Source organism: Trachemys scripta, chromosome 14, assembly GCF_013100865.1.
Source record: "Trachemys scripta elegans isolate TJP31775 chromosome 14, CAS_Tse_1.0, whole genome shotgun sequence".
Taxonomy (NCBI): domain Eukaryota; kingdom Metazoa; phylum Chordata; order Testudines; family Emydidae; genus Trachemys; species Trachemys scripta.
This window is the reverse complement of record NC_048311.1, coordinates 1660364-1732292: the sequence shown is the minus strand read 5'-3', so window position 1 is coordinate 1732292 and position 71929 is coordinate 1660364. Positions and strand designations below refer to the sequence as shown.

General features: G+C 42.3%; 5 protein-coding genes across 5 annotated transcripts; 1 reads left to right on the top strand and 4 right to left on the bottom strand.

The window, feature by feature from the left end:
* Positions 1-6883: 6883 nt before the first annotated feature.
* Positions 6884-7918, bottom strand: LOC117887512 (olfactory receptor 11A1-like). Its single transcript, XM_034790163.1, has one exon. The coding sequence runs from the start codon at positions 7916-7918 to the stop codon at positions 6884-6886; it is 1035 nt and encodes a 344-aa protein (XP_034646054.1).
* Positions 7919-27460: 19542 nt separating this feature from the next.
* Positions 27461-28398, bottom strand: LOC117887511 (olfactory receptor 5M10-like). The gene is made up of 2 exons (XM_034790162.1): positions 27967-28398; positions 27461-27841 (listed from the first exon to the last, which is right to left on the bottom strand). The coding sequence occupies exons 1-2, from the start codon at positions 28396-28398 to the stop codon at positions 27461-27463; spliced, it is 813 nt and encodes a 270-aa protein (XP_034646053.1).
* A 12533-nt stretch (positions 28399-40931) lies between these two features.
* LOC117887510 (olfactory receptor 10A7-like) lies at positions 40932-41861 on the top strand. The gene has a single exon (XM_034790161.1). It carries the CDS (start codon positions 40932-40934, stop codon positions 41859-41861), a length of 930 nt encoding a protein of 309 aa, XP_034646052.1.
* A 9086-nt stretch (positions 41862-50947) lies between these two features.
* LOC117887509 (olfactory receptor 5V1-like) lies at positions 50948-51886 on the bottom strand. The gene has a single exon (XM_034790160.1). The coding sequence runs from the start codon at positions 51884-51886 to the stop codon at positions 50948-50950; it is 939 nt and encodes a 312-aa protein (XP_034646051.1).
* A 10372-nt stretch (positions 51887-62258) lies between these two features.
* Positions 62259-66112, bottom strand: LOC117887508 (olfactory receptor 10A7-like). The gene is made up of 2 exons (XM_034790159.1): positions 65766-66112; positions 62259-63207 (listed from the first exon to the last, which is right to left on the bottom strand). Exons 1-2 carry the CDS (start codon positions 66110-66112, stop codon positions 62259-62261), a joined length of 1296 nt encoding a protein of 431 aa, XP_034646050.1.
* Positions 66113-71929: the final 5817 nt, after the last annotated feature.

Genomic DNA, 71929 nt, shown 5'->3' with positions numbered 1-71929 from the left:
TTCAGCTGGAGCTGTCCAGAGCCGAGCTTCAGTAAATATTTTCAAACCCCTTGGAGTTTTTATAGAATGGTGGGGGAGGGGGGTGTAAAGGGATATGGGGGGCTTCGGGAAATACTCTATAGGACTTTAAGCCCTGAATATCTCCCTATATTCTACTCCTAAACACAGTCCTTCAAACTGCTGCATACAGCCAGTTGGAAAACCGAGAGTAATCACCTAAACTATTTTCTGTTTCTCATCCAGGATTGTTTTGATGGAAAGTTTCCAGTAATCTCTAATGCTCAGTGATTCCCAGGTGGAACCCACTAACTACAAGGAATCTCCCTGTTTATTATTACTTTTATAAGGTTCTCAAAAACTAAATGAGTGTGGGTAAATGCCTGGAGGATTCATAGATTCATGACAGATAGTTAGATAGATGGATAACTAAATCTGTCTGCGACACTCTTTCACCTAGCACATAGAAACATCAGTACATGGCCCTACTGTGGGTGGGTAAACTAGTTCTAGCAGGGATCATTTAAAGAATCTGGAGATCATTACATCTTATGGTCCTTCGATTTGCAAGGGGATGACAAGGTTTTCAAAAATAAAAAGCCAAACCCTCTGCTCTTTACCCAGTCCTTTCTTAAGGAATAATTAAGGGTGCCAAAATGTAAGTACAGCTGGCAGGACGTGGGCCAATAATAATAGCAGAACTAATAACTGAATCAAAATAATAAGAAAGTAGTGCATAGAATTAGAAAATGAACAAAAGTTATGAAGACTATGAGTAGGAAATAGCTGAGATTGCCTGCCTCCCAGAGGTTCTCATATGCCACACCATCGCTGTAAGTGTTAAAGGGCTGGGTTCTGTTCTCGGCAACACAGGTGTAAACCTGGAGTCACTAGAGGAGTTTGGGGTTTACACTGGTGTAAGTGAGGTCAGAAACTGGCCCAATATCTTATTTCAGTAACAAATCCTGAGTACTGCTTAGCAACTCCAACTTCAACAGACACAAACATCACACACCCTCTCAGACTCAGCAATGCACAATTGAGGGAGTTCAGCATCTCTGAATTTCCCCTGCACATCTATCTTATCTATCTATCATTTCTGGGATGCCTAGCAGTATGTTATCTGGGGGGGGGGGGGTGTTGTCTGTGCCAAAAAAAATAAAGCTAGATCTATTGCAGTGGAGCTAAAGATATTGTATTTTCAAAAGTCTGAGGGAATCGTACCATGTTAAAACAGGCGTCTTCCTCTCTGTTTATGACAGTCTCATTCTTCCCCTGGCTTCATGCTATTTGCTAAGAAGGAAATAATGGTAACATAGACATGCCCTTGTATCCCAAGGCTGAAATAATGTTAGGGACCAATATATGAGGAAACAAACCCCAACAGAAGTAATTTAACTGCACAAACCATGCTACATACTGCAAACAAGGGTGCCTATTCTCCTCCATAATCCACCTGCATGGAGTGAATGAAGTACACCCCTGGAGATAACTGTTGCCTTCAAAGGTCCTTGGGGGAAACGTCTCTGGGGTCCCATAATGAGATGTGTGCTTACAGCAAACACTTCCCCACCCTGTATACTCTTGTATGTTCACAGCAAGGCACAATAATAGATGTAGGAGCTAACTTCCTCCTGGGTGTAACTCCATCAACTTCTGGGGAGTGATAGCAGAGAAAACTCTGGGCCATGGTTTCTTGTAAGCCTTTCTGCAGTAGCTTAAACTGACTGATTCAAAGATTCATAGCTTCGCAGAATTCAAGGCCAGAAGTGGCCATCATGATCTAGTCTGACCTTCTAAGTGTCCATTGCATTTGGGACCACCAGATTCTTATCACTTATCATGAGGACAATGTAGTTACTCTGCATTTAAACTGCAGAACAGGATATGGCTCTGTGGCAAATTGCCGGCACTGTTGTGGTGGGTCCTGTGCTTTTTTCTTCTTATGGGGTGGTCAGGGCATCATCTCTCGCCCCTTTTCTTGGGCATTAACTGCCTCACTAATGTCCCGGAGAAGGGGGAACGAGGGGGAGAGATTTGGGCCTGCCCTCTACTCGGGTCCCAGCCCAGGGGCCTTAGGGATAGCAGCAAAGAGCTTGAAACTGCGATTCCTTCCCCTGGGCTACTTCCCTCTCTGCCCCTTCAGTTTGTTGGGCTTCCCACCCTCTCTCCACTTGGGTAGGATATCTCCCAAACCCTTGTGTCTGGGGAGTCCCTCTGCTCAGCATGAGCAGGGTTTCCTTTTACCTAGTGTTCTGGTCTTCTGGCCCACAAAATTACTCCTCCAAACTCCTCCCTCTGTTTGACTGAAGCAGGGGTTTTTATCAGGTGTCTGGCAGGGCCTTAATTGGCTCCAGGTGCTCTCATTAACTTGTAGTAACCTCTCCTCCATCTACAGGGAACAAGGCTCTGACCATCCTGGGGCTTACATATCTCTCATCTGTCACTCTTCTGCTGTATCACAGGCCGTTATAGTTTTCAAAGCTAACGGTGTGAAACTCATCATACCAATGGAGAAGAGAACTGGGAGGGAGGAGAAATGGTGCATGGACTATAGAAAACCAACTACCCTTTCATCTAGAGAGGTTGCCATTGGTGAGGGATAGAGTTGGTTGGATTTTTTACCCCTGTGGAAAATTTTGACTATTCAATGAAAAACAGAAAACTGAGATATTTCAGTTCAGAAATGATATCATGGAGCCTCATGGGAATTGTAGTTCAGGTGCCTCATGCTCCCGTTCATCTCTACAGACTGAACTTATTGGTCCGACTACATCTCCTATAATGCACCATGGTCTTGCCTCTTGGTGAGGGGAGCTAGTGCATCATGGAACTCCCTTGGCATGGTGGATCATGGGAGATGTAGTCCAGCTGGGAAGTCCAGTCCATAAAGAAGAATGAGGTCATAGAAAAAGGTACAGAGAAGAGCAACAGAAATGATTATGTGTATAGAACAGCTTCCATATGAGGAAGAATTAAAAAAGACTGGGACTATTCAGCTTGGAAAAGAGATGACTAAGGGGGGATATGATAGAGGTCTATAAAATAATGACTGGAGGGGAGAAACTGAATAGAGAAGTGTTATTTGCTCCTTCACATAGAGCAAAAATCAGGGGTAACCCAATGAAAATAATAGGCAAAAGGTTTAAAAGAAACAAGAGGAAGTACTTCTCCACTTAACGCAGAGTCAACCTGTGGAACTCATTGCCAGGGGATGTTGTGAAGGTCAAAACTATAACTGGGTTAAAAAAGAATTAGATAAGCTCGTGGAGGATAGGTCCATAGATGACTATTAGCCAAGATAGTCAGAGATGCAGCTTCAATTCCCCCCTCTCTGCCAGAGGTGGAAGAAAACATTTGAACAGGGTGTACCAGCCTCGTCTCTACTGTTGAAGCTGTTCAACTGTGGATAAATAATGGAAGAGTAATTGGAGCAGGGGAACTGGACCCTGGATCTTCCACCTTCCTGGACTACAGAATCATTCCGACTCTCAGTCTCTCTCTCTTTGGCCCAAGGACTATTTAAATATTTATCCACAATGGAACAGTCATTGGGCCAGAGAGAGCGATGATGGGCCTATTTATGTTACTTTACATTTTTCAAACACACAAAAAAAGGCATCACCTGGAAAAGCTTTAGTCAAAACCATTGTGATGAGATTTGACAGTGAAGTAAATAACCAGGAGGTTTATTGATCAGGCCTGCACTGCTGGGGCATCCATACAACACTGAGGGAAGTCCCAGGGTCAGATCTCCAGATTATAGGGTAGTTCTTTAATAGATCTACTCCAGTTCACACCAGCAGAGAATCTGGGCTCATACAATCTATCCATCATTCGAGGGAATTTTGCCATCAGTTAATGGTAACATGGTTAATTCTTCACTGAGTTAGTGGCCCTGATTCCCCACTTTGTAACACCTATTCATAATACAAAAAAATCCTAATTTACACTGGTGGGATTTTAAAGAGAATCAGGCCACTTGAAGTCTTTAAATCAAGATTTGAGGATGTCAGTAACTCAGTCAGACGTTATGGGTCTATTAAATGAGGGAGTGGGTGAGGTTCTGTGGCCTGCAATTTTCAGGTCAGACTAGATAATCACGATGGTCCCTTCTGAACTTAAAGTCTATGAGTCTATTATGGAGTTAGACCATCATCACCTCTCACCTATTACTTCTCTTCATCATCATTTTAGGATCTCCCTCAATCTTCTTACATCCTGGAGGGAAGGAAACTTGTTTCCTCTCTATCTTTCTACCCTTGAATGCTGAGTATCTTCTTTCTGCCATTATCTCCCAGCTCCTTTTGGGGTGCAATTTTCCCACCGCAATGCATAAATAGTTCAAACCACGTTGTACACTGTGGCAGACAGGAAGAACATGGTCCCTGGGCAGTATCTGGGTGGAGATGGGCTGTTTCCTCCATGCCCCCTGTCCATTCCCATATATCACACTCAATAATAGGGACTGGTCCTCTTTAGCAGCCAGTCATTACTCTGCCTCAATTCTGTCATAGCCTTGAATGAGGATCTCCATGACAGCCATGTATGGCAACTCCAAATCCTTGAAAAAGTAAATATCAAACATTCAGGGACTTATTGAATTCTTACTCAGACAAAATTCCAATGATGTTAATGGGGCTACTCACATGAGTCATGATGAGGCCCAATAATTAACAGACAATTGAATTTTGACCTCTGTCCTAACCCATACCCCCCCACACACCTAATGTAAATAGATTTATAGCACAGGGGTGACATCACTCAACTCTAGAAACGTATCCCATAGCTGAATGCAATTGGAAATGTCATGCATGCTGCAACCATGCTGGCTCCCATCCAGGGCCAGCTCTGGCTTTTTGGTGGCCCCAAGCAAAAAAAAAAACAACCTGCGGCGCAGCCGGAGCGTGGGTGCAGGGGGACCGGCTGGGGCGGGGAGAGGGAGCGGGCAGGAGAGAGAGAGTAGGGGGCGGCCAGGGCTACAGCAGGGGCGCTGCCACGTGGCCCCTCCCGCTGCACCGCCTCCTGCCGCCTGCCGCGAGGGCTCCGCTCCGGTCGGCGGGGAGGGAAGGAAGAGGACTGCCCTGCAGGGCGCTCTGGTTCTCTGCACTGCCGCCCCCTACAGGGCGGACGGAGTGGAACAAGAACAAACCAAAAAAAAGGCGGCCGTGCCACCCTAGGGGCAGAATGCCGCCTCCAACAATATGCCGCCCCAAGCACCAGCTTGCTCAGCTAGTGCCTGGAGCCGGCCCTGCTCCCATCTCTCCTCTTTGGTGGAGCAGCAAGACCTCATCAGTTCAGTGAATGTGGTATCCTATTGTAAATATGCACCATCTATGTGCAGAAGATCCTGTCTCCCTCTAGTGTCTGGACAAAGCAAGTATAGCAGCCTGCAGTTAATTGACGTGCAAAGATGTTATTCCTTTAGGTCCTAGAGTCCTCAGATTTTGTTACAAATGATTCTGGATTTAATATCTTAGTTTGGTAGCTAGCTAGCTAGTTCTATCTACCCTATACATAACTCTCTTATATGCTAATTGTTAAACTATTTGCAGATGACACTAAACTGAAAGGGGTTGCAAGCACTTGGGCGAAGAGGTTTAGAATTGTATGAGTCATTGGAGCTGGCATTGTCTCTCTGGCCACCTTATTGATCTGGGTACTTTTAAACCAGTTCCTTAATGACTCTTAATTGCACTTAGATAGGGAGGAGACACACACATCTATGTCTTTTAAGCTGCCCTGAGAGCAAACTTAATCAGTTTCCCCTCAATGGGTAATCATGACAAATATAGAGGAAATTAAGGGACCCATAGGAGTCATAAATTATTGCAAACATTTCTACCTTGCAACAGGTGTATTAAGAGGAGCATCATGTTGAAGACATGAAAGATAATTGTTCCACTCTCCTCGGCACCAGTGAGGACTGAGATGGAGAATTGTGTCCAGTTTTGGGCACGACACTTTAAGAAGGCTGTAGTCTAGTTTAACAAGCTGTGGCCAGGAAGAATCAGGGAATGGTAGAATTTTAATTTCCAGCCCCAATGACCTAGCCAGCAGCAAATTACTGCTGCCAGGGAGCAAGGGGTGGCAGAGAGGAGGGAACTGTGCCTTCCTGAGTCAGAAATCCTTCCCTTGGCTGGTCCTGGGACAGCGTAACGGAGAACCACCACTACTCTGATGAAGCACAGGAGCAGGTAGCTTGTGGCCATGGAGCCTTGAATAACACCAATGGGGGCCAAGCCATCATTGACAACACTTGGCCCACCTGTATAGTTACCTTCCCTTGGAGCCATTTCATCTAATAGAACTGTAGTATGCAAATTATCAGATGAAAAAGAGTGAGGATTCATTGAATTACCTCAGATGTCACCATGGCCCAACTTTAAGGATAAATTTTACACACGGCCGAGTCAGTAGGTCAGGTCATTCTAATCTAATGATTAGACACAACTTTTCTTAACAATTTAGCTTTATTAAACCTAATATCTTCAAATGAAGCCTACACACTTATTTGAAATGAGGATTAACACTGTGGAAAGTGTGAAGAGTATGTTTATTCCAGTTTTAAGATCACTCGGGAGAAAGAAAGGCGATGGTAAAAGCTAAATTTCAAGCAGAACACATTCTTAATTATTTTATTCTCATGAACTAATTAAGGTATTTACTTGCAAAGTCATCCAGACTCCAAGAATAAATAATCCAAGATCAGGGAGGATACACAGTTTTCTTCAGACCTTAGAGTGGGAGCAGGAGGTGCAGTGTATTTTTAAGGCTTTGGCTTGGTGTTCTAATTTTCCTCCAAAATGTGTCAGACTGCCAGAGGCAGGCAGCACCCAGAGTCTGCACTTGCTTTCAGGGAGTCCTGATTCTGATATGCATGAGTTCAACAGGCACACAAAGATGAGTATAGACTACTTGTGTGAGTCAGATTTTTTATATATATATTTAATGGACCAATCATGGAGATATGATCTTGCAAACTAAGGACAGTTTTTCTCAAGGCTTCCCTCACCTCCTTGTTTCTCAAGCTGTATACCAGGGGGTTGACCAATGGGGTGAGGACTCCATAAAAGATAGAGAACACTTTGTTCAGGTCCCTCAGTGCATCAGAGTCTGATAACAAATATACAATGACTAGAGTTCCATAGAAAATTGACACCACAATGAGGTGAGAGGAGCAGGTGGAAAAGGCCTTTTTTCTCCCGGTGATGGAAGGAATTCTCAGGATGGTGGAGATGATACTACCATAGGATGCTAGGGTCAACAGAAATGGAAGCAATATAAATATGGAGGAATTTATGAAAGCAGTAACTTCCAGGGTGTGGGTGTCACTGCAGGACAGTTTCATTATTGGGCGAAAATCACAAAAGAAATGGTCAATTTCATTGGACCCACAGAATGTTAATTGTGACATCATAGATATTAAGAAGGCAACAGACATAAATCCACCTATCCATGTCCCGGCCACCAGCTTGATACAGAAACTGCCATTCATGAGTGCTGAATAATGCAGAGGTTTGCATATCGCTAAATACCGATCATAAGACATCACAGATAAGAGATAACATTCAGCGCCTATCAGAGAAGCAAAGAAATATAATTGTGTGAGGCAGGCATGAACAGCAATGGTTCTGTCCCCAGTCAAGAGATTGGTCAGCATCCTGGGCATGATAGCCGAGGTGTAACTGGTCTCTAAGCAGGACAAGTTCCCCAGGAAGAAGTACATGGGGGTGTGAAGGTGCTGATCAGCCACAACTAGTGCAATGATGAGGATGTTCCCGGCCAGAGTCACAATGTAGATCACTAGAAACAGCAGGAAGAGAAGAATGTGCAGTTGAGGGAATGTCCCCAATCCCAGGAGAATGAATTCTGTGATGGTTGTTTGATTTCCATGGCATTTGTTTGTTGTGGGTTTCATCTAGGGGAAATGCAAAATTTGTTGTAATTTACAGTGAGACTTCCATTTCAAAGTGGTCAGCATTTCAATTCTGGCTTCTCCCTGCTGGTTCCGTCCCAACGGTTAAGTAACGACACCAGTTGGTGGTGGTATTTTGGGGAAATTTTTTCCTAAGGCCCTAAGTGGAATCACCTTGGAAATGTTCCTATTGTCTGGTATCTCTATGGTTGAACACATCTCAGCTGCAGAACTCCTGACCATACTTGTATATTACTTTAGCCACAATGTCTGAGATTATCAGTGGAGACTAAGAGAATTAAATGCCACTTTCCTGGGCTCCTGTGAAAACCCAAGCCAAAGGCCATTGCTGGGCTCATACCTAATTTAGCCTTACTTACACTGCAGAGTCCAGCAGATTCCAGTGGAGTGGATACAAGAATTCAATTCCAGGGACTTGGGTTTTATTCCTGGCTCATCCACTCCGACCTTGAGATTGTCCTTTCCTCTCTCTGTGCCTCTGTTACCTCCTCTGTGAAATTGTTGATGACAATACCACTTACTGTTCTCTTAATGTGATTTGAGGTTTATGAAACAAGAGCTCTCAGCATATGCTCTGTTGCTCTTGTGTAATATGGAGATGCTACTTAAGACACTTTACAAAGTTCTTTAATATCTGTTAATGAGTGCTATGTATTTTCTAAATGCTATAATGCTGCTATGTGACCATGCATAACTTTCAATACACAATAGGAAGAGAACTTAACCATGCCTCACAGTCACAGCACAAGTTTATATTTTCATCTCAATTTCTGCAGTGACAAAGCCATCAAGGGTGATTAACACTGAATGGCTTACCCCTTGTGAAGCAGTGTGAATGTGCTGAGAGAGACAGAGCTAGGAACAGTGATCAGTCACTACCTAGATCAGGGGGCTCAGCAGCACATGGGATTCAGAAGCTGGAGCCAATGACAACAGTTCGGTGTCAGTTCAGAGAGGGGAACAGGACCCAGATGTCACAGTTGCATCTAGGTTTCCACTGTGACTAAAATTTTAAATAGTCCCATAGACAAACCCATGGGGATATTCAATCATCCAAAGAAGAGGATCTGCTGGTTTCTAGAGTCACCTATGAGATGCAAGGATTCTGATGACCATCAGAGATTTGCTACTAAAAGCGCTGTTGTCATGGGTTATTTGACCATCACCATTTTTGTAACCTCATTGCTACTGCCAGAAAGCACAGATAGGGTTGAAATTTGGCAATATGATGGAATGAGGTCACATATGTGGAAATATGTTCTTCATCTGTTCAACATAACTACAGATATAATCTGACACACAATTAATGCCCAAGCCCATACATGCCCTCACCCCTCCCTCCACTTCCCTACCCCCCAACACACACTCACTCATTCAGGTGTGTATGCCCTAGTCCACAAGAATCTAGTAATTTTCCAGAATTAGAAATGAAGGGACTGAGGTTTTTGAAATGCTGAAAGTGTTTCAAAGGACTTGTTCATCTAATTGCCATAAAGGGAGATTGTCAATGGCAAAAATAGGGCAGACAGGTTGAAATTCCAAACATTGGCCATGACTGTCTCAGTTGAACTTAAAATCTATATAGTAAGATTCCAGGATAGTGACTCTGCGTGTCACTCTAAAGCATACTAAGCCTGAAAAAGCAAAGGGATCCTGTAAAAGGTGGAAGCATAGACTAATAGCTAAGGATGAGTACAAAAGAATGCCACAAGTACATAGGGACAAAATCAGGCTAAGGCACAAAATGAGTTACACCTAGCAAGGGACATAAATAAGAAAAGGAACTATAAGTACATTAGGAGCAAGAAAAAGATGAAGAAAAGTGGGGGTCCTATAGCTGTCAGGAAAGGAGAGCCAATAATGGATGACATCGAGAAGGCTGACAAATCAACACAACCACGTACATAATAAAACAACTAATCACACACAATTACCCCAAGCACACATAGCCCCTCACTACAGTGCACACCTGCACAAATTAACATAAATGTCCCGGTATGACACAAGGAACACACAAATCAACACAACCACCCATACAACTCAACCAGAACACACAGTAACCCCTAACATCACTCTGAAAACTAAACTTTCTGTTGAATCTATATGAAATGATGGAAACAGTTACAAGCATGGTTGACAGAGCTTTCTGTTTAGATTATTGCTCGGTTCCATTATCACTGGGATTAACGGTCTGTTATTGTCCAGTTTTTAAGTTCTCAGCCATTTTGGGGCTTTTTAACACACGAGTTCACAAATTACACTTGTGTGAGAGCACAAGCTTTCAGCTAGTAGAGAAGAAGTGACCAGATTGCCTCTAGGGATAGAAGCTTGGCACAGTGACCTGGGTGACATGCCAGCTAAAGGGCAGGTAACATTTAGAAGAACGATCTCAGACATACTTGAAAAGATTAGCTTTAACTTTTAAAAGCTGTCCATTCGTCCCTAGTGGATGGAAATCAAGATGTTGCTTTCCTTTGCCCTCCTTACTCTGCTTCTTCCCTTCTTTACCCTCATATCCAATTCCTTTACCTTTCTGTTCTTCTTCTATTTTTAATTCTCCCATTACTTTTTTTCTGTGTGTCAGGGAAATCAATAAAATATAAATAAATAAATAAATAAAAATAAATATGCACACTTAAAAGTGAATTACAGTAACTAAGTTAACATGAAAAATAAAATGAAGATTTAAGCTTTTTGAGGAGTTTATTAGGAAATAATTCCCCTTTCACTTACTCTAGTATAAATCAGGAATAGCTGCACTGAATTTAATAGAGCTGCATTGCTATAAAACTGGGGTAAATGAGAGGAGAATAACGCCAAAAGAGAGGCGTCTGCTTCTTCAATTTTTAATGTCTCTATATAAATTCATGCCCAATGCACCTGCACAGACACAGATTATCATTTTCACAGCACCATTCCCCATGTGCTGTGTGGCAGTCACCTCCATATATATTTTGGTGACCATGTTGGAATTGTTCCCAAAGAGCATCTGCTGTGATGTTGCCCAGCAACCTGAGCCATCCTTAGTAGTAAGTGACAAAGAGGTCAGCCTTCCATAACAACACAAGCTTTTCTTCTCCATATGATACAGGGGTGGGTTTTAGAACAGAGAGCTTCAATCCATGGAGACTGGAAGAGCTGAGGAGGGGTTGATTGGTCATCAGACAAATCAGCAGAGAGGTGCAATAGGATCATCATTCTGTAGCCATTGCCAGCCTGGGGCACCAGGGTTATTGGCGACCCTCCACCACCCTCATTTCATGCTAGGAAGCAGATTCAGTTTTGCTGTATCTCCAGTATCTTTGATGGAGTTTGACCATCATTACCTCTTTCCTATTACTTCTTTCCTTTAACATTTCAGGATCTCCCTCAGTTTTTCCACATTTTTCCCATGTGTTTGTGGTCAGAATTTATTGGTGACTCATGGAGGTATATTTTAGACAGAAGCTTTCCCTTATTTATTCTAAAAGATCTTGTATGTTATGAAGGCTATTGTTAAACAAACGAACAAAAAAACCTCACCAGGATGTAATATTGAGGGAAAATAATAAGAATAATAATTGGAGCACTCATGAAAAAGTATGCATGTTTTAAATTTAGTAATGAGACGTCAATGGGTAAGTCTTTCCAGAATCCTACACATGATGATATGCAATTTGGAAAGATTAGATAGATTTAAAGGGTCTGGATTTTCAAAAAGTGTTGAGCCACCTGCCTTTTGGAAATCAGGCACCTTTAAGGTTTTTGAAGTTGGGATCACAAATTCACTAGTTCCTTTTGAAAATCTTAGCCCAGCCTGGTTTCTAGAAACATAGACCAGATTCATTGATATGCTCTGACTGCTCCATACCACTGATGGAAATTGAGGTTGTGTCTACACTACAAACACCAGACTAACACACCTGTATCACTGCAGCTGCACAACGGTAGTGTAGATACTTGCTACAGTGTTGGAAGGGTTTTCTCTGTTGCTGTAGAAAATCCACCCCCTCGAAAGGTGGTAGCTAGGATGACGGAAGAATTCTATACCGAGTGTCTATACTGGGGCTTAGGTCGGCTGAGCCATGTCTTTCAAGGGGGTGCACGTATCAGCTGGAGATCTATAGTGAGTTAGACCCAATGGTCAGATTGCTGGAAGGCCTCAAAACATTTTCTTACATTTGAATGTCCCCAGACTTTGGATCTGGATTTTTCACCTTGGAACCATTGCTACTGAAAACTGAAGCGAGGAGATAGTCATTGAAACATCCAGATATCTTCTTCTTCTTCCAACGTTCTGTGAACAATAACAACCTTCACTCCAATCACTTACAGACTTAAAACCTGAGCACAGTATTAAGAAGTTAGAACTGATCAAATTTGTTTTAATGTCTTCATACATATGTAAATAAATAAAAACCAAGCTTTGATTCCTTGGGAACCATGTTATGTCTTTCTTCTGATTATTTAGAAATCAGCACTGTGTTTGTGAATACATTCATGAGTGTCATGGCAGTGCAGAAATCTGGAAAAGTTGAACCAAGAGTAACTACTAGAATAGCATCTCCCTGAGTCTGCAGAGAGCCTGAACCAATATCCATGAGGGGAAACTTCCCTAAGTCAGACCAATGCAGCAACATCTACCTGCATCTGGAGAGGGCCTGAAACAATCGCTCTAAGATGGATACATTTTGTTGTTGATAAAATCCTATTTTCTGAAAATCCTTTTATCAGACTATTTTTCAAAAATTCTAATTTAGGCATATTTGAAAATCTATCCCCTTTTGTTCCAATTTACTGTGAACTATTAGGAAGCCGTGAGACATACCCAGAAGATTTCTGATGCATTATAGGTTTTATTTATTGAATGTTCAATGGACAGCACAAAAGAAGGTTGCACCATCTTATTACAAACATACCAGGGCCAGTGATACAGAAATTAACGAGCAAAAGAAGAGGACTTTATTACAAATAATAGGTCAGATTGTGATCTCAGTAGGAAGACAAAGGAACAGCTTCCCAGATGGCTTAAATCATTGGCTTCTTTGGAGTCAGTTGGCCAGATCGCCACCTGGTAAAAATCAGTGACGCTCATCCATTGACCTCCAGTGGAGTTAGATAGAAAAAAACAAAATGTATATAGCTCGAGTCCCAACTACACTAATGAAGTTGTGCCACTGTAGTGCTTCTGATGAAGACACTCTAAGCTGACGGGAGAGAGCTTTCCCAACAGTTTAGTAACTCCACCGCTGCAAAAGGATCTCCCGCCAACATACCACTGTCTACATGTGGGGATTAAGGTTGCTATAACTACGTCGCGCAGGGGTGTGGATTTTTCACACCCCTGAGCGACGTAGTTATACCGAAGTAAGTGTGTTGTATCGACCTGGCCTGAGACAGCATGAAAATTACTCTATACCCTGGTGGTTAGAGCAATTACCTAGGAAGGGAATGGCCCAGAATCCCATTCCTTTGACCTTTTGTTATTCAGCCACAGTGGAACAGCTTCAGTAGGAGCGACTGAGGGTACACCATGTCAGAATATCCCATAGCCCAGTGGTTCTGGCACTCACCTGAGACGTGGCAGATCCCTGTTCAAATCCCTCTGCCCCCACAGATGGGGGGAACTTGGGGTGGGGTGTCTCCTGCATTCCAGGGGAGTGCTCTAAGATTTGGGTTAGAAGTCACTATGGAATTCATCTTCCTCCCACCTCAGCTTCTTGCAAGAAACGTGTTAGGCTCCTAACTCAAAGAGAATGTTCACAGCTGAGCATCCCAAGCAAAAGTAGACACTGAACTCCCTGCTAGGGGCTGGGCTTAGCACACAGCCCTATCCTTGGCATCTCCTATGGGCTAGCTCGGTCAGCTCCCAGCATGTGCTGGCTTTTATGGATCCCATTCTTAGGTGTCTATCTCTCCCATTCATTGCATAGGGGCCTGGGCACCTAATTCAGGCTTTGTGATCCCAGTGATTTTCTAGGCACCTAAAAGTTAGGTGTGGTGACTCACCTAAAACTCAACAAGCAGAAGGAAAGAGGGTTGTAAAGTGTTATTGTCACACACAGCACAAGAAAAAAATATTTGGAAATTAGCAAGCAAGAAAAAAACTCACCATTATAAATAACAGGCCAGATTCTAACCTCAGTGTAAATGTGGAGTAACATCATCAGCTTCAGTAAAGTTACTCCACATTTACCAGGGGGTGTAAATGAGATTGTAACATGGCTCAGAGCTGGGCACAAAAATCTTTTCTTACTTCCTTTCCCTTTGTAAACTAGGAAAGCCCACAGGAAAATCTTGCAGACACATTTGTTTTCCAGGCAGCTGTAATATTATGATTCTGCACAGTGTAAATTTCTGTGTTAGAATTTGTAAGCTACATATACATATATGTTGGTTAGTCAATGCTCACATGGCACCACTCTATGTATCTATCTAGGGTAGGATTCCCAAAGTATTTAAGACATATAGGAGATAGATACTCAATAATGGACCATAAACAAATCCCTAAGAAGTGGGATGTTTAAAACGTGTTAAGGGAGTACGAAGAGCATATTCCGTCGAAAGTGACCTGAGCACCTAAGTGGCCTCTGTTGCCAGTGCTCATGATTTTAGTGCCAGTCTCATGATATTTGGTGTTTCTCTTAAACCCCCAGCTTCAAGAGTCTTGAGATTTCCAGCAAACCTCACCTTTCAAAGGAGTAAGATTCTAGCCCTCATGGTTGCAGAGAAAAGCTGGAAATGTGACCTCTAAATGCCCAGGAGCCAGAAGATGAATAAGCCCCACTCCAACAATGTATCTTTTTTCAATATCTCATGATTATTCTCATCATTTTTTCAGACCTGTCTCATTAAATTTGCATTCTTGGGGTTGAGTTTATGGGCTTGTCTTTGGGTCAGTCTACCCTGCAATCATGGGGTGTGATTTCAGCTGGTGTAGACAGTCCCCAGCGAGCTTTACTCTAGCTACCAAGTACTGGAGCATTAAAGCTGCAGTAGCGCACGCCTCAGCTGAGACTAGCCATGTAAGTAAATTCACAGAGTTCCGGGTGGGCCGTTACAGCCCAAGCTGAAGCACAGGCTGGTGCAGCTCAATTGCTCCAGTACCTGAGCTAGCTAGATTAAAGCTGACTCAGGTGTGTCTACATGGGGTGTGTCTACACAGGGTGTGTCTACACAGGTGCAGTCACACCCCATAATTGCGGTGCAGACATACCCCAACTGCAACGTTAGCTTGAGGCCCAACTTCAGTTTAACATGAGCTGTGGCTTTTGTCTTTTTTTTTTTTTTTTAATTATTGTAAAACCCATCAATTATGGGGTTTTCAACTGTACCCTGGATTTTTAAAGCTTTTTTAAAAAATTAAGGCAGAGCAGTTCTTGCTGGGTTGTCTTTTTGTATTCGGGGCAATTTTACTTTGTTTAGGCAAAACTTTAAAAAACACAGTATTTTTATAAGAGCTCCTTTAAGCTGTTAGAAAGCTATAACATGTCTTTTTACATTTTATTTTATTATTGTAAAACCTTTCTTTGAATGAGGGTTTTGTATAACATTGTTATTCCTCAGGAACTTATTTCTTCACATTTTACATTCCTGTAAGCTATTTTTACTGGGGTTTTTCTTACTATGCAAGGCATTTAGAGAAAAAAATTACTTAAAATCTTTCTTTAAGTTGTATCACAGAGATGATAGTTATTTAGTCATGGAAATTAAGTAAACAGCATCTTTTTAAAATGTAACAACATGCTTATATTATTTTTAAAATTTGTGCTTGTGGTGTGTTTTCTGCTTGACTGAAATATACCATGTGCTCTGTTTGTTTGTTTGGGGGACAGTGTGCAGACCCTATGTGTGCTGAGCCTAGAGGCCTGCTATGCCAGGTTGAGAGCTTCTTAAGGAGGCTGTGATCCTTCTGCCTTTCAGCACCCATCAGCCCTTAACCAGGGGGCGGGGCTACTCAGGGAGACCAGGGCTTTAAAAAGCCCGCTCATAAGCAAGGGAGGGAGTTTTTACAGGGAGAGTGTGAGCAGGGGCTAGAATTCAACATTTTTTAATCTTAAAACCTAAAAACACCTCCTTGATATAAACAAAACAACAACAAAAGAACCAGCTGCAGGAGTAAAAAGGGACTGCAGGCAGAAGTCCAGCAACAGAGTGGGGGCTACCCAGTTTATTGCACCCAATGCAGCATGTATGATTACCTGCCCTATGAGCAGGTGGCGTATGTGTGCATTCGGTGCAAGGAGCTCCTGGCCCTCAGAGACCATGTACACAGGAGCGCCACCAGTTTTTCCGCCGCCCTAGGCGGAGGAAGGTCCCACCCCGAAATGCCGCTCCCCCACAGAGGTGGCGGAAATTCCCTCCATTGAAATACCACCGTGGTCGCTGCCCCCCAAATTGTAGCGCCCTAGGAGACTGCCTAGTCACCTAATGGGTTGCACCGGCCCTGCATGTACGGGCTTTGGAGACCAGAGTGGCTGAACTGGAGGAGCTGAGGGAGACAGAGAGGTACATAGATGAGACTTCCTGGGACACAGTAGAACGGTCCCACCCCCAGTCTGACAGCCTCTGTGCTGTTGAGGAGGATGAAAGTCCCAGGGAAGGAGAGCATCTAACTGGAGCAGAGAGAAACAATCCCATAATTGGGACCCTCCTTCAGATGATGTTGTGGTATCCTCTCGCACTGAGGATACCTCTCCGGGGGAGGGAACTCCAACTATTAGAAAGAGACAGGCATTAGTAATGGGTGATTCAATCATTAGAAACATAGATAGCTGGGTTTGTGATGACCAGGAGAACCGCATGGTGAGTTGTCTGTCTGGCATGAAGGTTGCAGCTCTCTCGAGACATCTAGATAGACTTATGTGTAGTGCTGGGGAGGAGCCAGTGGTTGAGGTACATGTAGGTACTAATGACATAGGGAAGGATAGGAGAGAGGTCCTTCAGGCCAAATTTAGTCTGTTAGGTAAGAGACTGAAGTCCAGGACCTCCATGGTCGCATTCTCTGAGATGTTCCCAGTTCCATGCGCAGGGTTCGTTAGACAGGCAGAACTGCAGAGTCTCAATGCGTGGATGAGAAGATGGTATAGGGAGGTGGGGTTTAGATTTATTAGGAACTGGGGAAACTTTTGGGAAAGGCAGAGCCTATACAGGAAGGATGGGCTCCACCTAAACAAAAATGGAACTAGATTGCTGGCACTTAGTTTAAAAACTGCTCCATGATCTTTTTAATATTAAGGGCTGGGGGAAAGCTGACAGGTGCGGAGGAGCATATGGTTCAGACACCCCTTAGGGGAAAATCTATTAATAGAGAATCTCTATGTCCTAGTGAGGACAAGAGGATGGGAAATGATAAAATACAGGCAGGGTCTGATCAGAAACAGTCAAATGAAAAAGAGTCCCATTCGATTACATCGTGTAATGGCAGACAGCTAAAAGGAGACAAGTTTTTAAAGTGCTTATATACCAATGCTAGAAGTCTAAATAATAAAATGGGTGAACTAAAGTGCCTCATATTAAATGAGGATATTGATATAATAGGCATCACAGAAACTTGGTGGAAAGAGGATAATCAATGAGATACAGTAATACCAGGTTACAAAATATATCGGAAGGACACAACAAATCATGCTGGTGGGGGAGTGGCATTATATTTGAAAGAAAGCGTAGAATCAAATGAAGTGAAAATCATAAATGAATCAAACTGTACCATAGAAATCTCATGGATAGACATTCCATGCTCTAATAATAAGAATATAGCAGTAGGGATATATTACTGACTACCTGAGCAGGATGATGATAGTGACTGTGAAAGAGAGGCTATTAAAATAAAAAAAACCTCAATAATAATCATAATAATGGGGGATTTCAATTATCCCCGTATTGACTGAGTACATGACACCTCAGGACAGGATGCAAAGATAAAGTTTCTTGACACCTTAAATGACTGCTTCTTGGAGCAGCTGGTCCTGGAACCCACCAGAGGAGAGGCAATTTTTGATTTTATTCCTAAGTGGAGCACAGGATCTGGTCCAAGAGGTGAATATTGTTGGACCGCTTGATAATAGTAACCATAATATAATTACATTTAATACCCCAGTGGCAGGAAAAACACCACAGTGGCCCAATGCTGTAGCATTTAATTTCAGAAAGGGGAGCGACACAAAAATGAGGAGGTTAGTTAAGCAGAAATTAAAGGGTACAGTGCCAAAATTGAAATCTCTTCAAGCTGCATGGAAACTTTTTAAAGACACCATAACAGAAGCTCAACATAAATGTATACCCCAAATTAAAAAAAAACATAGTAAGAGAACCAAAAAAGAGCTACTGTGGCTAAACAACAAAGTAAAAGAAGCAGTGAGAGGCAAAAAGGCATCCTTTAAAAAGTAGATGTTAAATCCTAGTGAGGAAAATAGAAAGGAGCATAAACACTGACAAATAAAGTGTAAACATACAATTAGGAAGGCCAAAAAAGAATTTGAGGAACTGTTAGCCAAAGACACAAAAAGTAATAGCAATTTTTTTTAAGTACATCAGAAGCAGGAAGTCTGCTAAACAACCAGTGTGGCTACTGGATAATCGAGGTTCTAAAGGAGCACTCAAGGATGATAAGGGAAGGTGTGCTCCTGGATTGGTAACTGGTTAAAAGATAGGTAACAAAGGGTAAGTATAAATGATCAGTTTTCAGAATGGAGAGAGGTAAATAGTGGTGCCCCCAGGGGTCTGTCCTGGGATCAGTCCTATTCAACATATTCATAAATGATCTGGTAAAAGGGATAAACAGTGAGGTGGCAAAATTTGCAGATAATAAAAAAATTACTGAAGATAGTTAAGACACAGACAGACTGCAGGGAGCTACAAAAGGATCTCTCAAAACTGGGTGACTGGGCAACAAAATGGCAGACGAAATTGAATGTTGATAAATGCAAAGTAATGCACATTGGAAAGCCTAATCCCAACTATATACGTAAAATGATGGGGTCTAAATTATCTGTTACCACTCAAGAAAGAGAACTTGGAAACATTGTGGATAGTTCTTTGAAAACATCCACTCAATATGCAGCAGCAGTCAAAAAAATGAACAGAATGCTTGGAATAATTAAGAAAGGGATAGATAATAGGACAGAAAATATCATGTTGCCTCTATATAAATCCATGGTACACCCACAGCTTGAATACTGTGTGCAGATGTGGTCACCCCATCTCATATATTGGAATTGGAAAAGGTTCAGAAAAGGGCAAGAAAAATGATTATAGGGATATGGAATGGCTTCCGTATGAGGAGAGATTAATAAAATGGAGACTTTTCAGCTTGGAAAAAAGGTGGCTAATGGGAGATATGTTTGAGGTCTATAAAATCATGACTGGTATAGAGAAAGTAGATGAGGAAGTGTTGTTTACTCCTTCTCATAACACAAGAACTAGGGGTCACAAAATGAAATTAATAGGCAGCAGGTTTAAAACAAATAAAATGAAGTATTTCTTCACACAACGCACAGTCAATCTGTGGAACTACTTGCCAGAGGATGTTGTGAAGGCCAAGACCATAACAGGGTTAAAAAAAAGAACTAGATAAATTCATGGAGAATAGGTCCATCAATGGCTATTAGCCAGGATGGGTAGGAATGGTGTCCCTAGCCTCTGTTTGCCAGAACATCTTGTCACAGAAATACACATGTTAGTGTCCCTGTGATCCCTTGGATAGGGCTCTGGTGCTGTGCTTTGCTGACAATAAACGTGGCCAAGCTCTACCTCAGCTCTATAAACCTTCTGTAAAAGCATACGGTCTTCTGAACATTGTGCATACCCCCACCATTGCAGTCATCTTCTTCTCAACTAATGTAAGACTGCAACTTGCTGGGATCATTTAAGTATCTCCCTGTTTGTGAAAAAAATCAAATCAATGGATATCAAAGGTATGTCATGACTTTTGACATTGAAAACTGTTTAATTTCCTCTCCTCAGCTGTTTTTAATGAATATGTTTCTGCTCTGTATAACAGAGTTGTCATCACTACCATATTGAATACTTGTCTCTTAGTTGTCACATAGACATTCTGCCTCCCAAACAGAGGCCCTTGAAGATTCTGAAATGTCATTGACAGAAGACCCATCAGATGTGTGACTTCTTCAGATATAGAAACTCATGCTGTCGAACAACTAGCCAGATAGAAAAACCTATTCACCCATTCAATGTGGTTGCTATCTACATGCAGCATCAGCAGGTCCTGAGCAACCCCTGGGTAAAAGAAATTGCCCATCCGAATTATTTGTCAAAGCATTTAAAGAAATCAGGAGGACTTCACAAATAACTCAAGCCCAATATTCACCACTGATGTTTGACTAATGATATCCAGCAACATGGGTCTGTGCATTTTTCAAGAGATCAGAAACTGCTCCGTACATTTCTGAACATCTCCTCATGTGATTGCTATGAATAATTGTGGATTGTATAATATGTTATGTCACCGTAAACTATCAGCATTATTTCTCTTTGTTCCTCTCTATGTGGCCTTTATCCTTCCATCAGCATCTATCTAAACTATCTATCTGAGTGACAAGATAGGTGAGGTAATATATTTTATTGGGCCACTTCTATTGGTGAAAGAGACAAGCTTTCAAGATACATAGAATATTTCTTCAGGTCACTGTGCAATGGGTAGGACAGCCTCTGTGAGGCAGATACTCCATATCTTGTGGACATGAAGTCAGCCAGCACCTCAAGGGAGCTAAACCTGCATTGGGAAGACATTGTTTTCCCTAGGAAAGGGATCTTGGGGCTTGGAACCAGCAACTGGAAGGCAACTCTCAGGGTCTGATGAATTGGGTTTTCTCCTTACATCGGGCACATTGCAGAGGCGAATTTACAATGAAACACATACCCCCAACTACATGGGGCCCAGGGCCGGGCAGCCCAGCACTATCCAGCACCCCCTGCGGGGAGGACCACTGTGGGGGCAGAAGCTGTGAGGGAGAGAGCTGTTTAAGAGCAGTGCTGGAGGCGAGGGGTGCGGTGCGCTCTCACAGCCGGTAAGCCGGGCTCCTGCTAGCTCCCGGGACTCCTGCTGGAGGTTGGTGCTGGCGGCTCTGCACGCCACAGCAGGCACCCGGAGGAGACAGGCTGGTGAGGGGCTGGCTGGGGGGCGCGCTGTAGGAGAGGACTGCATGCTCCCCTGGTGGGGTGTCCATCCGTGCCTGTCCTGCTGCCCTGCTCCTCTGCATGCCGGGCAGCACAGGTGCAGTCTCTGGCGTGCACTGCTGGTGGCAGCCCCTGGAAAAAAGCCAGGGGAAGGGAGCGGCAGGCCATGAGGTCTCAGCACTCACATGCTGCTTTAAATATATTGAATTCAATGAGAGATAAACAGAGAAGCTGGATGGAATTTGTGTGTTTTAATTAGTCAAAATAGGCTAGATACCCAAAAGGACTTGGGCACCTAACTGCCATTTTAGATACCTAAATTGCAGAATCTGGCCCCACTGTTGTTCACAAAAACCCTGCTCAGCTGTGAGTAGCAGACAGGCTGATGTGGGGCTCCCTAAGTCTCTTCTCTTGAAGCTGATCCAATCTAGCTCAAATATTAGAGAGGAAGTGCAGCAGGGTTACTGGGTACTTGGTCTTCTGCATCCGTGATAAGGCTCTAAACCAACAGAGTCTCTCTCTCTCTCTCTCTCTCTCTCTCTCCTAATCTTTCTTTAATCCGGCCTTATGACTTCAACACAGCTACAACTGAGGTACACCATCATGGGAATTGGCAGCTTGACCCCAATGGAGCTATGGCCAATTTACAATAGTTGGGCATGTGACCAAATGTATAAAAAGAATCTCCTTCTCTATATTTTCCTGTCACTTGTTCTGGACTATTTTGTTGAAAACACTATTTCATATCTATAGTATATAATTGGATTCTTACCTATTAAAATCATTAGGATTTTTCAAAAAGCAACAAAGAGTCCCGTGGCACCTTATGGACTAACAGACGTATTGGAGCATAAGCTTTCTTGGGTGAATGCCCACTTCGTTCGTCCATAAGGTGCCACAGGACTCTTTGTTGCTTTTTACAGATCCAGAGTAACACAGCTCCCTCTCTGATAATTGAGGATTTTTCAAGAAGAAGAAGAAGAAATGAATGTGACCAGCATACATTCCCTCGGCGATTTTTTTACGGTGACGTAAAAAAGAGGGACCTGATAGAAAATTAATGGGACTTTTGTTCATAAGGGATTTAAACTCTGACTCAATGGGACTTTTTTTCCATTGTTCTGCACATCTGAATATCAGGCTTTAAATATAGTAACAAGCTACCACTAACAGTGTGCTGATTAAACCTTTACACTCTACCATGAGTAAGAATGAGAGCAATGATACTTGGATTATCAAAAGAGCCTAATGGACAATCAATCAAAAAGACACATATTTATGTTCAGATTCTCAAAGCAGCCAAAGGAGTTAGACTCCCAAATAGCAAATATTTTTATCACCCATTCAATCCTTTGAAGATCCTAGCTATAATGTATCATTACCACAGGAAGGCGGAGGAGAACAAAGCATGGAAAATGGCCAGCCATCATTGAACATCATCAATAGGCAAACACATAGGTTAAGGAATGAGAAATGAACAAATAGACTGTATGAGATGGCAAGAAAGAATAAGAGATGAGACAAAGAAGATGTATTGTACAGAGCTGGGCAAAATTTAGAGGTAAATCGTTTATTTACCCAAAAACAAAAAACAAAACAAAACAAAAAACAGTTTGATTAACCCCCATACAATTTGCAAATTTGAAATCTATTTGCCAAATATTTTCATCCGTGGGGGGTAGGGGGGGAAGACTAAACTGACAAACTCAGCATGTGGAACCCTGGCATCCCCCCTACCTCTAACCTAGTGGTTAGGGCACTCAGCCATGGGATATCCTTGTTCAGTTCCCTCTCTGTCTGACGTGGAGCAGAGGTATGAAGCTAGATCTCCCATCTCTGAGGAAAGTGTTTAATCTCTGGGATGTAAGGTAGTTAGGGCGGGGCTTCCTCAGGCTCTCCTCTTGAAGCTGTTCACATTGCATATATATCAGCGGCACATCAGCAGCAGCAGATACACATCACTATAATGCAGCCATGGTGGGGCATAGAATAGATTTCCATCTTGGATTGTCCCTTGCAACTCTTCTTGCTTCCATAAGAATCAGTATGAGAGGATTTAGGTTTCTTAAATTCCTCATAATTGCATCTTCCAATCTCATTCATTGTCAGTCTCATACTCAACACTCTTTGACCTCAGATTTATAAACCTTCATTAAAAGTATACCTTCTTATGCACATTAGGCAGGACTCCACCATTGCAGTCATCCTCCTCTCAACTGGTACAAGACTGCAACTTGCTGGGTTTATCTCTGTAGCTCCTCATTTGTGACAAAATCAAACCAATGGATGTTAAGAATGCTCTTAACTTTTGACCCTGAAAACTGTTTAGTTTCCTCTCCTCAGCTATTTTTAATGAATATGTTTCTGCTCCGTATAAAAGAGTTATCGTCACTAGCATGCTGAACACTCTTCTCTTAGTTGTCACATAGACTGCCTGCCACCCAAACAGAGGCCTTTGAAGATGCCGATGTGCCATTGATGCAAGACCAATCAGACGTGTGACTTCTTCACATATAGGACCTCTTGCTGTCAACTGACTACCCAGATAGGTATTCACCCATTCAATGTCATTGCCATCTACATGCAGCATCACCAGGTCATTCATTTCCATTTGATAGGAGGCATGCATGGCTTTGGTTTTATCATCTTAGATTCTGTAGTTTTCCTCAGCTTTTACAGCAGCAGCTGTAGCTGGTCAATAGTCTCTCTAAGTAAGGAAATATCATCCACATATTCAAGATCCACTAAAGATGAATATTTAAATATTATACCTCCTACTTAGGCTACAATAAGCCTTGTCATTGGATAGTCTATCAGAATATTAAATAACGTAAGTGAGAGATCACATCCCTGGTGTACCCCTGATTCTACTGAAAACCAGTCTGTAATAAAACCGTATGGGCAGTGGTGTGTGGCAGTATGGCTAGCTTTGCCAAATACATACCCACGGGGTTCCGTTGAAATGATTACTCTGTGAAACGAGCCAATGCCACTGCTCACAGCTACCCACGCTACTACTGCTAATTTTGGAATGCTAGCTCCATGGACTGGGAAACACACCTCTAGCTCATAGCGTAGACGTAGCCTTATTTGTCATTAAGAAACAGTTCCTTAAAGGCTGAGGTCTGCTGCCCTTGTGGAGCACTGGAACCAGTTTGAACAGGCTGGATCACACTGGAGGAACCACACTGAGAGTTATACGAACACACAGGAGAATCTGGGCAGGCCAAGAGAATGCAAATCAGACAGGTTTTGTTCCTGTAATTTAAGAGTGAAGCCAAATTAATTTAGCTTTTAGTGTAGTATGAGATTATATGAGATTAAGTAGATGTGCATGGCTCTGGCAGGAGCTGTCCTTCAACCCCTACCAGGGGTTTTCCTGTGCTTTCAAGTTCATCATATCTCAGCTCAGACCAAGAATATCTCCTGCCTCTGTCAATCATTGATGTCTCCAGTTGGGCTCTTTAAAGGGACCTTGACTAGGTAATCAGACAGACAATGGGTATCCGCTCAAAGTGTAGCTTCAAAAGACTGGACTTTAGGTGGGTAATTTGCATAATCTTCACCCTCAACAATTTTCTTGAAAATCCACTTCACATGTATTATCCCCCAAAATTCCCCAATATCTCCCTGCAATTCCTTTATTCACATCTTCCTCCTTGAGAAGCACCATGCAAGCCTACAGAAGTACCTAAACATTTACATTTTTAATACAATGAAGTCCAAGGATGTGCAAATTAATTCAATAAGGTTTGTTCAGGATGTTACAGGATCTTGTAATATCTGCAATACAGTCTTTTGCACTCTTGCAGTGTATATTGAACTCTTGGAATATAGTGTCTGAACCTCTTGCTGCACTTACTTAACTCAAATCTTCTTCTAGCCTTACTCCCATCTATATGGGGTTGGTTCTTCACCTCCTTCTTATCCATTGCAGTGTGTCTTGAATGCCATTCCTTAGAAAATCTGCAGCTAATCCTATCCTTTATTATGACATTCATCCATCTAGTTTTAGTTTTCTGCCAACTCTTCTCTTACCCTACACTTCTAAGCTTAACTCCCTTTTTCCTATATATTCTTCCGATTTTCTTTTCACATAGACAAACCATCTATGCCTCGATTCCCTTAGCTTTTCTATAACTAGTACCAATTTCACATTTCCCCTACTTCATTCGTTTCAAACATGGCCCAACAACGGAACTCCAAGTATCCACCTTTACAATTTTCATTTCCACTGTATTCAAGATCTGTTCCTGTCTGTTCCTCAGTGCCCAGAATTCAGAGCCCTGTGAAAGTGCAGGCCTAAATAACATCTTGCAGATCTCACTTTTCAATTTGGTAAGTTTAGTGAAAATACAAATGCTCATATAAATAGGCATATAATGCCCAATCCAGCAAGAACTTGACTCCTATGAAGATGTTGTACACATGAATAATTTTATTGAAATTATGTGTGAGTACCAACTATTAGCACGAGTGTGAATCTGTCTGCAGGATGGGGGTCGTGTATAATGTTGATTAGATTCAGTCCTGCAGGTGGTCTATATGTGGAAGTCTTGAAAGCCTCAGTTGGAGTTCTGAATGAACACAGGCTGTAGGGGTATGTCCATTTAGTCTAAACATTCAAGTGCTTGCAGTATCATGTCCATAGAGAAGAAGAGATTCACAAAAACATAATAGAGAAATGAAGAAGCCTGCTCAGTGGAGACCTCCCTTTCTTCCTGTAGGATTTTCATAAGGTGAGATTGATGGTTTGGTAAACCACTATTGGGAGGGTGTTCCATGCATGTGCTGATGGCATGAAGAAGAGACATAATTAGACTGTGGAACTTCTTGACACATTTAGACTTTGAAGACTACAAATGTAGCAATATTCATATAAGGTTTTGATAAGACAAATATTCAGGTTTATTATAATTAACTTTAATATCCCTTCAAAATATGTTGTCAAACAACATGTTTCAGGGATTAAGCCACATAACCCAGTCATTGTCCCACATTAAACAGTTTTAAACAAGTTTCAGAGTTCAGTTGCAGAGACCTCAGTCTGCTTCCTTTCTTGGCAAACACACCATTAAAAATCTCCTTTTATAACTTTTTTTTTATTAAAGACAAGATTAAAAAAAGCATTTGAAATGTAACTATTAAATCTGGCTTTCATTTTCATATTAACAACATCCTTTATTTCCTTTCTCTTGAGCTGGAGATGGTTTAAAAAAAAAGAATTAGATAAATTCATGGAGGATAGGTCCACCAATGGCTATTAGTCCAGTTCAGAGAGGCAACCCCATGTTTTGGGTGTCCCTAAAACTCTTACTGACAGAAGCTGGGAATGGGCGACAGGGGATGTATCACTCAATAATGGTCTGTTCTGTTCATTCCATCTGAAAAATCTGGCACTGGCCACTGGCAGAAACATGAAAGCCCATCCCAGATCAGACAATGGACCATCTGGGATGGTCTCATTTGTTCTTGTGTTCTAACATGATGATATGTGTTTCCCTAGTCAATGGGAGATGCCGAGGCGAGGGGTGTGTTCTAATCCCTGCTGCTGTCAAAGAGTTCAGTCCCCATATCCCCTTCTTCTATCTCCATAACACCTCCTTCTGCTTGTAATTCTCAGCTGGGAACCCTGTTACCCACCTAAAGGTTTTTTACACGAAGCTGGGTTGGGAGGAGGAAGAAGATGGAATTAGAAGGAGGAGACCGGTTATAACTTTTATCCCAATGGTCAGGGTAGTCACCTGGAATGTGGGAGGGCCCCACCTCAAGTGCTTGATAGAGACAGGCTTGAACACAAGAGTTAGAGAGCGACCGACATGAGTGTATCCTGGTGGTTATGGAACCCACATCCCCTGTTTAAATCCTAAGTTTATTTGTGGCTCTAGCCCTCCCTTGGGAGTAAACCTATTGGCTCCAATGATTATTATATGATCCTTATTATTATTGTAGGGTAGAATAAGGTAATTGATATTTAATAGAGTTTCAACAAATTACTCAAAAAGAAAGAAAGAAATTAATAGATGAAGAGATTCTTTTTATAGAATTGGCCAGATCCTCATCTGGTATAAATTGGCCATAGCTCCCCTGAAGTCAGAGGGACAGATTAAAGAGATATGGAGAGAGGGGAAAGGGAGAAATGTGTGAATGACTATAAGCCTGGTGCTCAGAGCATTTGCTCTGGATTTAGGAAACCCAAGGTCCAGTTCCCCATGATCCAGTGACTCTCGTACAACTGGGAATCTGGCCGGCTGACTTCAATGGCACTACACTGATTTAGACCAACTGAAGTTTTGTCCCAAAGTTTCCATAAGTTACCTGAGCTGAGAATGCCTCAAATACAAGTTATGCACAGTTCTATGATCTGATGTAAAAATATGTAATTTAATTTATTTAAGATCATCAACATTACTTGATAAACTTCAATTTCCTCAACATTTTCCCTACAGCCATTTTCACCTCCTTGTTTTTTAGGCTGTAGATGATGGGGTTTAAGATGGAGGTCAAGACGCTGTACTGAATGGAGAACATTTCATCCAGCATGACAGAGGAGACCGAGCTGGATTTTGTGTACTGGAGAAAACCTGTCGGGTAGAATAAGACAACCACAATCAGGTGGGAGCTGCAGGTGGAGAAGGCTTTATGCATGTCCTCCACAGAGCGTATCCTCAGGATGGTATAGGTGATGTGAATGTAGAAGATCAGGGTGAGGAGAAAGGAGCTTGATCCAAATATCAGAACAGAAGTAAGAAGCACCACTTGACTGGTGAGGGTCACAATGCAGGACAGCTGTAACAGAGGAGGGAGCTCACAGATGAAATGGCTGTTTTGATTGGGCCCACAGAACTGTAACTTGAAGGTAAAAACAGTGTTAAGCAGGGCATGGAGAAACTTCTTGCCCATGCACTGCTCACCAGCTGAACACAGATCCCTTTGCTCATTCTCTCCATGTAACGCAATGGGTCACAGATGGCAGCGTAGCGGTCAGAAGCCATGGTTGAGAGAATGAGAATTTCAGCACCACCTGAGAGGAGGATGAAGAACATCTGGACAATGTAGCCATTGACAGAAATAATTTTTTGCACTGCTAGGAAGTTCCTCAGCGTGTTAGGCACCGTGACCGAGAAATAGCAGATATCAATAAAGGATAAATGGAAGAGGAAGAAGTACAAAGGGGTGTTAAAGTGAGACTCTGCTCTTATCACCACCTTGATCACTATGTTACCACTCAGAGTGATTAGGTAAATAACTAAAAACACCGAGAAGAGGAAAATCTGCATCTGTGGGTCACTGGAAAGTCCCAGGAGAATAAATTCAGTCACTGTGGTTTGATTTTTCTTTGGCATTTATTCAGGAAAACTGTGACCTGGAAGACAAGCGAAAACAAATGGAATTAACATTTATCATAAAAATAAACTGAAAGAGTATGTGGAGAACATCTGTTCCATAGGATGAATGTAAAGAGCGTCCTATTCCATTCTGTAAAATACGTGTTTTAAGTCAACTAAATTTAGAGAGAGAGAGAGATGTCAATCATATTTGTGTGTTTTAAATAGACAAAATAGGCTGGCTACACAAAAGGCCTTGGGCACCTGCCACTTTAGATGCCTAAATCCCAGAATCAGGTCCTACTGGTATTCACAAATATCCTGCTCAGCTCTGACTAAGGGATAGTCTGATGTGGGGCTCCCTCAGTCTCTCCTCTTCAAGCTGTTCCTCTGTGGATAAATCATAAAAAGAGGCCGTGTAGGGTTACTGGATACTTGGTCTTCTGCATCTGCGGTGAGTGTTCTAGCATGTGAAGTTAATCTGATCAGTAGCATGAATGTAAAGAGAGCCCTATTCCAGGCTGTGCAATGTCTATTTGAAATATACTAAATTCAGTGAGAGAGAAACAGAGATGCTGGATGGAATTTGTGTGTTTTAAGTAGACAACACAGGCTGGTTTGGGGCACCTAACTGCCAAATTATTTGTCAAATCATTTAGTAAAATCAGGATGAGTTCACGAATAACTCAAGGGCACAAAACAAGGCCAACATTCGCAGCTAATGTTTGACTGACTAATGAAAACCACTGACATGGGTCTCTTACTCTTTCAAGAGATCAGAAACTGCCCCCTATATTTCTGAACATTTCCCGATGTGAATAGTATACATTTTTATTAATTGTATAATGTGTTACATCATGATAGACTATCAGTATTATTTCTCTTTCTACTTCTCTGTGTGTCATTTATTGTTCCATCATCATTTCTCTCTCTGTGACAAGTTGGACCACTTTTATTAGTGAAAAAGACAAGCTTTCGAGCGACACAGAGTTCTTTTTGAGCTCACTGTTCAATGGGTAGAACATCCTCTGTGGGTCAGTGATTCCATATCTTGTGGACATGAAGTGAGCCAGCACCATATGGAAAATGAACCTGCATCAGAAGGACATTGTTTTCCCTAGGAAAGGGAGCCTGGGGCTGGGAGCCATGAACCGGATGGAGATTCTCAGGGTCTCCTGAGTGGAGTTTGATCCTTACATGGGGCTGACTGTGGAATGATTGGTAAAGTTCAGAACAACTGCACCTGTGTTTCTCCTATACGGTCCACTGAGGGCACCCAGTCTCAGGTGTCCTGCTCCCCAGTCATTACCTCTCTTGGATGGAGACTTGCATCACTCTTCCTTCTGACAGGCTGACCACTTACCTGCCTTCACTGTGTTATTCCTAACAGACCATCTTCACTTCTCTCCTCAGAGACAGTACACAGTGTAATTGCTATGCTTGTAAGTTACCACAAGACTCTTTCTAAGCAAGCGTATTTTAGGCTTAAGGTAAGTCCCTACCGAGGAAAATATATAAAAAAGAATAAAAGAAACCTATACAACAAACTTTCCAGAGAGCACCCGAATTGCAACATGGGCTTTGGTAAGAGCTGTCCTTCAACCCCCACTCAGGGATTTTCCTATGGATTCATGTTCTTCACATCCTCACCTCAGAACAAGAACAATGCCTAACTCTGAGAGTGACTCATTTATAGAGTTTGTCTCTTTGAAGAGACCTTGCATATGTAGTCAGCCAGACAAAATCTGCCCCAAGTGCAGCTTCAAAAGAAGGGTTTCCAGGTGAGTCATTTGCACAGGGCCAGCCCTAGACCAAATGGTGCCCAAGGCAAGAAACGTCTTTGCCGCCCCCCCTCCAAATGTTAAACTTTTGAATACCTTATTTTTTATTGCATTTGTACCACATTTCATGACTTTGGTGCATGATTTGCATGCATGATTTATCCCTGTCAGAGAAGAAGTTAAATTTGCACACTAGGATCTGTAAATCTGTATTTTGTCACTGACAACAAAAACAGCACGCCCCAAGCCTTGGGTTGCCTGCCCCTAAATCCGGGCCTGCATTTGCATTCCCTTCTCCCCCACAAAATGTCCTAGGACATCCACTTCACTCGTATTGTCCCCAATAATCCTTTGAAGCTCCTAATAGCTCCAAGAGATTGCATTATTCATTGCTTCCTCCTAAGGAATCTCCATACAATCTCACAACAGTACATAAATATTTGCATTTTTAATACAAAAACTCCAAAGATGTTAAACTTAATTCAGTAAGGTTTTTCCAAGATATTACAGGATATTGTCATTTCTGTCATAATGACAATCTTGCAATATAGTGTCTGAATCCCTGGCTGCACTCAAATCCTCTAAGCTTACTCCCATCTATATGCGGTTGGGTCTTCAAGTTCTTCTTATCCATTCTAGTCTGTCTTGTATATATTTCCTCTGAAACCCAGAAGCTAACCAAATCCTTTACTATGACATCCATCTATCTAAATTGGGGTCTTCCAACACTTCTCTTACCCTTCACTACTAAATTTAACTCCCTGTTTCCTATATGTTCTCCCGATTTTATTTTTGCATAGCCAAATCATCTAAACCTGGATTCCCTCAGCTTTTTTTATATATATGTAATTTGTATCACCTTCACACTTCCCCTACTTTGTTCCGAACATAGTCCATCCTTGTAACTCCAACCACTGATCTTAAAATATTCATTTCCACTGTATTCAAGATTTCCTCCTTTCTCTTCCTCGCTGCCCAGAATTCAGAGCCCTTTAAAAATGCAGATCTAATTAGTATCTTGTAGGCGTTACTTTTCAATTTGTTTGGCTTAGTGAAAACTCAAATGCTCATATAAATATTCATGTAGTGACCAATCCTGCAAAAGGGCTACTCCAGTGCATAGGATGAACACATGAGTAATCATACTCCAATTAAGTGTGACTATGGACCACTACCAAGATTCTGAATTTGTCTGCAGGACTTGGATCACACAGAATCTTGATTGGGCTCAATCCCTCACAAAGTCAAAAAGAGGAAGTCCTGTTAGCCTCCGTTGGAGTTCTGAAAGCAGACAGGCTGTAGGGATACAACCATTTAGTTTATTGCTGCATCTGAATGTAGTCTATTGCTGCATCTGAAAAAATTAGGTTTTTTACCCATGAAAGCTTATGCCCAAATAAATCTGTTAGTCTTTAAGGTGCCACCGGACTCCTTGTTGTTTTTGTGGATACAGACTAACATGGCTACCAGCTGATACTTGACAACCGTTTAGTCTAAACACTCAAGTGTATGCAATATCATGTCTATAGAGAAGAAGAGATGCACATAAACATAATAGATGAATGAAAAAGCCCATTCAATCAAGTTAGACTTTCTTTAATATTTGCTTTGGGTGCGGGTGTCTGTTTGGTGAACCACTGTTGGGAGGGTGTTCTATGCAGAAATAAGACACATAATTAAACTTTAAGCTTCAGGGCTTAAATCAAACTCTAACAATTAGAGACTCTGCTATAGGGGCAGATTATCCCACATCTGTGTACTGTCAAGAATTGCCATATTGAGTCAGACCTGCCATGTAGTCTAGAATCCTCTTTCTGGCAGTGACCAGAACCAGCTGTTCAGAGGAAGACTCAATAACCTATGTTCCCATGACACAGACAATGGCAGTACAAGAGGCGATCAATTTTNACTCAATAACCTATGTTCCCATGACACAGACAATGGCAGTACAAGAGGCGATCAATTTTTCTTCAACAACTGTCACACAGAACGGCCCCTCCAAACATTGAACTCAAAACCCTGGGTTTAGCAGGCCGTTGATTTCACGGAGGAAGGGGGAAGCAAATGAATACATCTATTTTTTACATCTTAAGCTGGCAGCAGACGGTGCAGCATGACTGATAGCCCTCGGCATCTTCTGGGTGCTTGGTAGAAGATACTGTACTACGATTGCTAGCCATCATCGTCAAGACAGTTCAATCGGACTGCCGGCAGGACTGAGTCTCCAGGAGACAAAGCATGTCTGCCCAGGTGCCTCTGATTGAACTGGAATACGACGATGACAGATATCAATCTTAGTACACCATCTACTGCCAAAAGGCAAGGGGCTGCTGCTGTGTAGCAATGCAGCCCCACGTCTGCCAGCACCCAGATAGCCGATGACGGTTACCAGTCATACTGCACCGTCTACTGCCAAAAGGCAATTAGCTGCTGCTGTGTAGCAATGTGGTACCACGTCTGCCGGCACCCAGATGACATATGGTGATGGTGAGCTGAGCTGATCTGAACGGGCTCCATGCTTGTGGTGGTATGTTGTCTGCACAGGTAACCCAGGTAAAAAGGTGCGAATCGATTGTCTGCCGTTGCTCTGATGGAGGGAGTGGGGCCTGACGGCATGTACCCAGAACCCCCCCCACTACACTGTTTTGCATCATCAGGCATTGGGATCTCAACCCAGAATTCTAATGGGCAGCGGAGACTGTGGGAACTGTGGGATAGTTACCCACAGTGCAACGCTCCGGAAGTCGACTCTAGCCTCGGTACTGTGGATGCGGTCCGCCGGCTTCATGAACTTAGAGCATTTTATGTGGGGAAACAAACAAACAGTATGATCATATTTGATAGATTGTAACTTTTCCATTAATACCTTACATGATCTACTTTGTAGAAAATATATCATAATTATATGGCAGTGTGACTATGGGGGGCAGGGTGCTGCTTTAAGACACAAAGTGTCACAGACTGATTGAGGCCCAGGTAGGAGGTGTATTATTTAGAGATTCATCTTGAGTAGATCTTTAATATGAGGATGGTATTGCCTTACTTGGGGCGACTACTGACCAACAGCTGAGAAAAATAACTTAATCTATGATGACAAAACCAAAGACATGAATGCCTCCTATAAAATGGAAATGAATGGCCTGGTCCTGTGCATGTACATGCCAATGGCTTTGAATGGGTGAATAGTTTTATCTATCTGGGTAGCGGGTTGACAGCAGGAGGTTCTATATAGGAAGGAGTCACACGTTTGATCCATTTTGCATTGGTGGCATTTCAGCATCTTCAAATGCTTCCGTTTGCGTGGCAGAATGTCTATGTGACAGCTAAGAGATGAGTGTTCAATGTGGTAGCCATGGCAACTCTGTTATATGGAGCAGAAATATATCCATTAAAAATAGCCGAGGAGAAAACTGGGCAGTTTTCAGGGTCAAAAATACAGTGGATTTTTAACATCTGTTGATTTGTGGGACGGGATCCCTGGGCTGCAACCTGGGACTATGGGACCACAGTGCCCCCTGAATTCACTAGCCTGGGTTGAATCTCACAGTGCTCTGATAACAGCATGTGGAGGTGTTTGATGCCGTTCACTAGCACTCAGTCCAGCAGCATGTGGAGCCCCATGCCCAGCTAGATTGCATGAATGACCCCATAGCACTTACGAAACACACAGAGAAAGGCACCAGCCAAATCCTGCCCTGCTCCCAGCCTTGTATCTCAGGAATATACTGCCTTGTATTGCTCATGAAAAGATCTTGACCAGTGCAAGTTTATTAATTAGTTCGCCACTTCTTCAAGGGAAAGTGGACATGTACCAGCCTTTGTAACCTGAGCAGATTTACGAAACACTTCAGACAAACTCTGGTAAGGATAAACATAAAAATAAGTTTGACTACAAAAGAATATAAGTGATAGACAAAAAGTCAGATAAGTTTCCAAAAGAAAATAAAAGCTAAGCACACTGTCTAAACTCTCAACCATATGACATATGACAACCATAGAGCACAATCTCATAACTTCATATGCACTCAAGATATACATATTTAGGTAGAACAATGGGTTTCAGCAGGTCATAATCTTTTCCATGATACCTTACATGGCAAGCCTTATATGAAATATCACAACTATATACAAATGATAAACATGGGGGTTACAGGGCGCTCCCTAGAAGAACAGAGTGTCACAGTTTGATTTTGTCACAAGCAAGGACATACTTAGATGATCCCAGCTAGTTGCAGTCTTGTATCAGTTGAGAAGAAGATGGATGCAATGGTGGGGTCATGTCCAATGTGCAGAAGAAAGTACACTTTTTTACTGAAGGTTTATAAATCTGAGGTCAAAGGAAGAAGAGAATAAGGGTGATCATGAATAAGATTGGAAGCTGCAATTCTGAGGAATTTAAGAAACCTAAATCCTCCCATACTAACTCTTGTGGAAGCAAGAAAACTTGCAAGAGTGAATCTAAGATGGAAATCTATTCTACATGCCTCCATAGCTGCATTCTAGTGATGTATCTAGTATCTGCTGTTGCCGATGTGCTGCTGACTTATATAATGTGAACAGCTTCATTAGGAGAGCCTGAGAAAGCCCTACCCTAAAATACCTCATAGCCAAGAGATTAGAGCACTTTCCTGAGAGATGGGAGCCCTAATTTCAAATCTCTTCTCCACAGCAGGCAGAGGTGAGAAGTGAATGAGTTTCCCCCACATCCAAGTACCCTAACCAATAGGTTAAAGGTATAGGGGATGCTTCCATATGCTGGATTGTCAAATTAGACTTTCTTTTCCTATGCATGAAAATATTTGGTGAATAGGTGTCAAATTTTCAAATAGCACAGGGTCAAGCAATACTGCTTAGCCCTCCCCCCCACATCCTACTTTTTCCCCACCATCTCATGCAGTCTATTTGCTCCATTCACATTATGGCTAGCATTGTCAATGGAGCGTATGGGAGATGAAATGGTTTGCTGTTTGGGGGTCTAGCTCCTAGGGCACTTTTAAAATCCAAGCCTGTCACTGAGATTGGATACCTAAATCCATTAGGCTCCTTTGGCAATCCAAGCTTCAGTACTCTCATTCTTATGCATGGTAAATTGCTGCTTAAGGACTGACCCAGCTCAGTGTTACAGATAGCTTGTTTCAGAGAGTGATCTGCAGGGATCTTCTCCTATGGGAACAAGACAGCATTTAAACAACTCTCCAAAATCCGTTCTTAGTCTTGGAGTCAGATGAGGAAAGGCTCTTTACTCCAAACAGTTAAAGCTGACAAGGTAGGGTAAGGTTATCCCTGGGAGTGGAGCAAAGATGAGTTGATATCCTGACATGATGTATTGCAGAGGCAGAAAGTCTGTTTATCTACCTACTTACTGATTTGTCTGTCTAATCTCTCTAAGACAACAGAAAGAGAAAATCACAGGTCAGAATGATCTCACCATTTTTATGGTCCACATTTAAAAGGCAGGTGAGTTGATTCATATTTTTATTCCTTTTTAATCTTATTTTACCCTTTCCTTTACAAATGATCAGATTCTTCCCCCCCCCCTTATCTAGGGCTGGGTCTCTCAACAGGGTCCCTTTGACTTCTGCCTGGATGCAGCAGTCTGCTCACACAGAGGCAAGTTAGGTGAGGTAATATCTTTTATTGGACCAAATTCAGTTGGTGAGAGAGAAGTTTTTGAGCCACACCGAGTTCTTCTCTTTCACCAACTGAAGTTGGTCCAATAAAAGGTATTATCTCACCTCTCTCGTCTCTTGAATATCTTGGGACAGATACAGCTACAACTCCACTGCATGCTCACACTTAGGGTGACCAGATCACTGACAGGAAATATCGGGACGTGGGGGGGGGAGGGGCGGGGAATATTGGGACGCACGGGGGGAGGCGGAGCAAAAAAAAAGTTAAAAAAAAAGCTGTTTTGCAGGTGCCGGCCGCACCGTGGCCGCTGCCCCTCTCCCCACCCCCCAGGGCCCCAGGCACATGTGGCACGTCCCGCCGCCCCGCGGGGAAGGAGCCGCTGGAGAAAGAGGTGTGTGGCTCCGGACCCCGGCAGCAGCGGGGGAGAGCGGCTCAGGGCTGCGCAAGTGGGCACGTAAAGTTTATCAGCTGGGGGGGACCCCGGCCGGCTTCTCGCCCTGCCCTATAGGGGGGTAGCGTCCCTGCCCCGCGCCAGTATATTCCACAGGCCGCCACAGGCCAGGTAAGGAACCGAGTCCCTCCCTCCCTCCCTCCAGCTCCTCAGCTGAGCGGCATTCCTCCTCCCTCCAAGGCTTGCAGATGGAATGCCGGCGCAAACCTGAAGGGAGGGGGTGGTGGCCGGCTTCCAGTTCCTGAGGCTAGTGAGTATGGGCACCAGACGGGCAAGGGGGCTGCTCCCCCAGGAGGGTGACGGGGGGCTCAGCTGAGGAGCCAGGACAAGGGGGGAGGGGGCAACTCGGCTCCTTACCTGGCCTGTGGCGGCGGGCGCGACATGCTGGCGCAGGGCGGGGAGCCGGCCGGGGGCCGTCCAAGACGATAAACTTTACATGGCCACTCGTGCGGCCCCGAGCTGCTCTCCCCCCGCCACTGCTGGTGTCCGGAGCCCCCCCTCTACCTCCTGGGGGAGCAGCCCCCTTGCCAGCCTCCCTTGCCCACCCAGTGCCCCTACTCACCAGCTCCAGGAACTGGAAGCCGGCCACCACCCCCGCCCTCCAGGCTTGCCCCGCCATTACAGCAACAAGCCTGGGAGGGAGGTGGAATGCCACATGCATGGGGAAGAGGCGTGGCCAGGGCGGGGATTTGGGGAAGGAGCCAATGGGGGGTGGAGGGGGCGGAGTCGGGGTGGGGGAGGCCAAGAGCCCTTCCAGGAGGGCAAAATTGCTTGTTTGTCCAGTGTCCCGACCGCACATCAGTTGTGACACGGGACAAACAAGCAAATATCGGGACAGGCCCGATAAAATTGGGACGTCTGGTCACCCTACTCTCACTGAATGAATTGCAACAAAGGCGTTGTGATTGGGAACCCAGCTACTACTGAAATCACTCATCTCTCTCTCTCTACTTCTGAAGGCAGCACTGAGAGAATGGAGTTCATTTGGTGCATGTTAGCTGTAGTTTCTTTTTTTGGAGAGAGTGTATGTGTTTTATGGGGAGGTTCGGGGTAGGGCATTCTCTGGAGAAGACACTTAGTTTTAATAAGAATGTAAGTATGGCCATACTGGGTCAGACCAATGGTCCATATAGCCAGTATCCTGTCTTTCATCAGTGGCCGGTGTCTGCTCTTTTCTGTTCACTCCTTCTAAAACATCTATTTGTTGAGTGATCCATCCTCTGTTCTCCAGTCCCAGCTTCTAGCCGCCAGAGGTTTATGGACACCCCGAGAGTGGGGATGAGTCCCAGAGCATCTTGGCTAATAACTTCATGGAGGATAGGTCCATCAATGGCTATCTATTTCTTTTTGTATCAGTTATACTTTTGGCCTTCACAACATCCTCTGGCAACAAGTTCTACCACTTGACTATGCATTGTGTGAAGAAATTCTTCCTTTTGTATGTATTAAACCTGCTGCCTATTAATTTTGGCAGGTGACTCCTGGTTCATGTGTTTTGTGAAGATGTAAATAACACTATCTTATTTACTTTCTCTGCACCATTCATGATTTCATATCCCATCTTACTCCTTTCTTTTCCAAGCCAAACAGTCCCAGTCTTTTTAAATCTCTCCTCATATGGAAGCTGTTCCATACCCATAATCATTTTTGTTGCCCTTCTCTGTACTTTTTCCAATTTGGATATATCATTTTTGAGATGGGGTGACCAGAACTGCACGCAGTATTCATGGTGTAGGTGTACCATGAATTTATACAGTGTCATTATGATATTGTCTGTCTTCTTATCTGTCCCTTTCCTAATGGTACCTAACATTCTGTTAGTTTTCTTGACTGCTGCTGCATATTGAGCAGATCTTCTCACAGAGCTACCCAGGGTGACTCCAGGATCTTTCTTGAGTGGTTACAGCTAATTTAGACCTCATCATCTTGTGTGAATAGCTGGGATTATGTTTTCCAATGTGCTTTACTTTGCATTTATCAGCATTGAATTTCATCTGCCATTTTCTTGCACAGCCACTCCATTTTTTGAGATCCCTTTTGTAACTCTTCATAGGCTGCTTTGGACTTAACTACCTTGAGTAGTTTTGTATAGTGTGTAAATTTTGCCACTTCACTGTTTAAACTTGTACTAGAACCTAGCTGTCAACATAGGCAGATTCTGTGCAAAGGAAACTTTGAGTGGAGACAGGTAAATAGTACTAGAGCCAGTGTTGTTTACTCGTTTTCTTAGATCATTTATGAATATGTTAATCTCTTTGCTTAAATATTTGTCTCATGGGCTGATAATGGAGGAAAGGTTCACTTTCTCTATAGGGTCATATGGGGACAAACATAGATTGGACATTGGAGACAACATTGGCTTCATTCCCATTTCTATTAAAAATTGATGTCAAAATAGCCACTCACTTTCATGAGGGCAGGATAGACTCTCGTATATATGTGGAGCCTGACTTTCAGATGTGCAGAACAATGAGCTAAAGTCCCATTGAGTCAGATTTTCAAAGGAGTTTAAGTGACTTAGGAACAGAAGTCTCACTAATTTTCTATCGGGCTCTTTTTGAAAGTATGTCACTGTGACTAGAGAATGTTTTCCAGGCACACTCATTTCCTTTTCTTGAAAAATCCTAGCAATTTCAGTCATTTCTCCTCATCAGACACTTGAAGTAGGGGTCTCCCATATCCGAGATGAGCACCATAACTACTGGGATAAAATTTATGGTGGAGCTCCTCTTCCTAATTCCCTATCCTTGTTGGACAAAAACAAATGTGTATATAACTGGCCATGAACAAATTCAGGCTGGAAATTAGAAGAAGGTTTCTCACCAACAGAGGTGTGAGATTCTGGAACAACCTTCCAACAGGAGCTGTAGGGACACAGAACTTAATTAGTTTTAAGAGAGAGCTGGATAAATTTATGAGTGCAACTGTACGATTCCATTTCTTGAGATGTTGCAGGGCACGGCTTAGCAGCCCTGGGCCTCACTTCTGGTTTATGTCTGAGCTTCCTAAAGCTCATGCTTCAGGGTTTCAGGTCAGGAAGGGGATCCCCCTCTGGGAATGTATTCTCGGAGGGTTTTTGTTTTAGGGGTGGTTTTTGGTCTCCTTCCTCTGAAGCATCAGGGATGGCCACAGCTGGAGATGGGATCTTGGATGGGGTTGGCCAGGCCTCTGAGGTGGCACCAAGCATTCTCTTGCTCAGATGTTTGCCAAGGTCATTCTTGCTCACATAATCCGGGACTAACTGATCCTCGACTCTCTCCCAGCATATTTCACTGCACTTATAACTTTTTATTTTTTTACTCTATTTTATTTACTTTCAAATGTTATTTTTTAATTTTATTTTTTTTTAATTTTCCATTTTTGAAAATATTTGTTTATATATATATTTTTATTTTATTGCATTTTATATTTTAATTTTATGTTCTATATTTTTATTTTTAATTTATAGTGTTTATTTTAATTTTACTTTTTTATATTTTATTTCTATTTCTTTTATAATTGTATAGTGTTTTGTTTCTTTTTAATTTATTTTATCATTTTGATGTATTTGAAAATTTTCTGATGGAAATGTTGATTCATCAAAATCAAAACTTTCTACTGGGATGTGGCATTTTCAGTGACATTTAGTTTCGCAATCGGCATCCAACTGAATGCTCTAGCCAAGGTGTGGGCTTCAAATAGAATCCCAGTTTATATATTGCAGTATTATCTCTTATCCAGATTATCTCTAGTAGTAGCTTTTAATTATCCTCAGTGAGTGCTTGTCCACATAAAGAGACTAGGAATTTCCTCTATAAAAGACTCTCTGGCTGATGACTGCAATGATGATGGGGAGGTGAGATGCTTCCAGTAGCCTGATTTCCACCAAAATCAGGCCCACAGAATCCCCTATGTGGTGCTCTAGGCAGAGGAAAACTCTTTGAGATGCCCTCACCCAAATCCCCAACTTCAGGTCTCTAAATCCCTCACACTCTAGACCGTAATCCTGCGGTCACTGCCTCAACTCTGTATTCAGAGTTTATGTAATCTATACTGAGACGATTGCCAAGGGATATGTTGATTCAAACTGCTTAGGGACATTCTGAAAATTGAACAGAGGAATTCAAAAGTTAATATGCAATGATCACAAAGCAGCATAAAAACTTATCTACATGGTACAGCACAATGAAATCAAATGATGACCACTTAAAAAGGCTTAGGAGGTGATGGTTTGGACTGGCACAACCTCACGCATGGTGAGTTGGTTTCTGTCAGGGACAAACCAAGCCGATTCACAGCCAGCAAAATTGTAGGGTGTTTTACCAGCCCAAACGAGGCTGTGAGAATTCAGGGAGTCCTTCATTTGCCAGACTCCTCCTGGTGATCTGGTTTTCCCACTGCATACCACTAGTGTCAGCTCTTGGAGCAGAACGAAGGGAGCAATTATTTTGCCAATCAGAAAAAATAGGGTTTTTACACAAATCTGAGCTTGCCTTAGCAGCATGTTTGTGTGTCAGTTTTTCTCATTCACTCTCAGATGTCATAAGCCTCCATTATATGACTCCAAGCCCCCAGCCTGTGTGCTCAGCCCAGTATTTGTTTGGGGGACCTGAAGGAGAGGGAGCATTTGAACATTAATGCATTTAAATTGATAATGTGATCTTGACATTTAACTAATGCCATTCTTCTTCTCTTGTATAGTTTGGTCCATGGCAGACACAGAACAGGGAAATCAAACCTCCCTCATAGAGTTCATCCTCCTGGGTTTTGGGACTGTTCCCAAACTTCAGATTCTTCTCTTTATGTTGTTCTTTGTGATTTACATTGTGACCATGGCCGGGAACATCCTCACTGTTGTGCTAGTTGTGGCTGATCAGCACCTTCACACCCCCATGTACTTCTTCCTGGGGAACTTGTCCTGCTTGGAGACCTGCTACACCTCCACCGTCCTGCCCAGGATGCTGGCCAGTCTCCTGACTGGGGACAAAACCATTTCTATTGGTGGCTGCATCACACAATGTTACTTTGTTGGCTTCTTTGCAGCCACCGAGTGTTATCTCCTGGCAGCGATGTCTTATGATCGGTACCTAGCGATATGCAAACCACTGCATTATGCAACCCTTATGAATGGCAGTTTCTGCCTCCAGCTAGCAGCTGGGTCTTGGATTAGTGGGTTACTGGCTAGTTCCGTAGTAACGGGTATGATGTTACAATTACCTTTCTGCGGCCCCAATGAAATTGATCATTTCTTCTGTGAATTTACACAAATAATAAATCTCTACCGCAATGACATCTACCAGATGGAGCTTGTAATCATCATTGTGGCTGCTTTATTCACCCTGCCCCCGTTTGCTTTAACTGGGACATCCTACCTGTGTATCATCTCCACCATCCTGCGAATCCCTTCCACCACCGGGAGGCAAAAGGCCTTTTCTACCTGCTCCTCTCACCTCATTGTGGTGACAATTTTCTATGGGACCCTGATCATTGTGTATTTGCTACCAAACACCAACACACTCAGAGACCTCAACAAAGTGTTCTCTGTCTTCTACACAATTCTGACTCCTATGGCCAATCCCTTCATATACAGCCTGAGAAACAAAGAGGTGAAAGAGGCCCTGAGAAAAAAATGCCAGTAAATGTGTAGATTAATATCTCATGATTTTTAAGCCATTCTCATCATTTTTCACACCTGTTTGCACATTTGGGGTTGAGTTTATGGGCTTGTCTTTGGGTCAGTCTACCCTGCAATCATGGGGTGTGATTTCAGCTGGTGTAGACAGTCCCCAGCGAGCTTTACTCTAACTACCAAGTACTGGAGCGTTAAAGCTGCGGCAGCGCACGCTTCAGCTGAGACTAGCCATGTAAGTAAGTTCACAGGGTTCCGGGTGGGCCGTTACAGCCCAGGCTGAAGCACAGGCTGCTGCAGGTCCATTGCTCTGGTACCTGAGCTAGCTTGATTAAAGCTGACTTGGGTGTGTCTACGCAGTAACATCAAGTGATTGCGGTGCAGACATACCCCTAACTGCAATGTTAGCTCGAGGAGCAATTTGAGTTTAACTCGAGCTGTGGCTTTTGTCTTTCATATATATATATATAAACAATTATAAAACCAATCAATTATGTGTTTTGTTTTTTTTAACTGTACCCTGGATTTCTTAACAATTTAAGGCAGAGCAGTTTTCGTTGGGTTTTCTTTTGTATTCTGGTCAATTTGTTTAGGCAAAACTCTAAAAAGCAAGCTAATACTATTTTAGAAAGATTGCCATTAAACATTTAGAAAGCTATAACATGTCTTTTTCTGTTTTATTTTATTATTGTACAACCCTTCTTTACATGTGGGTTTTGTATAATATTGCTATTCTCCTGGAACTTATGTCTTCACTATTTACATTCCTGTAAGCTATTTTTGCAGGAGGGTTTTCTTACTAAGCAAGGCATTTCAACAAAAAAATGACTAAAATCTTTCTTTATTCAACTTCCATAACTAAATAACTATCATCTCTGTAATACAACTTAAACTGCATCTTTTTAAAATGTAAAAACATGATTAAATTATTTGTAAAATTTGTGATGGTGTAGTTTCTAATCACTTTATTTAATTGTAATGCTGTGATTAAAAAATCTTTCACTGAAAAAGATAACCGGTAAATAAAGAAATCTACAGATATGTTTCTTTTGATTGGTATTTTAAAAGTTTGTTAAAACTTTACTTGGTTTAACTGTGTTTTGATTAAAAAAAAAACATTAAGAAGAAAAAGAGTCAGGGGTGGGGGGAAAGCCTTCTAATCTCTGGTATAAAGCGTTAAAAGAAAAACTAGCATAATGTAAAACAGTTAAGTTAGCCTGTGTGTGTGCTTTATAAAGTCTGTAAATTTAAAGCTTTTTTTACAGCAGTTTTTCTTTCGGCAAAGAATTAAAAAGCAAGCTAAAGGCTGGTATATTACTACAACAACTTGTGTTATGTACAGTGTTTGTCTTTTCATTCCTTTGTTTAAAGAGCTGTATTTTTTTTTAAACAAACCACCGGTCAAAAGCCACGCCCCTTGGGACGTTGTGATTGGTTCAGGGAAATATATTCTATGGTGTTGCTATAGAACAGCTCCTGATTGGCTCAACCATGAGGCATAGTTTTCCCCAGTCTGGCTGACCCTGGATTTGCTGGCATTTGCCTAGAGGTAGCTGCAGGGGTAAGACGCTTTTCTCTTCTCTCTGCCATGTGGCCAGTGACACAGGCTTAGATAGATTAGAATAGAGACAGAGATACGTCAAAAGTGCCCAAATGACTTGGAAGTTTAACTCCCATTAATTTTCTATGGCACCTAGATTCATCGATTTTTAAGCCCAGAAAGGATCATTTGATCATCTATTCTGACCTCCTGTATAACCGAGGCCATTAAATTTCACCCAGTTGCCCCTGGACTGAGTCTAATAACGTTTGACTAAATCCTATACTCCAGGAATGCACCTAGTCTGAGTTGGTTCTGATAGTTAATCACCATCACTGTTAAAAAGATGTGCCACATTTTTAATTTGAATTTGAGCTTCTTGCCCTTGGATCTCATTATTCCAAGATTAGGCTCCTCAGCCACTGAAGCACTTTAGACAAAAGTCCCCACAATGAAAAAGAATTTCAATAAATATTTGACCACAGGTGGCTCACAATCAACCTGGGTTTTTTATTACATTTTTAGAGTAATTTTGAATGAGTGCATTTGAGAACATTGTGTGGTTCTGCATGGAAAAAACTGGAAAAAATCACTGTATGCATCATTTGCTCTAAATTATTCAGCCATCTCTATAGATGTTAGCCTTGTTTGACCTTAGTATGAAGTTTGTATCAGTTGCGTTCACCATTTTGTGCTCTCACTTACAATGAACAATCAGATTACAGTGGAACATATTCAGGCTATTCTGGCACTGAGGCTAGAAAGTGAAAATGCTGAGACATAATGGCTCATTTATTTAATATTCAGTGTACAGAAGGAAGCAGGGTTGTGAAGTGTTATGTCAAATAGCACTAGCAAACTGATTTGGAAATTAACCGGCAATAATAACTCACCATTAGGAATAACAGACCAGATTCTAACCTCCAGTTAACCTTGTGCGAAACTGGAGTAACATCATCAGCTTCGGTAAAGTTACTCCATGTTTACCAGTGGTGTAAATAAGATTGCAACATGGCTCAATATCTCATGCTCTCAGCGAGGCATAAATTTCCCTTCTTATTTCCTTCCCTTTGCACACTAGAAAAAAAAACACAGAGTAATCTTGCAGACACATTTGTTTGCCAGGCAGCAGAAATACTGTGATTCTGCACAGTGCAAATTTCTGTATTAGAGTAGACTCTTGTGAGAATTGACAAACCAACATGTATGTATATGTATCATACAAAAAACTATCTATCTATCTACCTGCCCTAGGAATTTTTTCCATACTCATCAATGGTGGCCAGCTAAGTACATTAAATATTGCAAATCTGTGAAGGGGACCATTCCTGTCTCTCTGTGAAACATAAGGACATGCATGCTTGGGCTTCAAAGAATGAGATAAGGGGGGGGGGGGGCACATTCTTGTACCAGATGTACTAGGAACGTTTTTTTTGGACATATGGAGACTTGAAGTCTCCACTGCCTGTTTCTGTTCTTCATCTGTACTCAACTCCCTCCTTTCTCCTAGTCTCTGGTGCATGACAACAAAGCTGATAAGAAGTTGCTGAGGCATCACAAATTGTTTGTAGTGTCAAAGAAGATAGATATGCATGAATATTAGAAGCTTTTAACTAATAAAGGGGGGTGGATTGGGTTGTTTTAACTATGACGCGATGGAACTGTCTATATAATCTCACTAGTTATTGTAATCAGGGCTGGTTCTCTCTGGAGACAGGCCGCTCTCTATTGTTCTCTTGCATCTGTAGAAGTGAGGTTCTTACCCACGAAAGCTTATGCTCCCAATACTTCTGTTAGTCTCAAAGGTGCCGCAGGACCCTCTGTTGCTTTTTACAGATTCAGACTAACACGGCTACTCCTCTGATACTCTCTATTGTTGTGTGCACTACTCAATGAAGAGCTTGTGTTTGGACCTTGCTGGTGTTGCCTGTCTCTCTGTGGTCAGACAATGAACCACGCCATCTGGGTTCAAGTCCCTGACATGAATATTAAGTAGGTACCAGGATTTCAGATGTTTGCTACTGGGGTGACACCCACCAGGTATTTAAATCTTGTCTGGCCAACACATTGTGAACGGACTATTCAAGTTAATAGCCCATTAGTGAACACTTAACTCTCTCAATAGACCATAGAAGAAACCTGTCCCCGCCTGAGGGGCCTTCCTGTAAACTTTCTAGCTGAAGAATGGGTGATGGCTGCTATTGTGCAGTCATCAAAGTATGCAAGGGCATGTGACTTGCTCATGTGACCCTGACTCCATCTTGTAAACTGTATTTTTCCACAAACTCGGCTGGGGCCTGTGTTTGAAACTGTAAAACTCCAGCCTCTGGAGGAAGCTATAAAAGAAGGAAAGTGACATCATGACTTGTTCTTTCTTCCCCCACAACTCAACGCTTGAAGGAACATCTGGAAAACAAAGACTCTGAACTGGGGAGGGGGTCCCAGGCTGAAAAGATTTCTAGCCTGCATACTAAGGAACTATTTGTATTATCTATCAGGGTGAGACATTGTTTGATTCATATCTTATTCAGTTACTACAACCCAGACTGCGATTTTATTGTATTTCTTAAATTAACTTTGATCTATATGCTTACTACTTGTAATCACTTAAAATCTATCTTTTGCCATCAGTAAACTTACTTTTATGTTTATTCTTACTAGTGAGTTTGTCTGAAGTGTTTGGTAAATCTACTCAGATTGCAAAGACTGTGCATGTCCACTCCCCTTAAAGAAGTGGCAAATCAATTAATACATTTGCATTGTTCATGACATGATCTTGAGCAGTGCATCCCATCTGGTTTGGTTGGCTTTCAATTTTCTATTGAGCAGTGCAAGACAGTATATCCCTGAGGTACAAGGCTGGGAGGATCTGGTTGGTGCCTTTCTCTCTGAGATTTCATGAGTGGCTCTGAGAGCATTCATGCAATCTAGCTGGGTATGGGACTTCACATGCTGCTGGACTGAATGATAACAGCACCTGGAGAGTGGTTTGCTGCTTGTCAGTAGCAGAGCATTTTGAGACACACCCCAGGCTGGTGAATTCAGGAGGCACAGAAGTCCCACAGTCTCAGGTTGCACCCCGTCACATCATCCAATACTCTATTATAACATTAAATACTCTAAAGCATACCTGAAAGCATAACTGACACACCCCTGATTCTACAGAACGCCAGTCTGCAATACAACCGTTCCACACTGCATCAATCAGTGCTGTGGATATGGCTTCACCAGTGTACCACATAGAGGAACAGTACCATGGTACATTGATTTGTAAGTCAAACCCAGGTGTAAATTCTATAAACACAATGGTACCATCCTTTGGGCACTCTAGTAATTTTTCAGTAACATTCTCTCTCTCTAGCTATATTTCTAGTGTGACAGATGGGGTTTCCCTCTAGTAATTGTTAAGATAGCTTCAGGATCCGTCACTACTGTGATGCTTTTAGTACCATATAATGGAAAGGATATTTCACCCAAAAAGGGTCTGTCTCAGCTGTAGGGAAAGAGGCTCTTTCCAATACTTGCCTAACATTTTACTATTTTGAGTGAGCTACCTCAATGAGACATACCGTGAGTATGTCTGCGTGAGCTGGGAATCACACCCCTAGCTGACTGTGTAGACACACACGAAGTGTAAAGTAGCTGCTGTAGTACAGGACCTGGCATATGTTGGCATGGGCTAGGCATGCCAAATACCTACGCATAGGGTTCTCAGGCAGGTTTTCATTCAGTGAAACTAGTCTGTGCCTCCACTCACTGCTGCCCATGATACTACTGCTAATTTTGGAATGCTAGCTCCAGGAACTGGGAATCACACCTCTAGCTTATAGTGTAGACACAGCCTTAATGGACATTAAGAGTCAGTGTGTTAAAGTCTGTAGCCTTCTGTACTTGGGGAGCACTGGAACCAGTTTGAACAGGCTGGGTCATACTAGGGGAACCATACACAGACACACTGGAGAATCTGAGCAGGCCAAGGGAATGCAAATCAGACAGATTTTCTCCCTGTAATTTAAGAGCAAAGCCAAATTAATTTAGCTTCTAGTGAAGCATGAGATTAAATATGTGTGCAGGGCTCTGGTAGGAGCTGTCCAACAAGTAGCAAAGGATCTTCCTCTGGTTTCAAGTTCATCACATCTCAGCTCAGACCAAGATCATCTCCTGATTCTGAGTCATTGATTTCTCCAGTTAGGCTCTTTAAAGAGATCTTGACTAGGTAATCAGCCAGACAATGGGAATCTGCTCAAAGTGTAGCTTCAAAAGGATGGATTCTAGGTGGGTCATTTGCATAATCTTCACCCCCACTAATTTCCTTGAAAATCTATTTCACATGTATTATCCCAAAAAGTACATTGAAGTCCCCAATATCTCCCAGCAATTGCCTTCCTTTTAAAGAAGCTCCACACAATCCTACAATAGTACACAAACATTTGCATTTTTAATACAATGAACTCCAAAGATATGAAACTTAATTCAATCAGGTTTGTCCAGGATGTTACAGGACCTTGTCATATCTGTCACAAGGCCACTCTTGCAATATAGTGTCCGAACCTCTTGCTGCGCTTACTCAACTCCCATCTTCTTCCAGCCTTACTACCATCTACATGGGGTTGACTGTTCGCGTCCTTCTTATCCATTCCAGTCTGTCTTGAATGCTATTCCTTGGAAACTCTGCAGCTAATCATATCCTCTAGTATGACATCCATCCATCTAGTTCTGGGTCTGCCAACCCTTCCCTTACCCTCCATTTCTAAGCTTAACTCCCTGTTTCATATATATTCTTCCGATTTTCTTTTCACATGGCCAAACCATCTATTCCTGGACTCCCTCAGCTTTTCTATAACTTGTATCATCTTCATATTTCCCTTATTTCATTCATTCCAAACATGGTTCTTCCATGTAACTCCAAGCACCCATCTTCACATTTTCATTTCCATTGTATTCAAGATCTGCTCCTGTCTCTTCCTCAGTACCCAGAATTTGGACCCCTATGAAAGTTAAGGCCTAATTAACATCTTGCAGATCTCACTTTTCAGGGTGGTAGGTTTAGTGAAAATACAAATACTCATATAAATAGATATATAATGCCCAATCCAACAAAAGCTTTTATTACTGTGAATGTTGTACACATGAATAATTTTATTGAAATTAAGTGTGAGTCTGGACTATTAGCATGAGTGTAAATCTGTCTGCAGGGAGACAGTGATGGGTTGGATCACAGAAACCCCCTGCTAGCTGCCACCTGATGTGCCAAGACTACATTTGCCCCTGCTTTCCCTCCCATCTCAGGACCCCAGCACCCTGTGCTGCTGAGCCAGACACGCCCATCTGCTCCAACACAGACCCAGGGTCTGAATTACTGGCCCCAAAGCTGTAGGCTTAACTGAAAGCAGCTTGCAGAAGTGTTCCTGCCTTTAACACTCAGATGCCCAACTCCCAATGGAGTCTAAACCCAAATAAATCCATTTTACCCTGTGTAAAACTTATACAGGGTAAACTCATAAATTGTTCGCCTTCTATAACACTGATAGAGAGATATACTCAGCTGTTTGCCTACCCAGGTATTAACACATACTCTGAGTTAATTAATAAGCAAAAAGTGAATTTATTAAATACAGAAAGTAGGATTTAAGTGGTTGCAAGTAGTAACAGACAAAACAAAGTAAATCACCAAGCAAAATAAAATCTGCAAATCTATCTCTAATCAAACTGAATACAGATAATCTCACCCTTAGAGATGCTTCAGTAAGTTTTCTCCTCAGACTGGACACCTTCCAGACCTGGGCACAATTCTTCCCCCTGGTACAGCTCTTGTTCCAGCTCACGTGCTAGCTAGGGGATTCTTCATGATGGCTCCACTTTTTCCTGTTCCACCTCTCCTCTCAAAGGAAAAGCACCAGGTTAAAGATGGATTCAAGTTCATGTGCCATTATCACATGTCACTGTAAACCCCCCAAACTTCATTCCTCCCAGCCTGACTCACAAGAAGGCTTGCCTACAAATAGAGCCACCTACAGTCAATTGTCCTGGTTAATGGGAGCCATTAAGATTCCAAACCATCATTAATGGTCTACACTTTGCATAATTACAATAGGCCCTCAGAGTTATAGTTCAAATTTCTAGTTTCAGATACAAGAGTTATACCTTTATACAAATAGGATGACCACACTCAGTAGACAATACGTTTTTTAAAACCTTTTATTAAACATATAGACAAGGCAGCAAAACAGTTAAAGCATTTGAAATATAAAATATTAAATCAGGCTTTCATTTTAACTTCCCTTGTTCCCTTTCTCTTGTGCTGAAAACAGGTTTTTTTTTTTTTTTTTAAAATAGATAAATTCATGAAGGATAGGTCTATCAATGGCAATTAGTCCAGATGGCCAGAGAGGCAACCCCCTGCTCTGGATGTCGCTAAACCTCTGACTGCCAGAAGGTGAGACCGGACAACAGGGGATGGATCACTCAATAATTGCCTGTTCTGTTCATTTTTCCCTCTGAAGAATCTGGCACTGGCCCCTGTCAGAAACAGGATACTGTGCAAGATAGACCATTGGTCTGATGGACCATCTGACCTAGGATAGTCTATCATTTGTTCTTATGTTCTAACATCACGATAGGTGATTCCCTAGCCAATAGGAGAGGATGAGGAGAAGGGTGTGTTCTAAACCCCACCTGTGTCAAAGAGTTCAGTCCCCATGTCCCCTGGAGCAAGACACCTCCTTCTGTTTAGAGGGTTCCCAGCTGGGAACCCTCTAACTGCACCTAAGGAAATTTTTAACAAAAAGCTGGACTGGGGGAAGGAAGAAGGAATTAGAAGGAGGAAACCACTCAACTTTTATCTCAATGGTCAGGGTAGTCACCTAAGATGTGGGAGGGCCCAGCTTCAAGTGCCTGATAAAGAGACAGGACTTAAACAGGGGATCTCTCCCCACCCATGAGAGTGCCCCAACCATGAGTATATGGGATATGGTCATGGGGGTCTCTCTCTAACTCTCCTGTTCAAACCTGAGTCCCTTTGTGGATCTAGCCCTACCTGGGAAATAAACCCATTGGCTCCACTAATTCTTATAATTAATTATTGAAAAAATCCTTGAAATTTTAGTAGGGTAAAGTACAATAAGATAACTATTTAATATCAGTTGTTTCAACAAATTAGTCAAAAAAAACCTGAGAAATCAATAGATGAAGAGATTTTTATAAAATTGGCCAGATGCCCAGCTGGTATAAATTGGCCATAGCTCCCCTGAAGTCAGTGGGACAGATCAAAGAGATATGGAGAAAGGACAGAGAGAAAAATGTATGAATGACTCTACAGCCTGATGCTCAGAGCACTCACTCTGGATGTAGGAGACCCAGGATCCAGGCCCTCGTGCTACAGTGACTCTTGTACAACTGGGGATCTGGCCCGCTGACTTTAATGGAGCTACACTGATTTAGAGCAGCTGAGGTTGTCACAATGTGTCCATCAGTTACCTGACTTGAGAATGTCCCAAACACAAGTTATCCACAGTTCTCTGCTCTTGGATTTTAAAAAACTATTTAATTTAAGATCATCAACACTTCTTGAGAAACTTCAATTTCCCCAACGTTTTCCCTAGTGCTATTTTCACCTCCTTGTTTTTCAGGCTGTAGACAATGGGATTTAACATGGGGGTCAAGATGCTGTACTGGATGGAGAATATTTCATCCAGAACCACAGAGGAGACTGAGCTGGGTTTTGTGTACTGAAAAAAGGCTGTCAGGTACCATAAACCAACCACAATAAGGTGTGAGCTGCAAGTGGAGAAGGCTTTACGCCTGCCCTCTACAGAGCGTATCCTCAGGATGGTGGAAATGATGTAGATGTAGGAGATCAGCGTGAGGAGGAAGGAGCTTGACCCAAATACCACAACAGAAGTAAGAAGCACCACTTGATTGGTGAGGGTGTCAGTGCAGGATCGTTGTAATAGAGGAGGGAGCTCACAGCTGAAATGGTTGATTTGATTGGGCCCACAGAAATGCAACTTGGAGGTAAAAACAGTGTTAAGCAGGGCATGGAAGAAGCCTATTGTCCATGCCCCACTCACCAGCTGAACACAGATCCCTTTGCTCATTCTCTCCATGTAACGCAATGGGTCACAGATGGCAGCGTAGCGGTCATAAGCCATCGCTGAGAGAATGAAAATTTCAGCACCAATCGAGAGGAGGATGAAGAACATCTGGATAATGCAGCCGTTGACAGAAATAGTTTTGTGCTCTGCTAGGAAGTTCATCAGCATATTAGGCACCGTGACTGAGGAATAGCAGATATCAACAAAGGATAAGTGGAAGAGGAAGAAGTACATAGGGGTGTGAAGGTGAGAATCAGCCCTTATCACCACCATGATCACTATGTTACCACCCAGAGTGATAAGGTAAATAACTAAAAACATCGAGAAGAGGAAAATCTGCGTCTGTGGGTCACTGGAAAGTTTCCGGAGAATAAATTTGGTCACTGTCGTTTGATTTTCCATTGATATTTATTTGGTAAAACTGTGACCTGTAAGACCAATACATAAATAAATGTAATTTAACACAACATAAGTGAACTAAAATGGCATGCAGAGATTATCTGTTCAGTTGGATGAATGCAAAGAGAGCCCTATTCTATCCTGTACTATATATATATATATATATATATATATATATATATATATATAAAAATAGATAAGATTTAGAGAAATAGACAGCAATGCCCTGGTTGGAATTTGTGTGTTGTACAGAGACAAAATATGCCAGATAGGGGCCGAAGTCCTCTTGTGAAACTGCAACTTTAAGCACCTAAATTGCAGAATCAGGCCCGACAGGTAGTCACAAAATCCCCACCAGGCTGGAACTATGGGACAGTCTGATGAGGGCCTCGCTTAGCCTCTCCTGTTGAATCTGTTCCACTGTGGTTAAATAATAAAATTCATTGAAGAAAGGGGACTTGATCTCCTGCATCCAGGGTGAGGGCCCTAACCAGCAGACTATAAAGTCATTTGCTCACTTGCTGTTTCTCTCTGGCCTAATAACTCTTTCATCTGTCCCTCTAACATCAGCAGAGAATACAGCTGTTTTTACTCCAGCTGGGGATCTGGCCCATTGTCTCAAATGGAGCTATGGCTGAGTCACACCCACTGGGGATCTAGCCAATTCTATAAGTACATCTTTGTCTATTACATTTTGTAATTTTTATAGAGCAGTGGTTTTTGGACTTTTTTCATTTGTGGACCCCTAAAACATTTGAATGGAGGTGCAAACCCCTTTGGAAATCTTAGATATGGTCTACGGACCCCCAGGGGTCTGTGGACAACAGGTTCAAAACCACTGTTGTAGAGTATTTAATATCCAGGGCATATTATTGGATTCATCTCTATTACAATATCTAGGATTTCTATAATAATAACAACACCCAAGACGTAGAAATACTGGTTCGGGCATAGGCTGACAACCCAATCAAATACAGAGAACGCAGGCAAATCGATAAATATTACAAATGCCATAAAGAGGGCCTCTGAAGAGCTTAGCTGTATGACAAGCTCCTCCACTGCCAACAAATAAATAAATAATAAACCCCAGGGACCTAGAAATACTGGTTTAGGACCCAGCATATTGTATAGACTGACAACCCAACCAAATAGAGAGAATACAGGCAACTTGATAATTATTCTGAATGCCATAGAGGGGGCCTCCGAAGAGCTTAGCTGTATGGCAGCCTCCTCCACTGGCAAGGTGTGTTGTGTGGAAGCGGGTAGCCTCAGGTGGATATCATGCAGCTGTCCAAACAATCCAAGGAAACCAGAAATAGTTTTCAACAAAAGACTGAAAAGGACTCGTAGTACAAACCAAGAAGTGATCTAAGGTTGGATTTTGGCAAAACCAGAACAGAGAGCCTGGAGAAAAATGAATGCTCCAACACTTGAAGGAAAGAAAAATCGAGAAAGTAATGACTGAGCATATACTCACTGGACAACAGAGCTTAATTGCAAAGAGGAGTATTTACAGAAATGGAGATTGAAAGCCTGAAAGGAGAGATTAGTCATGTTGACCCACCTGCAAACATTTTGGTAGAAGCAAATGATACAGGATAAACAGAAGCCACAAATGGAAGAAAAAATGAGGACAAATATGAGTGTAGCAGCCCCCAAAGAAAGTACAGGAAATATGAAGGATTTATTGATTTATATTATATTATATTATATTATATTATATATTTAAAGAGCAGCACACAGCCTGAAGATGAAATATCAGCTGAATGAAAGGATATGAGAGTTATGAAGGAACAATGTAAAGAGAAGCTGACAACTCAGTGTCATGGACTTGAAAGATTTCCCACAAAGTTCTTAGTATCAAGAGAAGAGTCACTTCAGAGACCCTAGGAGATTTTGATCTGATTAATGTTAAAAGCAGAATAGGAAAAATAGAGAGCCAATAAATGATGTGGAAGAGTTTCAGCACTACTGGAAGGAAATCTGGTCTGAGGATGAACAACATAATCAGAAAGCAGACTGGATTAAAAATGTGAGAAAAAATTAGAAAGCCACAGCGCAGAGGAATACACAAAAACCAAAGAAAGAAACAGATGAAGTACCGAGAAGAATAGAAAATTGAAAGCCACCCAAACCAGATGGGATGCATGGATTCTGGCTGAAATGCCTTACAACACGGATTGATTGTTTGCTTGAACAACATAATAAATGTCTGAAGAACAGATTTCCAAGATAGATAGTAACAGGGACAACACTCCTGGTACCAAAAAAATAAAAAGAGGAGGAGGAAGTGGCCGCAGTGATCCTATGAATTATAGATTAAACACGGTTGGTTGACCAACTACATGGAAAATTTCTATCAACAAATCTGGCAAAGAAGATCTGGCTAGAGCTAGCTTGCAATGGAATGCTGCCTCCTGAGCAAAAAGATCAGTAAATATGAAAGGGACAAAAGACCAACTCAGGCTTTCTAGGAGGATCACAGAAAAAATTAGATGCTCTCATTCTTTGTTTTGTAGCTTCTGTGATCCATGGATGTGGGACACTCCACACAATTAAAGTGTCCAAGGTTCATCCAAAAATCATTTCCCTTCTGCAGCAATCTATGCTTAACTGGAACACTCGACTCTACCTAAAAGGGACTCTTCAAAAGGTTCAAATTAAAAGCAATCTTTCAAGAGGATTCCTTAGCACCAGTGCCCCGTCTGTTGTAGTGATGCTGCCTCTCACATGGATGCTTGTAGAGATAAATTGTGATTGTCATATCAGCAAAGATCAACAACTAGTTAATTTGTTAGACCTGGGCAAGCTGAAACTACATGAACAGTCACAAAAAGGAGCTACAGAGATTGATGATGTGTGGAAAAGTTTGGGGAAGATATAAAGCTACAGGTTGGCTTTGCTAACTGTGTGTCAGCATCTGTAAAGATGGCCAGACTGGAACAATCTCATAACATACAAGTTACAATGAAGGAACTATCCATGATATCTCAGCATGTCCCCATGAGGGAAACTGTCAGAGCTATAACATAAGAAACTGAAAGAAAAAGTGAGGAAAGAATATTACAGATGTATAAGAACTACTCTATGGACAAAACTCAAGTCTAAGATTTCATTTGAGCCATTAATATGTGGGGGGTTCCAGAAGTACAGAATATTGCTGGAGTGATTGAGCGGAATCAAGAGGAGAAGAAAAAAATTGACATCCAAAGAAGACAACTGCTGGTGATGCCTAGCGTATTGCATAGCAATCAAGGCATTGACAGAACATACATCCCACGATGTGATAAAGGAAAACTCTGCTATCTGTGGAAAAAGCTATTGATAATGAAGACTAGAATATCAAAATATGAGGAGTCAACCTGAGAAAAGATCATCTGGTCATGATAACAAGCAATGACTGAGCTGCATCCAAACCCACAAAAGCATGAAAGAAAGGAGAAAGCAAATTGCTGAAAAACAACACAATAAATAAATAAAAGACTTGAAAGATTTACACAGAAATCAATGCACAGAATCTGCCTAAGTGCCATCTCCAGAGAATGCCCTGCCCCTAACCTCACTGCCCCCTAACACACACACTGCTGCTGACATGCACCAACTGATCTCATCTGTCTCAGTGTTGTTGAGAGCAAGATCGAGAGCTAGATGATTCATAGTAGCTAGGTTGCCAGCCACGGCCTCTGTGCGAGCAGTGTGTGGCATCCAGGCAGAAGTCAATGGGACTCATCTAGGGGTGGGTCTCTCTGCAAAGTGGAGCAGAATCTGGTCCTTTGAAATTGAAAGATTAAAATTAATAAGAATATGAATCAACTCACCTGCCTTTAAACATGGATTATAAATATGGAGAGATCATTCTGACCTGTGATCTTCTCTGTTTTCTTAGCCAAATCCATAAGTAGGTAGGTAGACTATCTAGTCTATCTGCATCCAGAATAGAACATCTCAAGACATCCAATAGGTCTATGGATGTGATCCTTGGACCCTTTGCCTGGAGCAGTGAAACCACTCAAGGTGTGTAGCGTTATCTGTGGGAGTGGAACAAAGAGCCTTTCCTGAACTGCCTCCAAGACTAAAGCTGATTTCTTGAGAATGGTTTAAATGCTGTTTTGTTCCCCTTGGGATAAGATCCCTGAAGTTCATTCTCTGTAACAAGCTACCAGTAACACTGGGCTGGGTCAGCACTCAAGCAATTATCTGTATTGCCTACAAATGAGAGCAATGAGACTATTCACGTAGCTGAAGATGCATAACTTAGATCGACGACCCCCTTCTCCCCCCGCCCAGTGTAGATCAGGCCTTAGGCACTCAACTCCCTGGGAGAGGTGGGGCTTAGCACTTCTTGTCTTAGCATCTCCCACTAGCTAGTTTAGGTGGCTTCCTGCCTAGTGTGCTGGCTTTTATGGCTCCCCTTCTTAGGTATCTCTCTCTCCCACCCTTCTTTGTATAGGCAGCTGGGGTGCCAAGCTCAGGCTTTGTGAAGGGCAATGATTTTCCCAAGTGCCTAAAAGTTAGGCGCTGCAACACTCAGCAACCCAATGTCTAAGTTCTTCATGAATCGAGTCCCATGAATCTATCCAGAAGAGCAGGAAGCATGATGGATTGGGCCCTTAAAGTTTACTGTTTAAACTTGTGAGTTGTTATTTTGCAATAAGCAGAGCAGCTGGTTAAGAGGCAGATTTCCTGAGGTTAGACGTTTCCCTCTCAGGCCCATCAACCATACATCCTGTTTCTAGATCCCCACCTCCTCCCATTTCACCCCAGTTACAGATGCTCAGGTGGGCCCTGTGAGGTCAGGGCCCTGGTCCAATTGTCCCCTCTTTCCCCTCTTCTCCTCAGCCTGACCCTCTGTTACATTTTTCCCCTCTGAGATCTAAAGTTTAACTCTATTAACTTAGAAATTAAAGAAAACCAAGTATATATAATTAACTTTTCCTTGCAAGTGATGAAAAAATGCCCATCAGCATAATTGCCAAGGATATCTCATCTTCTCGTGTGAGGCATAAATCAGGTTCACTTTTGACAATGGATCCCAGACACAGTGAACCAAGTGGGAGAGCAGAATTGGGGTGTCCTCATAGGCAAATACAGGTCTCTTTAATGAGAGAACTGAGGTGGATGAGGGGGAGAGAGAGTGCTGCAAGATGGATGGCAGAATCTATATCCCACTCCTTGAAATCCTGAATGAAGAGGTCATGTCAGAGATTCCAACTTGTCATACACCATCACACAGATAAATGGATCCTTGTTTCCCCTCCACTCATTTTCATTAAAACAAAATTAAGTTCTAAAGAAGAAAATGCTGCATTATCTCATCTCATCCTTCTTCCACCTTCCTAATGCTGGGTTATACACCTACCACCCAGGCACTTTGTGAGAAGTAATAAGTTAAACTGTCTGGATCACTTTGAAGATGAAAAGCACCAGGGCTCCAATCCTGTGCAAGTGAAGTCCATAGGAGTGTTACCCTATTTAGTATGATTAGGAACGAAAGCCAAAGGCATAAAGGTGCAGGCAGGTGCCCAAATCCCTGATAAGTCAATGGAAGTTGGGCACTAAACTCCCATTTGCAGCTTTGAAAAGGTCTCCTGCCAGATTTTCTTTAGTTAAGCTTTAGACCAACTTTCTGTTTGAAGCTCAGATCTTCTGAGTGTTAGGGTATTGCAGTGTGGTCCATAAATAACTCCCACTGAACCGTATATAATACCTTATTCCACCAGCAGTCCTGCTGAAATACTTTGCTGGCAAGGTCATTGCAGAATCTGTTCAATATTTAATGGTGACGGGGGGTTGGGGGCTCTTGCACACTAATTTAGTGTATGTTTTGGCCAAGATTGTCAAATGTAACTGGTGAATTCAGATGCTGAACTTGAGACACATTAAATTGGCCCAGTTTTCAAAAGAAGGGTGCTCAGTACTTCAGGGCCCTTACAGGCATCTCAAGCTGGACAGCTAAAAAAGGAGGCTTGCAAATTCACGAGTCATGATTATGAAATATTGGCTTCTCTCTGAAAAATAAGGCTCTTCTCTTTCATTGTTTACCGAAAACCTCCAAAAAATCCAGTATTCAGATTTTTATGATTTCGACATGGATTTTCTACCTCCCCTGATCGTGGTCCCTGCTTGCAGACTCCCCGCCAGACAGCACAGCGCACCTGTGCAGGGGAGGGTAACTGGGGTTGATGGTTGATGCAACCACACAGAGGGGGAGTGAGGTGGGCAGAGCGCCTGTGGAGACCACTGACTGCTATAGGGAGTGGGAGGCTGCACGTGTGAGTATTGCCCCCCTCCTGAAAACGGTCCCCGTGAGTTCTGAGCAACCCCTCCACCCCGCCCGCCTCCCCCCTGTGATACGTCCCTGGGCCCAGCTTCTCACGGGGCTGTCATTGCCTGGAGAGGAGCCCCAGGGAGCAATGCTGACAGGTGCATGGTGTGGGATGGAGGCTAGTGAAACCACTTAGTTCAAGTGTAAGCCATGCCTGCTCAGTGTGACAGTCACTTTGGAGTGATTTCTGGTTCTGCCCTGGGGTGTTCGCAATTCAGCTGGAGTGTATATCTGATTTTTTTTTTGTCCCTCTCACAGAGTCACAATATTCAATTTACTTAGCTGGCCCCCATTGATGAGTATGGAAAAAATTCCTAAGGCAGGTAGATAGATAGATAGTTTTTTGTATGATACATATACATACATGTTGGCTTGTCAATTCTCACAAGAGTCTACTCTAACAGAAATTTGCACTGTGCAGAATCACAGTATTTCTGCTGCCTGGCAAACAAATGTGTCTGCAAGATTACTCTGTGGTTTTTTTTTTCTAGTGTGCAAAGGGAAGAAAATAAGAAAGGAAATTTATGCCCTGCTGAGAGCAAGAGATATTGGGCCACGTTGCAATCTTATTTACACCACTGGTAAACCTGGAATAACTTTACTGAAGCTGATGATGTTACTCCAGATTTGCACAAGGTTAACTGGAGGTTAGAATCTTGTCTGTTATTCCTAATGGTGAGTTTTTATTGCCTGTTAAGATGATAACACTTCACAACCCTGCTTTCTTCCGCACACTGAATATTAAATAAATGAGCTATTATGTCTCATCATTTTCACTTTATAGCCTCAGTGCTAGAATAGCCTGAATATGTTCCACTGTAATCTGAATGTTCATTGTAAGTGAAAGCACAAAATGGTTAACACAACTGATACAAACTTCATACTAAGGTCAAACAAGGCTAATGTCTATAGAGATGGCTGAATAATTTAGAGCAAGTGATGCATACAGTGATTTTTTTCCAAATTTTTCCCTGCAGAACCACATAATGTTCATAAATGCACTCATTTAAAATTACTCAAAGAATTTCAATAAATATTTGACCACAGGTGGCTCACAAGCAACCTGGGTTTTTATTACATTTTTATTCATTGTGGGGACTTTTTTCTAAAGTGCTTCAGTGGCTGAGGAGCTTAACCTTGGAATAATGAGATCCAAGGGCAAGAAGCTCAAATTCAAATTAAAAATGTGGCACATCTTTTTAACAGTGATGGTGATTAACTATCAGAACCAACTCAGACTGGGTGCCTTCCTGGAGGATAGGATTTAGTCAAACACAGAATCATAGAATCATAGAATATCAGGTTTGGAAGGGACCTCAAGAGGTCATCTAGTCCAACCCCCTGTTTAAAGCAGGACCAATTCTCAACTAAATCATCCCAGCCAGGGCTTTGTCAAGCCTGACCTTAAAAACTTCCAAAGAAGGAGACTCCACCACCTCCCTAGCTAACTCATTCCAGTGCTTCACCACCCTCCTAGTGAAAAAGTTTTTCCTAATATCCAACCTAGACCTCCCCCACTGCAACTTGAGACCATTGCTCCTTGTTCTGTCATCTGCCACCACTGAGAACAGCCGAGCTCCATCCTCTTTGGAACCTCCCTTCAGGTAGTTGAAAGCAGCTATCAAATCCCCCCTCATTCCTCTCTTCTGGAGACTAAACAATCCCAGTTCCCTCAGCCTCTCCTCATAAGTCATGTGCTCCAGACCCCTAATCATTTTTGTTGCCCTCCGCTGGACTCTTTCCAATTTTTCCACATCCTTCTTGTAGTGTGGGGCCCAAAACTGGACACAGTATTCCAGATGAGGCCTCACCAATGTCGAATAAAGGGGAATGATCACGTTCCTCAATCTGCTGGCAATGCCCCTACTTATACAGCCCAAAATGTCGTTAGCCTTCTTGACAACAAGAGCACACTGTTGACTCATATCCAGCTTCTTGTCCACTGTGACCCCTAGGTCCTTTTCTGCAGAACTGCTACCCAGCCATTCGGTCCCTAGTCTGTAGCAGTGCATGGGATTCTTCCGTCCTAAGTACAGGACTCTGCACTTGTCCTTGTTGAACCTCATCAGGGTTTTTTTGGCCCAATCCTCTAATTTGTCTAGGTCCCTCTGTATCTGATCCCTACCCTCTAGTGTATCTACCACGCCTCCCAGTTTAGTGTCATCTGCAAACTTGCTGAGAGTGCAGTCCACACCATCCTCCAGATCATTAATAAAGATATTAAACAAAACCGGCCCCAGGACCGACCCTTGGGGCACTCCGCTAGAAACCGGCTGCCAACTAGACATGGAGCCTACTAGACATTGAGTCTAATAACATAAGTTATTAGACTCAATCCAGGGGCAACTGGGTGAAATTTAATGGCCCCTGTTATACAGGAGGTCAGAATAGATGATCTAATGATCCTTTCTGGGCTTAAAAATCTATTAATCTAGGTGCCATAGAAAATTAATGGGAGTTAAACTTCCAAGTCATTTGGGCACTTTTGACGTATCTCTGTCTCTAATCTAATCTACCTAAGCCTGTGTCACTGGCCACATGGCAGAGAGAAGAGAAAAGCGTCTTACCCCTGCAGCTACCTCTAGGCAAATGCCAGCAAATCCAGGGTCAGCCAGACTGGGGCAAACTATGCCTCTTGGTTGAGCCAATCAGAACCTACAGCAACACCATAGAATATATTTCCCGGAACCAATCACAACGTCCCAAGTGTCGTGGCTTTTGACCGGTGGTCTGTTTAAAAAAATGCAGCTCTTTAAACAAAGGAATGAAAAGACAAACACTGTATATAATACAAGTTTTTGTAGTAATATACCAGCCTTTACCTAACCTTTATATCAATTTATCTTATTCCATTTTTATAGTCTTTACATTTATTGGAAATTAGCACCCATTGACTTTAGCTGTAAGGAGGCCTTTTAATTTAAACTTTGTAACACCGCTTTACAGGATATCCTTTGTAAAGCATGAAGATTTTGGGGTGAATGTATTATTCCCACCATTTACAATAAAAGCTTAAAAAGACAAAAGCCACGTGGCTTGAGTAATTGCGTGAAGGAGTAAGATAAAAAATTATTTTGTTGCAGAAGGTAACAGCTTCAGATAACAAGGGTTTATTTCTAATAAAAAATATTTTGTTGCAGAAGTTAAGTTATATTCACATGCTTTTATATTGGATCTAAACATGACACTAGGCAAGCAACATTTTGCAACAAAGAGACAGCCGTGTCATGAAGCGTTTCTAACTGCATGAAGGAGTAAGATAAAGACAGACCCCACTCACCCCTGTTATCTGAAGAAACATAACCCCCACCCCCTTTTTGAAAAACAGTTATCCTTTTCAGTGAAAGATTTTTTTAATCACAGGATTGCAATTAAATAAAGTGATTAAAAGCTTTACTATCACAAATTTTACAAATAACGTAAGCATTTTTTTAGTTTTGCCTAAACAAATTGACCAGAATACAAAAAGACAACCCAACAAAAACTGCTCTGCCTTAAATTGTTAAGAAATCCAGGGTACAGTGTAAAAAAAAAAAAACATAATTGATAGGTTTTACAATTGTGTGTATATATATATATATACACAATTGTATATATTAAAAGACAAAAGCCACAGCTCGAGTTTAACTCAAGTTGGGCCTCGAGCTAACGTTGCAGTTAGGAGTATGTCTGCACTGCAATCATGGGATGTTACCGCAGCTCGTGTAGACACACCCAGGTCAGCTTTAATCTACCTAGCTCAGGTACTGGAGCAATGGGCCTGCAGCAGCCTGTGCTTCAGCCTGGGCTGTAACGGCCCACCCGGAACCCCGTGAACTTACTTGAATGGCCAGTCTCAGCTGAAGCGTGCGCTGCCGCAGCTTTAATGCTCCAGTACTTGGTAGCTAGAGTAAAGCTCGCTGGGGACTGTCTACACCAGCTGAAATCACACCCCATGATTGCAGGGTAGACTGACCCAAAGACAAGCCCATAAACTCAACCCCAAATGTGCAAACAGGTGTGAAAAATGATGAGAATGGCTTAAAAATCATGAGATATTAATCTACACATTTACTGGCATTTTTTTCTCAGGGCCTCTTTCACCTCTTTGTTTCTCAGGCTGTATATGAAGGGATTGGCCATAGGAGTCAGAATTGTGTAGAAGACAGAGAACACTTTGTTGAGGTCTCTGAGTGTGTTGGTGTTTGGTAGCAAATACACAATGATCAGGGTCCCATAGAAAATTGTCACCACAATGAGGTGAGAGGAGCAGGTAGAAAAGGCCTTTTGCCTCCCGGTGGTGGAAGGGATTCGCATGATGGTGGAGATGATACACAGGTAGGATGTTCCAGTTAAAGCAAATGGGGGCAGGGTGAATAAAGCAGACAGAATGGTAATTAAAAGCTCCACCTGGTAGATGTCATTGCGGTAGAGATTTATTATTTGTGTAAATTCACAGAAGAAATGATCAATTTCATTGGGGCCACAGAAAGGTAATTGTAACATCATACCAGTTACTATGGAACTAGCCAGTAACCCACTTATCCAAGACCCAGCTGCTAGCTGGAGGCAGAAACTGCCATTCATAAGGGTTGCATAATGCAGTGGTTTGCATATCGCTAGGTACCGATCATAAGACATTGCTGCCAGGAGATAACACTCGGTGGCTGCAAAGAAGCCAACAAAGTAACATTGTGTGATGCAGCCACCAATAGAAATGGTCTTATCCCCAGTCAGGAGACTGGCCAGCATCCTGGGCAGGACGGTGGAGGTGTAGCAGGTTTCCAAGCAGGACAAGTTCCCCAGGAAGAAGTACATGGGGGTGTGAAGGTGCTGATCAGCCACAACTAGCACAACAATGAGGATGTTCCCGGCCATGGTCACAATGTAAATCACAAGGAACAGCAGAAAGAGAAGGATCTGCAGTTTTGGGACAGTCCCAAATCCCAGGAGGATGAACTCTGTGAGGGAGGTTTGATTTCCCTGTTCTGCGTCTACCATGGCAGAAATGAACCAAACTCTACAAGAGAAGAAGAACAGCATTTGTTAAACGTCAATATCACATTATCAAATTAAATGCATTAATGTTCAAATGCTCCCTCTCCTTCAGGTCACCTACCCAAATACTGGTCTGAGCACACAGGCTGGGGGCTTGGAGTCATATAATGGAGGCTTATGACATCTGAGAGTGAATGAGAAAAACTGACACACAAACATGCTGCTAAGGCAAGCTCAGATTTGTGTAAAAACCCTCATTTTTCTGTCTGGCAACAGATTAAGCCTTGCTCCCTTCATTCTGCTCCCAAGAGCTGATACTAGTGGTGTGCAGTGGGAACACCAGATCACCAGGAGGAGTGTTGCAAATGAAGGTGTAGGCACTGGATTCCCTGAATTCTCACAGCCTCGTTTGGGCTGGTAAAACACCCCACAATTTTGCTGGCTGCAAATTGGCTTGGTTTGGACTTCAGAAGCTTCCATTGTCCCCGACAGAAACCAACACACCATGAGTGAGGTTGTGCCAGTCCAGACCCTCACCTCCTAAGCCTTTTTAGGTGGTCATCATTTGATTTCATTTATGCTGTACCATGTAGATCAGTTTTTATGCTGCTTTGTGATCATTGCATATAAACTTTTGGATTTCTCTGCCAAGGAATATTGTTGATTCAAACTGCTTAGTGACATTCTGAAAATTGAATGATCTTTTCTGTATTAGCAGCAGAGAGTCCTGTGGCACCTTATAGACAAACAGACGTATTGGAGCATGAGCTTTCGTGGGTGAATTCACCCAGGAAAGCCCATGCTGCAATATGTCTGTTAGTCTATAAGGTGCCACAGGACTCTTTGCTGCTAATACAGATCCAGACTAACACGGCTACCCCACTGATACTTCTCTGTATTGATTACATAGACTCTGAATACAGGGATGAGGCAGTGACCTCTGGGTTACGGTCTAGAGTGTGAGGGGTTTAGGGACCTGAAGTTGGGGATTTGGGTGAGGGCATCTCAAAGAGTTTTCCTCTGCCTAGAGCACCACATAGGGGATTCTGTGGGCCTGATTTTAGTGGAAATCAGGCTACTGGAAGCATCTCATCTCCCCATCATCATTGCAGTCATCAGCCATAGTCTCATTTATAGAGGAAATTCCCAGTCTCTTTATATGGCCAAGCACTCACTGAGGATAATTAAAACTGGGATTGTAGTTGAAGCCCACACCTTGGCTTGAACACTCAGTTGGATGCCAATTGAAAATTTTCTGATGGAGATGTTTATTCATCAAAATCAAACCTTTCTACTGGGACGTGTCATTTTCAGTGACATTTAGTTTTGCAAATACATCATAATTCTAAAACAAATGAAAAGAAATAAAACACTATACAATTATAAAAGAAAAAGAAATGAAATATAAAAAAATAAAATAATATAAACCAAAATGATGTAAAATTAAAATAAACACTATAAAAATAAAAAACTATAAAACATAACATTAAAATATAAGATACAATAAAATAAAATATAAATATATTAAAAAGAAAACATAAAAAACAAAAATGGAAAATAAAAAAAATAAAAAATGACATTTAAAAGTAAATAATATAGAAAGAGTAAAAAAAAAGAAAAAGTCAAAATTGAAGTGAAATGTGCTGGGTGAGAGTTGAAGATCAGTTAGTCCCTGATTATGTGAGCAAGAAAGGCCTCAGCAAACATCTGACAGAGAGAATACATGGTGCCACCTCAGAGGCCTGGCCCACCTCATCCAGGATCCCATCTCCAGCTGTGGCCATCCCTGATGCTTCAGAGGAAGGAGACCAAAAACAACAACAACAACAAAACCCTTCCAGAACATGTTCCCAGAGGGGGATCCCCTTCCTTACCCGAAACCCTGAAGCATGAGCTTTAGGAAGCTAAGACATAAACCAGAAGTGAAGCCCAGGGCTGCTAAGCCGTGCCCTCCAACATCTCAGGAAATGCAATCGTACAGTTGCACTCATAAATTTATCCAGCTCTCTCTTAAAACTAATTAAGTTGTGTGTCCCTACAGCTTCTGTTGGAAGGTTGTTCCAGAATCTCACCCCTCTGTTGGTGAGAAACCTTCTTCTAATTTCCAGCCTGAATTTGTTCATGGCAAATTATATACACATTTGTTTTTGTCCAACAAGGAGAAGGAATTAGGAAGAGGAGCTCCAGCCTAACTTTTATGCCAGTGGTTATGGTACTCATCTCGGATGTGGGAGACCCCTACTTCAAGTGTCTGATGAGGAGAAATGATTGAAACAGGGATCTGCCCCCTCCCATGTGCATGCCTTGACCTTGCATTATGGGATATCTTGATGTGGGTGTCTCTAAATCTCTCCTGTTCATGTCTAAATCCCTTTGTGAATCTAGCCTCAGCTGGGGATCACCCCCACTGGCTCCAATAGAACTATGGCTGATTTACACGTGCTGGGGATCTGGCCAATTGACTTCAATGGATCTACACTGTTTTAGAACAGCAGAGGATTCAGCCCAAAGTGTCAGTCAGATACCTGAGCTGAGAACATCCCAAACACTAGTTACGAAAGCTTCTATGCTGAGCTCTACTTGAGAGAGCTGAATTCCTCCAATATATTCCTTCGAGCTGTTTTCACCTCCTTATTTTTCAGGCTGTAGATAATGGGGTTTAACATGGGAGTTAGGATGCTGTACTGGACGGAGAACATTTCATCTAGAGCCACAGAGGAGACTGAGCTGGGTTTTGTGTACTGGAAAAAAGCTGCCAGGTACAACAAACCAACTACAATAAGGTGGGAGCAACAGGTGGAGAAGGCTTTACGCCTGCCGTCCACAGAGTGTATCCTTAGGATAGTGGAGATGATAGGAATGTAGGAGATCAGGGTGAGGAGGAAGGAGCTTGATCCCAGTATCACAGCAGAAGTTAGAAGCACCATTTGATTGGTGAGGGTCTCAGTGCAGGACAAGTTGTAATAGAGGCGGGAGCTCACAGCAGGATTGATCGATATGATTGGCCCCACAGAAATGCAACTTGAGACAAAAAACTGTGTTAAGCAGGGCATAGAAAAATCCAATGGTCCATGCACCATTCACCAGCTGAACACACATCCCTTTGCTCATTGTCTGCACGTAAAGCAATGGGTCATAGATGGCAGCGTAGCATTCATAAGCCATGGCTGAGAGAATGAAAGCTTCAGTACAAGCCGAGAGGATAAAAAGGAACATCTGGGCAATGCAGCCATTGACAGAAATAGTTTTGTGCTCTGCTAGGAAGTTCATCAGCATATTAGGCACGGTGACTGAGGAACAGCAGATATCAACAAAGGATAAATTAAAGAGGAAGAAGTACATAGGATGTGAAGGTGAGAATCAGCTCTTATCACCACCATGACCACTATGTTCCCAAACAGAGTAGTTACATAAATAATTAAAAACACCGGGAAGAGGAAAATCACTGGAAAGTCCCCAGAGAATAAATTTGGTGACTGTGGTTTGATTCTTCATTGGTATTTATTCCAGAAATCTATGAGCTGGAAGACCAGAAAGAAAAAGAAAATCAAATTAACACAGATAATAAAAGTAAATTGAAATGGCATATGAAGATCATCTCTTCAGTAGGATGACTGTAAAGAGAACCTTAATCCATTCTGTAAAATTTATGTTTTAAATAGACAATTTAGAGAGAGAAAGAGAGAGAGAGAGAGAGAGACACGCTGGATGGAATTTGTGTGTTTTAAATAGACAAATTGGGCTAGATACACAATAGGCACCTGCCACTTTAGACATCTAAATCCCAGAGTCAGGCCCCACTGACATTCACAAATACCCTGCTCAGACTAGGGGACAGGTTGATGTAGGGCTCCCTCAGTCTCATCTCTTGAAGCTGTTCCACTCTGGCTAAAGAATTAAAGAGGCAATGCAGCATCCGTACTGGACACTGGGTCCCCTGCATCCAGGGTGAGTGCTCTAGCCATGAGGCTATAGAGTCATTCACTTTCTCTCTAACTCCCTGTCTGTGCCGCTCATGCCCTCTGGCCTAATATTGCTTTAAACTTCAGTGGAGCTACTGCTAATTTACCTCCACTGTGGACATGGTCAATTATCTCGTTACCTATACATTTCTCTCTATTGTTGTAGGATATTTTGTTAAAATACTACAGACATTAAATAGAATTTTCAATGGATTCATTCCTATTAAAATTGCTAGGATTTTTCAAGAAGAAGAAATGAGTGTGCCTGGAAAACATTCTCTAGTCACAGTGACATACTTTTGAAAAGAGTCTGACAGAAAATTAGTAGGACTTCTGTTCCTAAGTCACTTAAACTCCTTTGAAAATATGGCTGAATGGGACTTTAACTCATTGTTCTGCACATCTAAAAGTCAGGGTGCACATATATACGAGAGTCTCTCCTGCCCTCATGAAAGTGAGTGGCTATTTTGACATCAATTTTTAATAGAAATGGGAATGAAGCCAATGTTCTCTCCAATGTCCAATCTATGTTTGTCCCCATATGACCCTATAGAGAAACTGAACCTTTCCTCCATTATCAGTCCAGGAGACAAATATCTAAGCAAAGTGATGGAACCTGTATTAGAACCTAACTGTCAACAGAGGCAGATTCTGTGCAAAGGAAAATTTCTGAGTGGAGACAGGTAAATATCTGGGTTTCTCAAGGATCAGTACTAGAGCCAGTGTTGTTTAATATTCATGAATGATCTAGAAAAAGGAGTAAACATTGAAGTTGCAAAATTTACACACTATACAAAATTATTCAAAATAATTAAATCCAAAGCAGACTATGAAGAGTTAAAAACAGATCTCAAAAAACTGAGTGACTGGGCAAGAAAATGGCAGATGAAATTCAATGCTGATAAACGCAAAGTAAAGCACATTGGAAAACATAATCTCAGCTATACACACAAGAGGATGGTGTCTAAATTAGCTGTTACCACTCAAGAAAGATCTTGGAGTCACCGTGGGTAGTTCTCTGAGAAGATTTGCTCAATGTGCAGCAGCAGTCAAGAAAACTAACAGAATGTTAGGCACCATTAGGAAACGGACAGATAAAAGGACAGACAATATCATAATGCCACTATATAAATTCATGGTACACCTACACCATGAATACTGAGTGCAGTTCTGGTCACCCCATCTCAAAAACGATATATCCTAATTGGAAAAAGTACTGAGAAGGGCAACAAAAATGATTATGGATATGGAACAACTTCCAATTGAGGAGAGTTTAAAAAGACTGGGACTGTTTGGCTTGGAAAAGAGAGGAGTAAGAGGGGATATGAAATCATGAATGGTGTGGAGAAAGTTAATAAGGTAGTGTTATTTACATCTTCACAAAGCACATGAACCAGGAGTCACCCGCTGAAATTAATAGGCAACAGGTTTAATACAAACAAAAGGAAATATTTCTTCACACAACACACAGTCAAGCGGTATAACTTGTTGCCAGGGGATGTTGTGAAGGCCAAAAGTATAACTGGGTACAAAAAAGAAATGGATAAGTTCATGGAGGATAGGTCCATCAATGGCTATTTGCCAAGATGGTCAGGGACTCATCCCCACTCTCAGGGTGTCCATAAACCTCTGGCGGCTAGAAGCTGGGACTGGAGAACAGAGGATGGATCACTCAACAAATTGCTCTTTTCTGTTCACTCCTTCTAAAGCATCTGACACCGGCCACTGATGGAACACAGGATACTGGCTATATGGACCATTGGTCTGACCCAGTATGGCCACACTTACATTCTTATTAAAACTAAGTGTCTTCTCCAGAGAATGCCCTACCCCGAACCTCCCCATAAAACACACACACACTCTACAAAAAAAGAAACTACAGCTAACATGCACTAAATGAACTCCGTTTTCTCAGTGCTGCATTAAGAAATAAAGAGAGAGAGAGATGAGTGATTCAAGTAGTAGCTGAGTTCCCAACCACAACCCCTTTGCTGCAACTCACTCTGTGTGGGCATGCAGTGGAGTTGTAGCTGTTTCTGTCCCCGGATTTCGAGAGACGAGAGGGGTGAGATAATACCTTTTATTGGGCCAACTTTGGTTGGTGAGAGAGAAGAACTCCATGTGGCTCAAAAAATTCTCTCTCACCAACAGAGGCTGGTCCAATAAAAGATATTACCTCACCTACTTTGCCTCTGTGTGAGCAGACTGCTGCATCCAGGCAGAAGTCAAAGGGACCCTGTTGAGAGACCCAGTCCTAGATAAGGGGGGCAGAATCTGGTCATTTGTAATGGAAAGGATAAAATAAGATTTAAAAGGAATAAAAATATTAATCAACTCACCTGCCTTTTAAATGTGGATCATAAAAATGGTGAGATCTTTCTGACCTGTGGTTTTCTCTTTCTGTTGTCTTAGTTTGTTTATCTACCTACTTACTGATTTGCCTGCCTAGTCTCTCTATCTGCCTCTGCAATACATCATGTCAGGATATCAACTCTGCTTTACTCCAATCACTTAAATCTGGCAAGGTACGTAGGGTTGTCCCTGGGAGTGGAGCAAAGAGCCTTTCCTCATCTTACTCCAAGACTAAGAACGGATTTTGGAGAGTTGTTTAAATGCTGTCTTGTTCCCATGGGAGAAGATCCCTGCAGATCCCTCTCTGAAACAAGCTACCTGTAACACTGAACTGGGTCAGTCCTTAAGCAGCAATTTACCATGCATAAGAATGAGAGTACTGACGCTTGGATTGCCAAAGGAGCCTAATGGATTTAGGTATCCAATCTCAGTGACAGGCTTGGATTTTAAAAGTGCCCTAGGAGCTAGACCCCCAAACAGCAAACCATTTCATCTCCCATACGCTCCATTGACGATGCTAGCCATAATGTGAATGGAGCAAATAGACTGCTGAAAGCAGCACGCGAGCAGATTTTCAGTGGCACTTACACTGCCTGGGTCCTGGCCACCGGTCCAGGGGGCTCTGCATTTTCATTTAATTTAAATGAAGCTTTTTAAACATTTTAAAAACCTTATTTACTTTCCATCCAACAATAGTTAAGTTATATATTATAGACTTACAGAAAGAGACCTTCTAAAAACATTAACATGTATTACTGGCATGCAAAACCTTAAATTAGAGTGAATAAATGAAGACTCGGCACACCACTTCTGAAAGGTTGCCGACCCCTGCCCTATACCTTTAACCTATTGGTTGGGGTTCTTGGATGTGGGGGAAACTCATTCACTTCTCACATGCTGTGGAGATGAGATTAGAAATTAGGGCTCCCATCTCTCAGGAAAGTGCTCTGATCTTTGGGCTATAAGGTATTTTAGGGTAGGGCTTTCTCAGGCTCTCCTGATGAAGCTGTTCACATTGTATAAATCAGCAGCACATCAGCAATGTCAGATACGAGATATATCACTAGAATGCAGTCATGGTGGCATGTAGAATAGATTTCCATCTTAGATTCATCCTTGCAAGTTTTCTTACTTCCACAAGAGTCAGTATGGGAGGATTTAGGTTTCTTAAATTCCTCAAAATTGCATCTTCCAATCTTATTCATGGTCACCTTCATGCTCTCCTTCCTTTGACCTCAGATTTATAAACCTTAAGTAAAAGTGTACCTTCTTCTGCACATTAGACATGACCCCACCATTGCAGTCATCTTCTTTTCAACTGATGCAAAACTGCAACTAGCTGGGATCATCTGAGTATGTCCTCGCTTGTGACAAAACCAAACTGTGACACTCTGTACCTCGAGGGAGTGCCCTGTAACCCCCATGTTTATCATTTGTATATATTTGTGATATTTCATATAAGGCTTGCCATGTAAGGTATCAGGGAAAAGATTATGACCTGCTTAAACCCATTGTTTTACCTAAATATGTATATCTTGAGTGCATATGAAGTTATGAGATTGTACTCTATGGTTGTGATTGAAATATGCTGTAAATTTGGGAGTCACCCAGATGTTAGTTTCCCACGAGACAACAACAAGGGAGGTGACCAAGTGCCCAGGCGTGTGTAAAATTTGCCATCACCAACTATTGTCCAGCAAGGGAGGTACAATTGAATGACTCACCTGCACAAGACCACACCAGGGAATTACTCAACCCTGTGACTCAGCAATGCCCCAGCCATGCCTGGACTTGTTTTTTTTCCAAGTACATGGACTAATAGTATAATATAGAACATAGGGCAAAACATGATGCTCCCTATTCCTCTCCCCTGCACTTATGCTGAAGGCAATGAGAATGCTGGAGCTGAGTAGACTGGTCCCCAGGCCTAACAGGGAAGGCTTGTGCATCAAAGACTGTAACCAACCTGCAATATCCAGTGGGATGAGGAAAACTGCTTGAACTAGATATTGCCTAAGTCTAATAAGGTTGAGAGTTTGGACAGCGTGCTTATCTTTTATTATCTTTTGGTAACTTATCACTTATATTCTATCTTTTGTAGTCAAACTTATTTTTATGTTTATCCTTACCAGTGAGTTTGTCTGAAGTGTTTCGTAAATCTGCTCAGGTTACAGAGCCTGGTGCTTGTCCACTTTCCCTTGAAGAAGTGGTTAACTAATTAATAAACTTGCATTGCTATAGAAAGGATCTTGAGCAGTGCAAGACAGTATATTCCTGAGGTAGATGGCTGGGAGCAGGGAAGGATTTGGTGGGTGCCTTTCTCTGTGTTTTTCGTAAGTGGCTATGGGAGCATTCATACAATCTAGCTGGGCATGGGGCTCAACATCCTGCTGGACTGAGTGATAACAGCACCTGGAGGGGTTTGAAGGT

What these genes read in the sequence shown, in the direction of transcription:
- LOC117887512 (XM_034790163.1), bottom strand. Translation starts at nt 7,918, where the DNA reads ATGAAACCCACAACAAACAAATGCCATGGAAATCAAACAACCATCACA.
- LOC117887510 (XM_034790161.1), top strand. Translation starts at nt 40,932, where the DNA reads ATGGCAGACACAGAACAGGGAAATCAAACCTCCCTCATAGAGTTCATC.
- LOC117887509 (XM_034790160.1), bottom strand. Translation starts at nt 51,886, where the DNA reads ATGGAAAATCAAACGACAGTGACCAAATTTATTCTCCGGAAACTTTCC.
- LOC117887511 (XM_034790162.1), bottom strand. Translation starts at nt 28,398, where the DNA reads ATGCCAAAGAAAAATCAAACCACAGTGACTGAATTTATTCTCCTGGGA. An exon ending in AAGGGATCTGTGTTCAGCTG is followed by an intron (nt 27,842 to 27,966) that starts GTGAGCAGTGCA and finishes CCTCTGTTACAG; the next exon opens with CTGTCCTGCATTGTGACCCT.
- LOC117887508 (XM_034790159.1), bottom strand. Translation starts at nt 66,112, where the DNA reads ATGGTGCTTCTAACTTCTGCTGTGATACTGGGATCAAGCTCCTTCCTC. An exon ending in GAGGAATTCAGCTCTCTCAA is followed by an intron (nt 63,208 to 65,765) that starts GTAGAGCTCAGC and finishes CTTCTCTTGTAG; the next exon opens with AGTTTGGTTCATTTCTGCCA.